General features: G+C 43.6%; 8 protein-coding genes and 2 long non-coding RNA genes across 16 annotated transcripts in view; 3 read left to right on the forward strand and 7 right to left on the reverse strand.

Moving 5' to 3' along the window:
* Nucleotides 12602-16697, reverse strand: LOC8063192. Its single transcript, XM_002467594.2, has 4 exons — nt 16681-16697; nt 14307-14980; nt 14097-14229; nt 12602-12926 (listed from the first exon to the last, which is right to left on the reverse strand). Exons 1-3 carry the CDS (start codon nt 16695-16697, stop codon nt 14156-14158), a joined length of 765 nt encoding a protein of 254 aa, XP_002467639.2. The 3' UTR covers nt 12602-12926; nt 14097-14155.
* Nucleotides 17039-20521, reverse strand: LOC110431810 (zinc finger CCCH domain-containing protein 54-like). 4 transcript variants are annotated; one of them, XM_021451439.1, is made up of 7 exons: nt 19058-20521; nt 18750-18926; nt 18449-18628; nt 18270-18352; nt 17999-18187; nt 17780-17880; nt 17039-17656 (listed from the first exon to the last, which is right to left on the reverse strand). In XM_021451439.1, the coding sequence occupies exons 1-6, from the start codon at nt 20092-20094 to the stop codon at nt 17789-17791; spliced, it is 1758 nt and encodes a 585-aa protein (XP_021307114.1). In that variant the 5' UTR covers nt 20095-20521; the 3' UTR covers nt 17039-17656; nt 17780-17788. The 4 variants fall into 4 exon arrangements, with proteins under 4 accessions (XP_021307114.1, XP_021307113.1, XP_021307112.1 ...); XM_021451438.1 differs by having other exon boundaries at nt 18270-18361; XM_021451437.1 differs by having other exon boundaries at nt 17780-17903; nt 19058-20518.
* On the reverse strand, nt 29620-30749 carry LOC8063193 (pectinesterase inhibitor 10). The gene has a single exon (XM_002467595.2). The coding sequence runs from the start codon at nt 30449-30451 to the stop codon at nt 29771-29773; it is 681 nt and encodes a 226-aa protein (XP_002467640.1). The 5' UTR covers nt 30452-30749; the 3' UTR covers nt 29620-29770.
* On the reverse strand, nt 35262-37157 carry LOC8063194 (F-box protein At5g07610). 2 transcript variants are annotated; one of them, XM_002467596.2, is made up of 2 exons: nt 36959-37157; nt 35262-36542 (listed from the first exon to the last, which is right to left on the reverse strand). In XM_002467596.2, the coding sequence occupies exons 1-2, from the start codon at nt 37147-37149 to the stop codon at nt 35420-35422; spliced, it is 1314 nt and encodes a 437-aa protein (XP_002467641.2). In that variant the 5' UTR covers nt 37150-37157; the 3' UTR covers nt 35262-35419. The 2 variants fall into 2 exon arrangements, with proteins under 2 accessions (XP_002467641.2, XP_021317801.1); XM_021462126.1 differs by having other exon boundaries at nt 35262-36564; nt 36959-37081.
* Nucleotides 38931-40380, reverse strand: LOC8063195 (F-box protein At5g07610). Its single transcript, XM_002467597.2, has 2 exons — nt 40376-40380; nt 38931-40247 (listed from the first exon to the last, which is right to left on the reverse strand). Exons 1-2 carry the CDS (start codon nt 40378-40380, stop codon nt 39122-39124), a joined length of 1131 nt encoding a protein of 376 aa, XP_002467642.2. The 3' UTR covers nt 38931-39121.
* LOC110432023 lies at nt 40549-41419 on the reverse strand. Of its 2 annotated transcripts, XR_002449477.1 has the most exons (4): nt 41304-41419; nt 41144-41176; nt 40834-41022; nt 40549-40748 (listed from the first exon to the last, which is right to left on the reverse strand). It is a non-coding gene; the product is annotated as an uncharacterized LOC110432023 (long non-coding RNA). The 2 variants fall into 2 exon arrangements; XR_002449476.1 differs by having other exon boundaries at nt 41144-41419.
* Nucleotides 48719-50422, reverse strand: LOC8063196 (S-norcoclaurine synthase 1). Its single transcript, XM_002467598.2, has 3 exons — nt 50031-50422; nt 49625-49872; nt 48719-49480 (listed from the first exon to the last, which is right to left on the reverse strand). The coding sequence occupies exons 1-3, from the start codon at nt 50286-50288 to the stop codon at nt 48907-48909; spliced, it is 1080 nt and encodes a 359-aa protein (XP_002467643.2). The 5' UTR covers nt 50289-50422; the 3' UTR covers nt 48719-48906.
* On the forward strand, nt 51909-53552 carry LOC110431914. The gene is made up of 2 exons (XR_002449388.1): nt 51909-52412; nt 53129-53552. It is a non-coding gene; the product is annotated as an uncharacterized LOC110431914 (long non-coding RNA).
* On the forward strand, nt 61431-62970 carry LOC8063197 (putative UPF0481 protein At3g02645). Its single transcript, XM_021452024.1, has one exon. It carries the CDS (start codon nt 61653-61655, stop codon nt 62904-62906), a length of 1254 nt encoding a protein of 417 aa, XP_021307699.1. The 5' UTR covers nt 61431-61652; the 3' UTR covers nt 62907-62970.
* The window catches only part of LOC8066225 (thymidine kinase), a 4655-nt gene continuing 1069 nt past the window's right edge, over nt 65979-69564 (forward strand). Inside the window, exons 1-2 of one of the 2 annotated variants that reach the window (XM_021451823.1) lie at nt 65979-66646; nt 67507-67651. In XM_021451823.1, coding sequence (XP_021307498.1) covers nt 66321-66646; nt 67507-67651 — 471 coding nt within the window. In that variant the 5' untranslated portion in view covers nt 65979-66320. The remainder of the gene's footprint in view (nt 66647-67506; nt 67652-69564) is intronic. The other variant, XM_002465012.2, reaches the window with a different exon arrangement.

Here is a 69564-nt window from a genome sequence, read left to right on the forward strand (position 1 = left end):
GGAAGTATATGTGCATGCGTGAGCTAAGCTGTTGAGTGAGGTGGATTGTGTGTCAGGTGTGAGCAATAAGTTAGGCTGATGATTGAGGTGGATTGTGCGTCAGATGTCAGCATCAATTCTCCACACGCACGAAAAGTTGAAGAACAATTCAAGCGGGCCCAGCTCAATAATTCAGAGTGGACGGCAGCATGCGGCTCGACGGGAAACAGTCTCCAAACTCAGCGGGAAAATTGCCGGTCGGTCGAACGGCCGGACCGCAAGAGCCCCCGAGCACGCACGCGTTGTACACCGCGTTCACGCTCTCTGGCTGCCCGGGCACGCCGTCGTGATCCTGGGAGGCGCCCTGGAGAGGTAGTCGAAGCACTCAGCTGTTGTTCTCGAAAACAAATGATGAGACCAAACACGGCCCTGCCCCGACACTGCCCTTGTAGAACCAGTCATTGCCGCTGGACGCTGCCAGGAGCACGGCCAGGAGCTGGTCCAGGCAGTTACGTCCCGAAATAAGTAGAGATCTAATATCTAGTGCAAGACAAGGAAATAATAATAAATATCAATGTATTACTTGTATTATAGTATAGCAGTAACCATCACTAGGGAAGTATAGCGGGATAGACCAAGAATAATAACTAAATAGAAATATAAAATAGAGGTTGGGTGCATCTTTGATCTTGTCTAGATTGTGACGAACAATATAATGGTGAGGGCAAAGCCGATAAATTAGAAGTTCGTCCAGACGGCGAAGATCGGCCAACACTTGATTCACCATCCCTTAGCAGTCCAACTAGAGCCAGTGGCGCACCCATGGCGACAAGAGAAGATCGGCCAACACTTGATGCACCAAACATCCCAGCTGCCTAAGCTGCTCTAGTCCTTGATGCTAAGTTACCCAATGAAATGGCCTCCATGTACACGACGTATTCGACCATTCCATCCGTTAGGAGGAGACACCAAACTTCTCTCATCAACGCTAAGGCCCTAAGATAATTTCCACCAGGCGCCGTTTCGTGCCACTAGAGCAATACGGAAACAGGTCCAAGATAACATGTGTGCCACCATGCCTCGCGAACTCCACATGGCTAGTGGCATGGAAGGATAGGATGCAGCTAAGGCACCTCAGCAGGATCCTCTGGAACACCTCCTCGGACTCCCGGAGCAGCCGCTACGCCACAGGGAAGAGGCCCGCATCATTCAACAACTTCAACGGCGAACCTGCCACTATCAACCCGAGTGACTTAGCACAGGGCCTATGTGGCGGCAGCATGCAAATGAGGCAGCGGCTACCATGCAAGGAGGCCGACAAGAGCCCAGACCGCGAGCCACACGACAAGATTCGGAGCATGGCTGACCAGCCGCTTGACCTCAAGCGTGGCTCTCACTGCAGTCACTCCATGGCCACCATCCCCAACCTTTGCAGCTTTCGATCGTCAGGGCAAACGAGGCTCCTACATGGTGGACGAGAGCGAATCTTGGATGGATTGGTCATTGATGGAAATTGCTTGAATTTTTGCTTAACTTTTGAAGAAGAGATTGATAGGTGGAAATGGAAGTGGAGTCACTCATGATGTATTAATATCTGAGTTCAGTATGCTAGCTCTGTTCTAGATTAAGGGCATGTTTCATTCATGACTATAAGTTGTCACCACAAGTTAGTCATGATAATTCACGTCACCTAATAGGATTGGTGCCTGTGGGGGGACTGACGAAGGGTAACTATAGTGAAATCAATCGAGGTTTGAAAAGGTCCTTGATGATCTATATCATCTTATTAATGAAGTGGTGATCTAAGGATCCACCTCAACGGAGATGTAGATCGCTGATAAGCAACTGAACCTTAGGAAAAATCATTATGTCACTTGCCCTTGGTAGTTTGCTTCTCTCTATCACTTGTGTTGGTTATATGGGCCTGTGGTAATAATAGCCTAGAGGAGGGGCTGAAGTTGGCGAAAATGAGGTCTAGTCAAGCCGACATACATCATCATACATGGTGGACAAGAAACCTATCATATGGGGCCTAGACGTCTACTTCTACAAGATATGGTAGTTATTTTGCTATAGATTTCTTTATAACCGACTAGGAAACATATTTGTAAACTGATCGAGACTCCATAGCTCTACCCTCTAGAATATATAAAGCGGGAGAGGGAGCCCATGATCTCAATCTCCACATATTCTAGGCAACATTGCATAGGCAATTAGTCAATAGCAGCCCCTTATAACTCAAGTGTACAAGATAAAAGATCTACTCGCAACTTAGGGTACCACATACTAAACTAGTATAAATCTGTCGCATGTGCAACCCTTCTAATTCTTTGTGTGTGATATGCTGATCTCGATTGCCAAAGCCAAAACCTCTAACAGTTAGTGTGCCACGTAAGGGTCTTTTGTGCACAATTTCCTCGAGTTTTAGATGGGGATCATTTTCAACTTTGACGATGTCAATAAGATGCAACCAGACGTCAAAATCATCTTTGCCAACTACTTTGTTTGACTAGATTGGGAACCTACATCTATAGGAACCCGAGCCAGCCATGCAGAGGAGGAGGAGGAGGAGCCGCCTTCCATTTACATGTTCCTTGTTGGGCTCGAGGATGTCATGGAAGTCAGGGCATTGGCGTTGGCACACCACATGCCCATGAGGTCTTCGTTGTGTTTAGCTGGGTGTTCATCCTCAAGAAAGTCTACAAGCTCCTAGCAGATCCATGCTAGGTTCCCAACATAGATCCGGCACCACTACCCTACTACACCCAGACCGATTTTCTGATCGGCCTTAGGAATGCAGAGGCTAGCTACCTCTATGTGCTCTACTAGGCTATGATGGTTGTCATTGATCTCAATGCCATCATACTCGAGGATTAGGATTAGGGACATTGGTATGATACTGACATGTTGTATGATTTGACCTAATCTCCATTGATAGTATGCACTGCATTCACCGTCGATCGTATCTAGTAGCAAAAGGGAATGTGGTGTTGTCCAACAAGCCCTCCCACGTGGGTGTGGGGGTGAAGGGTCGAGATGGTGGACTAGAGGGGGGTGAATAGTCCTTTCTAAAAACTTAATGCACCGGCTAACCGAAACAAATGTAGAATTAAAACTATCGGTCTAGCCAAGACTACACCCCTCTATCTAAGTTCTTTAGCACCTTGTAAAATATCCTTAAACAAGCAAACAAGGTGCTCCTTAACAAGAGCTCACCTAACCAATTCTAGGAGCAAGGTCACACAAACCTATGCCACTAGTACTTTGCAAACCGGGAGGGGTCCTACACAACTAGTAAGCAAAAGCACAAAGCTCCTAAGCTCACTAGCAATGCTCAATAACAAGGCAACCAATGCCAAATTAGAGAGCACAAATTACTTAGCTACACAAATTAAGCAATGTGACTAACAAGGTTACACAAACCAAATTAGTCACGCAAGGGGACGTACTTCTAGCTACACAAGCAAAAAGGTAACTAGAAAGCTACACAAGCTAACTAATTACAAGAGCAACTACACAAGCACAAGTATATGAATGTAAATACAAGCTTGTGTTACGGACTTGCAAACCAACGGGAAGAACAAAGTTGACACGATGATTTTCTCCCGAGGTTCACTTGGTTGCCACCAAGCTACGTCCCTGTTGTGTCGACCAACACTTGGTGGTTCAACGGCTAAGAGGTGTACCACAAACCTCGTCCTCACTAGGACACAACAAGAACCTACCCACAAGTGAGGTAGCTCAATGGCATGCACGATCCAATAGAGTTGCTCTTTGTGATCCCCACGAGGTGAGCATCGTACCCGTCACAATCGCTTCTCTAGAGCACCGCACAATCTCTTTGCGTGCTTCAATGGAGTCACAAGCCATCAAGCCGTCTAGGAGGTGGCAACCTTCAAGACTAACAAGCACCACCGGCTTTCAACACGAACACCTAGTGCCACTCGATGCAATCTCTCAATGCAATGCACTAGAATCGCTCACTCACACAATCGGATGATCACTATCAAGCATATGTGAGTTAGAGGCTTCACTAGCACTCCCCAAGTATGGACACTAAGTCCCAAGGGTGCCAACCGCAAGCCAAGGCCGGCCACCACTTCTATTTATAGCCCCAAGGGCTAAACTAGCCGTTGCACCATTACTGGGCAAAACACATGGGCACCGCACGCGCTACAGGGAGCCACCGGACGCTCAAACCCAGCGTCCAGTGCTCAGACGACAGCTACGTGTCACTAGCCGTTTGAACTCGACCATTGCCGCCAACGGCTAACTCGCACGCGCACCTGAGGCAGTAGCACCGGACGCTCTGCTGCGGACGCGTCAGGTGCACACCGTACGCAGAGAGGGTGTTTTTCACCCAGGGTCACTAGACGTGGGTCACCGGACGCTCTCCTGCGTCTGATGCCACAGGCTCTTCTTCTATAGACCACCGGACGCTCAGCACTGGACTCACTCGCGTTACTCCTCGTGCATCTGGTGTGTTCACCTCAGCAGGTTCAGCAACCGATAGTACACCGGACGCTCTGACCCAGCATCCGATGCCTCTGAGACCTGCGTCCGGTGAGTGTTTCTCACTCCCATGACTTCTCTAAAATTTCTTACTGACGCAATAGAAAATATGCACTTAATTTTCTCAAAAGTGCCGAGAGGAACCCAAATCCCTCTCTACCCTAGGAACTCTACCTCCTTTGCGAATGTGCTAACATCACTAAGTGTACACCACCATCTGCAAATGTGTTAGCATTTTCACAAACATTTTTCCCAAAGGAGTTAGCCTCTCAACTTGCCACGCCACTCGATCCTAACACATATGCAAACTTAGATCACTCAAGTGGCACTAGATGGTCGATATGCAAACAAGTTTGTCCCTCTTGATAGTACGGTCATCTATCCTAAATTCGGTCATAATCTTCTCTACACACCTATGACCGGTGAAATGGAAATACCCTATGTTATACCTTTGCCTTGTGCTTTCCATTCCATCTCCTCCAACGTTGATGCAACTCATGCACGAACCAATCACCAAATGATATGATCCACTTCATATCATCATGTGACCGTATTGGTTCATCAATCTTGACCTCACTTGCTCTTCACCGTTGCCTCGATCCATCGGTGCCAAGTCTTGCTCAAGCTTCACCATCACATGCGGTCCCTAGCTTCAAAGCCTCCGACTTGCCCTTCACTCTAGCAACTGGTCCATTGAGCCAAGCCTCATCTTGATCTTCTCCACCTTGGTCACATGACTCCATGTCATGTCTCGTATGCAATGAGCTCCTCCATCATCACATAATAACCTATGGACTAATCTCCTGTGTATCTCACATAAACACTATTAGTCCACCTAAGTTGTCACTCAATTACCAAAACCAAACAAGGACCTTTCAGGGGGGTCTGACCCCCCGGTTCCCATGGCGGACTACATGGGTTGCGCCACTGGAGGCGGCCCAAACCCACAAGATGATGGCTTGCGGTGCACGACAAAGCTCCCCATGCATCGTAAGGCTATGAGAAAATATGATTTATTAGATATTATAATAGTACCAAATATGATATTTTTCATGTAACTCTACCCCTCTCAAGTATATAGGAGAGGTAGGGGTCCCCAAGTCGTCATCCAAAAATATTTTAATGCGATACATCAGAATCAGAACATAGGATGTAGCTATTACGTCATAGTGAAGGCCGAACCTACCCAAAACTTGTGTCTTGGTGATTGTATTACCATCTAGCTCCTGATCTTACTCACCTCTATGACAAACCTACCACCTCAGGTTACCCCATGGTGGACTGCTAAGCAAGTTTAGTCAATAATGGGATTAGAAATTTTTGGAGAAAATTTACATTCTCGTCGCTCCTCCTTTTTTATTATTCGGCGAGCCTACTCCCCTCCCATCTCTCCACACCATAGCTTCTTCTCACCACTATGCCCAACTAATAGTTATTCCTCCTCAACAGCGTGCAAGTCACTACTCAATGACACCTCATGCTCTTGGCTGCTCCTCCTCATTGGCGTTCCTACCCTGACTCATCGGTGTGCAAGTTGTTGCTCACTAGTGGGCTTACTCGTGCTCTCGGCTACTACTCCTCTCTAGCATGCTCGTCCTTGACTCCACGGTGTACAAGATGTTGCTTATCACCATACCCAACATGCTCCCCACCGCTCTTCCTCAATGATGTGCCCGCTCAATATGCCCACCACTCCTCTTCACTGGCATGCTCGCTCGTGATCACCTCCAGACCTACTCCCCACTGTAGTTCTAGACTAGCGTGGATCCTAGTGGTCACTAATGAACCAGCTTCCCAACACAACAACTCATGCGTTAAGGTAGAGCTCATTCCAAATGCACTTGTGGGTCAGATTCTGTCGAATTATTTGCTCCAGTAATATCCACCAACGTGATCGCATAGACAAAATTAGATGGTAGCACATGAGACAAAGAGATTTATATTGGTTAGGGGCATGGTGTATGTTGAACCCTACTCTAGTGGTGTGGCTACTCTTCTTGTATTTTGTATACTCAATTAATTATAGGGGTTGTTGCTCCTAGCTACATAGCAGATTGGAATAGATAAAGTTGGTTCCTAAACCCAGAGTCTCTACCCTCCTTTATATAGGCAGGGGCTACGGTTATAGAGAGGGCAATCAAGCCAATAGATTTGAGCTCTTAGTTTGTTACATGATATGTGCAATAGATTGATCCTAGCTATCGCCTAGATACGACTGTCTTGGCTAGAGATAACTTGGCTAAAAGAAAAAAGGTGGAAGATGATACTTGCTTATTCTGCTCAGAGAAAGAAACTATCCATCATGTTTTCTTTGATTGTGTAGTGGCTAGACAATGCTGGAAAGTTGTTTCTGATAGTTTAGGGGTTCAAATAGGTGCAGTTTTAACCAGTATTGGAACTTTCTGGTTGAGCAATAAAAAGCATTGTGTATCAATATAGTTTCTTTTGCTGTTATTTGGGCTGTTTGGAAACTTAGAAATGATCTTTGTTTTTAGAGGATTGGCTGGAAAGGCATGGAAATGCTTCTTTGCAGGATTGCTGGTCTTTTACTGAACTGGATGGTCCTCTGTCCAGCAGACAAGGACTCTTTGAAAGAATGTATAGACAAGATCAGTTTAGCAGCAAACAAGACTCTGTGGCTCCCATATACCACCATTCAAGGCATGATGTGAAGATTTAGAGAAGCAATGAAAGAGAAGTGATTGGACTTTACAAGCTGGGGGAGATGCAGAGAAGAAGATCGATTTGCCTTGGTGGAAGGCACTGAACACATCTCTCTCTGGCTGAGTTGGGTGGTTGGTCACAGCTCTTAGGCTGTAGGTTCTTTAACTGATCGTCTTGGGTTGGGTGGTTGGTCACAGCTCTTAGGCTGTAGGTTCTTTAACTCATCGTCTTGGGTTAGTTGTATCTAGTTTTTATGCTTCGGTTGTCTTCAGCTCTAATGTTGAGCTTTGAACTTTTTGGTCCTGGTGGACTTTTGGCTTCTTAAACTATGCTGTAAAAGACTTTGGTTTTTCGATGTTAATTGAAAAGCCGAGGCAATAGCCCTCGAATTAAAAACCGACTGTCTTGGCTTGCGTTGATCTCTACATTGATCGATAGTGTCGGTCCTTGCGGGACTCCTCTTAATGGTTGCTGGGCTGATAACTTGGTGATGGTCACATATATGGGTGGTGCAGGTACCTTTGTCCCATATATCTAACAGATTTCTTCATTCAAATAGGGGCCTTCAAGTTTGTGTATTTAGTAAAACGCTTTGTTTGGTGACTTACACAATCATACTAATGATACTGCTAAATCCTAAGAGCTATGTGAACTAATTATATTCACTCTGTGCTATCGCTTCTAGAGGCACATACCATGGAGCTATATGATGAAGGACATCTACCTTGTTTCATTATGTAAGTTTATGTATAGAGGTCAGTGCATTATTATGTAATCAAGGGGCATCTTGGGTTGTACATTAGCTCATAACGAGTCTTTCCTCATATTCTATGTTGGTATTGACTGCTATTGTAAACCTTAAAATTATTTCTAGACATGATGTATAAATTTGAAAATTATATATGTATGGTTTGTTCAGTAGGCTATTAAGCTACACCTCAATTAATAAATATTTTGAAAACATGATATCATACAGAGATGCAATAACATTCTGTTGATAAAGTCATCAATGTTCACCCAAACTAACGACAGTGGTCTAGTAGTGATCACCAACATGTTAATGCATGAATTGATGTTGATCATTTGCTCATCACTATCAGATTGGACCACTAATCGATGATGATCAAATGTTCATCACTATTAGACTGCACCATGGACCAGTGGTGACCGAATCCTCGACACTATCGATGTGCAAAGCTAACCAGTGGTACCAAAAGCTCATCATAGTTGGATCATTTTGTAAACCATAGCGATTATAGGATCATCAATGATGGATCACAACTAGAGTAAACTCCATACTAGTGGTGATAGAATATTACCACCACCGGTTCACAATAGGTAGTGATAACTATGGCCATAACTATTGACCTTTCATCGTCGAGGTCCAAAATCGATGGTGATGGGGGAGTTCCAAACATGTGGTAATGACCTTTATGTAGTATTATCAATGCAATTTACTCAAACGTCAAATGTACCATCTGATGGATTATGAGGATGCTACACTAGCCAAAACAAAAATTTTTGACCTCATAAACCAGGATAAACTGCTAGTTATAGATCACAGGATTACCACTAGACGCGCAGGTGCAGCGGAAGCGACTCGGCGTAGTCATGCGCGTAGCAGCAGTGTCATGCAGTTGCATGGTCATCCACCATGTCAATCCCTCTCGCACGGTTCGTCCTTGTGCTCCAGATGCAGCACCTCCGAGGTATCCCACGCGTACAGGGAAGAAGTGTCACGCCTCTGGACTGTTAGGTCTACGAGGAGCAATAGGCGCGAACGTGGGTGAGTGACAGCAGCTGCCTAATGGTGTGAGTTAACCCTAGTCGCACCCCCTCCCTCTCTTATATAGGCGTCCCCTAATTAGCCCCAAGCTGGAGACCTAATTAGAAAACCCTAAGCCTTGTCTAATTCGGGTCCAACCTGAATTAGGCTTCTAGCCCCTTAAGCGTGCAACCCTATGGGTTCACGTACATATAGACATGGGCCGAGTACTCCTTACTCACCCAATAGTTGACAACGGCCTCTAGCAAGGCGTGACAACTCCTATATGCACGCAAAGATTATATCAGACGAACCACTGCAAACACATACATGTTATTCCCTTGCCACATGATATTTGGTTCCACTCGTGGGTTAACACTTAACCCAAGCACAGCCATGCATTTGTTGATCCAATCACTTGAGTGATCCAGTGATATCTCTTCCATACAGAGAGGGGTAAGTTCCATTTTAATTATCTATGTCTCACAGCATGTTTCCCGACAAACCCGAAGACCACCTTTATAACTAACCTATTATGGAGTAGCGTTTAATAGTCCTAAGTAGGTCGTTTCACATCTTGAGAACATATAACAATCTCACGTCTAAGCACATAACGTACATGATGCATAAAGAGATAATAAGAACATCTCACGTTGGGTCAGTCTAGCCCCATGTCATACATGTGCCCATATTATTAGTTTGACATCTCTATGTCTATGACTTGTGAAACATAGTCAACAACTAATGCATGTGCTAATCTAATATTCATGTGTGTCCTCACATGAACTCTAATCAGGGACAACTTTAGAATAACCATACAAATAAAAGAGTTTCACAAATAGTTCATATAATTGTCAATCGATACAAGTTTGTCTATAATGGATATTCATCGAACTCATAATATATGTCATGGATACAATCATAATACCATCATCTCTATGATTACCTCTAGGGCATATTCCCAACACCATCATGAACAAGCATTTACTTGGTTAGGAGCGAGCAAGCCATTATGCTTTCGATGACTGCATCTCAGATCCATTTAGCCCCCATCCATTGCACACAATTGCAAATCTAACAATATATGTGGGTTGTGTAATGTATCTTTTAGTCCAAAGTCTGAACTTATTAACCAACTTGTTCAGTTTAAGCAATGAGTGATCCATCACTCTGTTAGTTAACACTAACTGCAAGTTGTAGAATTCAACAGAACTAATTGCAAACACAAGGTTGATATGTGCCCTTGTGTGTTGAATTTGTGATGAGTGATTGTTAGAGATGATTGGCTTTGGTTGAGTTTGGAGACTAACCATTGTGTGAGTATTTGTGTGCAACAAATATGGAGAAGGTCAAGTAGAGGCGTGCCATGTCGATGGACTGGGAGTAGTGAAGGACGGATGTGAAGCTTGGACCAATGGACCAAGATGGCTAGAAGACTAACTTTGATGGCTGACACTTGGGACATCAACGAGCAAGAGCACATGAGAAGTGAACCGTGTTGACCAAGTTAAGATGACAATTCACCAAGTCAAGCAAAGGTGCAAGAGAACTTGGTGATTGGGCAATCAAGGATGATGGTGACACGTATCGAGATCATGGAAGAAGCATAGCGGATACGCTTCTCCATACGGTTTGGTGATTTAGGCCTCAAAACCACCAATGGATGGTTTTTGGGTTTGTAACATAAAACTCGGTTGGAGTTCTAGTGGGAACAGGAGGTGGCACAAGGCGTCATTTGCGTCGAGGCGAAGCAAAATTGTGAAGAGTCTGTGGTCATTGGATACTTGGATCTCAAGCTAGACCATTATGCCCTTGGGTTAATGGTTCAGCTAAAATATCTAGGGACATGTTAGGGGTTGTCTAATAGCTCTATAAATAAAAAGATAGTCTGCTCCTAACCAGCCATCTCTTCAGTATTTTTATTTCTAGAGTCCTTAGGTTGTAGTTGCTTCACTATGGGTTTAAAGAAATTTATTATTGGGGAATACATGACTAGTGATGAAGGTGCGTGAGTGGGGTGGCAAGGTAGCAAACCATGAGTCATAGAGAACCACCGGTGTGCAGTTGGGTAGGATACAATATAAAATATATGAGCCAGTTTAGCACTAGAGATATGAAAAGTGTGGATGGCGGTGTGTCAGAGGCAATAGAGAATAAAAAGGCTTCTTGACGATAGACAAAGGAGAATGAAAAAATAAAGCAGAATGAAAAGCTTCTCAACGTTATGCTACTCATGAAGTCCTGATCGACTACTGAAAAAATAAAGCAGAATGAAAAACTTTCTTCACGTTAGACAAAAAAGTCTCAAGCGCAAGCACCACACAATCATTCATCATCCACAACAAGAGTCCCCTAGACAATCGCACTCCAATCCTGATAATATATATACGTGCTTCAGCTTAACATATTGTCATATTCTACATCCACGTGGGAAGTGGGATCCAGGTGATCTTAAACGGATCTGAGTTGAAAAGGCAACCTAGTTTGAATATAACTTAATACAATAGTAGGTAATTTCAAGGAGAGCCAAAGTTGATAAGTTTAGGAGTAAATATAAATTAAATATTTTTACACCTTAATATAACATTAGTTGTATGCATAATATATCTTTCTGTTCTCAAAATATAGTATTTTTATAATTTTAAAACTAAAATAATATGTATATATCACATATACCATGATTACATACATATAAGATTAGTTGATTTTTGGAACAACTAGTTAGGAATATAATAGTAGTACTTTAGGTCTGTTTAGATCCATAACATCTATTAGCAACTTCAAATATGGTAATGAAACTAATAGTTAGCACCTCTCCAGCTAATACTCCCTCATACATGCTTCGTATTAACTACGTCGTAATTTGGTGTGTTGTGATTAGCAACTAGACCATCCATCGGCCACGAATCATCACAAAGAACATGCGAATTATACATCTGGAAAGAACAATAAAATAATTAGTTTAGAGTACTAGTGCATGCAGCAACACGGACTGTCCTAATAATGCAGCCTGCCTCCTAAAATGGCCAAATTGAAGGCATATAAATCGAGGGAGTAATTAGCATGTCAAATGGCCAAATTGAAGGCATATAAATCGAGGGAGTAATTAGCATGTCAGTTTTAGCTACTAATTTTTAGTGCTAATGAATCCAAATCATCTCTTTATATGTTGCATGAAGAACGTGAAAGAAACATATTATTTGAGTAACTAAAACTATGGTAATATTTATGTGGTCTTAGAGGGTGTTTGGTTGGAGTTGTTAAAGTTCAATAGGTACTCACTACTGGATTTGCCTTCTTTGCCGAGAGTCGGAAACCCTCGGCAAAGGCCCAAAAGCCCTCGGCAAAGACTTTGCCGAGGGCCAGAAACGCCCTCGGCAAAGCCCACGGCGCCGTCGAAGAACGTCAATGTTAACGTCGTCTTTGCCGAGAGCCAGCCAGCCAGGCTCTCGGCAAAGACTTTTTTATTTTTTTTAGAACCAGTCTTTGCCGAAAGCCTAGATGGCAGGCTCTCGGCAAAGGGGGTCTTTGCCGAGAGCCTGGCTGGCTGGCTCTCGGCAAAGACTTTTTATTATTTTTTTAAAAAAATCTTTGCCGAGAGCCAACTTTCCAGGCTCTCGGCAAAGCTGGAAATTTTATATATATATATATATATATATATATATATATCACAAATCCACATGTCTATATCACAATCCACATATATATCACACATGAAACATATCGAAGTCCACAGATATCACAAATCCACATAGATATGACAAATCTAACATAAAGTTCAACATAAACCAAAAGTTCATAACATAAACCACAAGTCCACATGAATATCACTGCTCGAAGTCGCTAGCGCCTCATCCCTAGTGCTGTGACTCCGACCCGTCGTCGCCGTGGCCTCCGTCGTGTCCCGAGCCCCCATCTGGCCAAGCCGACCAGGGTGAGTGCCCCCAGGGTGTGGAGAGCTCGCACCTGCCCAAGGTGCTCCGAGTCCCCTCCGATAGGTCCTGCTCTGCAAAACAAGAAAAACAACACTATAAGTACAAAATTTCGGCAGAACCTCCCCTGCACGGGGAGGTTTCCAAAACCTGAAAAAAGCCGGCTCGATGGCCGACAACACATATATGGCACGAAGGCCACAGATCCACATTTCACATATGGGCGTCAAATGAAATGAAATCAAATCGAATCAATGGGCTAATTGTTGGTGAAACGTCAACTTCTGCAGAATGCCATACACTACGAAAGTGTATGGAGCTACTATCTACGCTACTCTACTTGTTGCTGAGCCGATGCAACTTTGAAAATAAAATTGGCTGTTCGAAAAGGAAAACAAACCAAACTCTGAAAAGCAGACCAAATCGAATACCATTATTATTAGCTGATCTGACAGGTTCAGTATAGTCCTTGTTCGTGTGGAAAATATTAAAGCTGTTCACACATCACAGAAGCTCAGAAGAAACCAGCATAGCTATGTGCGTGTAGCTGCTCTCCAGATCCAGCAGCAAGGATTATTATTCAGGAGTGTCTATGGACTAAATCATGCTAGGTGCATTGTACTACTAACCAGTATCGTACTAAATGATCCGGACAGAAAGAATAGTTGCTAATTGATTGATCAAGACTTGATCACTTGACCGAACTGGAGGCAAAAACATACAAATTATTATTAGCTGATCTGACAGGTTCAGAACTTAAAACATGATGAGATTGCTGACCCGTGAAATGACCATCAGAAGCAGTGTAGAGCATGCTCATATATACTAGAAGCAGATCAGACTAACAAATTCCCAACTCAAAGAACATCACCCCCAATCCCATGTTGTGCACACTACTGCAGTACATATATGCTAAATAATAGTATAAACCAACAGCTAGCAAGCAGAGATGAACATGTATCCACTCCACCACGGTACTCCTGATATGCAAGTACTATTCAATAACTTAGTAGTTCTTTTACCAACAAAAAAGCATTTTGCAGGGCTTGCGCCCCATAATCAGAACATATAGATAGATGCATTTGCAATCAAGCATTAGCCATGAAAAATAATTCTTTGTCAGTTTGCTACACACATTTTGAATGGTTTGGGTTCAGACTGCTTTTTTTTAGAGTTTTATTCAGTACACCGAGACAGCACATTACTGTCATTCTTCTAGTATCTAGTATTTGGTACAAACTTACCGGCTAGAGGCTTGGCGCGAGATGATTCCACGGCGACGCCAGGGACTAGTGTGCTGTCATCAAGCTCGAACCCTAGCAGATCCAAGTCCAGCCGCGTACCTCCTCCCCAGTGACTCCACCTCCTCTCTCACAGCTGCACACCAGAAGGCCTCATCAATGGCTTAATAATCAAGGCTAATCGCTGAGAAAAAGGCAAATCGAACTACTGACCGGAGAAGGGGAGCTGCACGAACGCCCACTTGTCGCCGAAGAGGTTCTCGGGGAGCGTGGTGGGGAACGGGTTGTCGAGCGCGAGCAGCGGGCGGGTGCCGGCCTGGAACTCCGGGTGGCGGCTGTACACCACCTCGTACCGCTCCTCCAGCCACAGCAGCAGCGACACGCACCGCCCGCTCAGCAGCAGCTCGATCCGGTCGGGGCTCAGCAGCAGCTCGTAGGTTGCGTAGGCAAAGCGGCGGCCGTGCGGGTGCGGGGACGCGGCGGCCGTGCGGGGTGAGGCGGCGGCGGAGTGCGGGGCATGGGGAGGGGCGGGCCAGGGGCAGGGGCTGTGTGGGCCAGTGGCGCCGGATCTGGTCAGCGGCGGCGGCGGATGGGGTGCGGCGGCGGCGGTGGCGGATGGGGTGCGGCGGCGGCGGCGCGCAGGCGTGTGTGTGCGTATGTGCGATAGGGTTCGGCGAGTGGGTTGGGCCGGGTGCAGATAAGGAAGTTTTTTTTTTTTAAAATATCCTTTGCCGAGCGCCGCGTAGGAAGGCTCTCGGCAAAGAAAGGAGCCTGATTTTTCTGAACACAGCCTTTGCCGAGAGCAACACAGGCTGGCTCTCGGCAAAGAACTATTTCCGAGAGCCAGACGGACGTGCTCTCGGCAAAGAACTGTTAAGTTTTTATTTCTTTATAATTTTAGAGCTGAGTTTTTTTTTATGTCTTTGTGATGTAATTTATAAATATATTTTAAAATTTAGCATTAATTTGACTTTTTTCTATATTTAACTAATTAATTTTATTTCTTTAAATTTTTTCACAAAATTCAAATATGAATTGCAGGTACATAGAATATTGGAACTCAGTGATTCGAAAAATGATAGTCAAGATATTTGGTGTATGTTGAGACCGTATCCACAACCACACATGAAATCTCAACCCTATAGCTGACGCAACATGTCGAGGAATGTGAGGAAAAAGCGATTAATAATTATATAAATTCTAAATGAAGTCCAAAAATCACCAAACTTGACGACGTGTCATGTTATCGCATGTGGAGACTGTGGTAAAAAATTCATAAGGTTTCGAGTAAGTTGCGACACTGGATGTCTAAAACCTAAACATGTGTGCATGTGATCACATTTGATCACATGCGGAGATGTTTAGGTTTTAGACATCTAGTGTCGCAACTTGCTCGAAACCTTATGAATTTTTTACCACAGCCTCCACATGCGATAACATGACACGTCGTCAAGTTTCGTGATTTTTGGACTTCATTTGCAATTTATATATTTAAAAATCACTTCTACGACACATGGATGGTCATGTTTTGTATACAAGAAATTTAAACTTTTGGATGAGTTTATGGATACAACATCAAAATGCACTCTTGAACATGAACATCATTTTTTGAATGATTATATTTTATTATTTCATGCTCCTACAGTTCAAATTTACTTTTTCGAGAAAAATACAAAGAAAATAATTTAATTGATAAAATATAGCAAAATGTTACAAAAAGCTCCCAAATTTGAACATGTGCTTATATACAATATGCAAGGGTTACAGAAAAAGTTTGGGTCCAAAACTCAAAAAAAATCTTTCTTCTTTGCCGAGGGCCATTTCTGGCTGTCGGCAAAGGGACTCTTTGCCGAGAGCCTAACGGCGTGGCTCTCGGCAAAGGTGACGATAACGGATGTCTTTTCCTGGCGCGGCTCCTTTGCCGAGAGCCTATCTTTGCCGAGCGCTAGACTCTCGGCAAAGCTGGCCTTTGCCGAGGGCCTGGCTTTGCCGAGAGCTAAGCCGTTGGTAAAGGCTCTTTGCCGAGGGTTCTATTTGGCTGTCGGCAAAGGCAGTCTTTGCCGAGAGCTAGCTCTCGGCAAAGCTGGGCCCTCGGCAAAGCTCCCGTTTCCTGTAGTGACTGTAGCATTTTCGTTTTATTTGACAATTGTTGTCCAATCATAGATTAATTATGCTCAAAAGACTAGTCTCGCAAATTAATCTCTAGCCATGTTTTTAGTTTTATCAATAGTCTAGATTTAGTACTTCATGTCCAAATATTTGATGTGACGTGCGGTAAATTTTATCGCCCGTAATTAAACAAGCCCTTACATAACTGTGTATTTATTCCAAAAATACTACCGGTACACTTGGTTGGTTGTTTGAGTTGGTCACATCAATCTTATCCTACTTGCAAACCACCAGCATGGATAAGAGCCACAAAAGCTAGAGCCTGCTGACCCCACTAGATCCATAACACTATCCACACAAGATTTCCCTCCACCAGAGCCAGGGGCACATCAATTCTGAGGTTGGGTCATGGTTTCGTGATGCCCATTGGACAACAAAGGGGGATTGCGACTATTTGTTATCATCACGAATTCATTACTTTGTCACATCAGGCATCAACGGATATTTCGTGCCCCTCCAAAGGTTTATTTTCAGCATGCATGTTTAGGTGTTTTTGTGATTGGCAAAGATAAAGTTGGCTACAAGGCTCATATCAAGATCAGGTGAGTCCCATGACTGCAGCTGCACTGTCATACAAGGCACTAATTGTAATAGGTTGCCTTAGCTTTTCCAAGTGGTTCTTGCTACTGATGCACATGGTGTCATTGCGAGAGCAAAGGCTAACCAAAGTGCCGTACCGGACACATTCTTATTGCTTCCAAAATAAAGTTTAGTTCTTTCAGAATGATTATTGCAATCGAAAATAGAGAATGTTTATTGCAATTTACAAACAGTAATAGAGCATGAAACTAAAATTGTGCCTTTAATTCATTACTGGCAGAAAGTCGTACAAACAGGCAATCTGAGATGGTACTACTTCAACTGTAACTTTTTAAATAATAACTAATCTTGGTTCATAACTTTTGGAAACAAATGGTACAGCACTAGTATGCATGTATCATTTATATGTTATTAGAACACAACTAATTAACATGTCACATTATTTCCTATCCCTTATAGTCAGACTACACACTTGTATAAAACTTACCAGTGTGACTTTTCTTTCTGTCCTCATCCATGCTGCTAGTGTTGTTTTCCATCCCTCTGCTAATTAAAGTATAAAATGAACACGAACTCTCTTTGTCCTGTGACTCCTAATTAAGACCAGAGAGACTTCTCCTCCCTTCTTTCTATCTACAACAAAAAACTGTTGTTTCTTTTTTTTTTTCATTGTCCTGTGTAAAAACTCTGCCATCCCATTGGACCTTAAGAAGATATCGAACCAATCAATGACTATTGAGGGTCCAAGGATGCTTTATCTCCCTTTTCCTTCCAATTACATGATTGTGGATATGCTGTTTCCACCAGGCACAGCTGATGCAAATGGACTTTCTGGGAGGAGTTCGATCTGATTGCTGCAATTAGGAATGTGTTATTATCCACTAAAATATTACACAGATGATATACGATAGGACCAACGCTAGCGTGCAATGCAATGTTTGTTTGATTGTGTTTACTAGTAAATAATAATGGGGTACCTCTCTTTATCATCGTAGTTGTTGCTTGCCTGCGTTTGGGGAGGTTGGCTCGTGGAGACCATTTCCAAGGAATCGGACGTCATGAGGGGATGGTCCATCAGCTGGTCGACATCGTCTTTAGAATCTGATTAGCGATCAAAAAATTGGAAAAAGGAAAAGGAGACTTAACCTTACGGTTAAAGATGGAATTCTAAGGTGAAAAATGATGGCATTGCGGACCTGATGCCGGGAGGCAATTGAGGGGATTCACGCCATCGTCCCCAATGCTGCAATCGAAGTAGGCATACTGCTGTGGCAAAGAGTCAAGCCTGACTGCCCCTGCGAAGCGCTTTCTCTCGATCTCGATCATCCTCTCCCTCTTCTCTGCCAATTGCTTTCTCACCATCCTGCTTGAAGGCTCGTATTCATCTAGAGCGAGCAAAATAAGTAGTCGGTGTCAGTGGTTGCGGATCATCGTAAAATGTAGAGAGTAAGGGTATTTAGCCATTACCTGAATAAAAGTCCGGATGATCATCAATCTCAACGAAACGGGTAGGGTAGTACTGCATCGGCTTCATCTTGTCCACGCACGTCCTGGGATAGCTGGAACTTCTATTAGGTTTGCACACACAAAAGCATGGTATATCGAAAAATAAAAAAGCTAGAAAAATCAGATACATTGTTGATTACCGTTCGATGCACTTGGATTTCTCTCTATAGGGTTTAACAAGGACCCTTGATCCACAGATGAAATGTGGGTTGCGCCTCATGAGTATGGTGCTAACCGTCTCCGGATTCTGGAAGCTCACAAAGCCAAACATACGCCTCTCCTGGCACGGGATCCTCACGTCGCGCACCGGACCATACTGCCTGCAGATCATCGAGTGCAGAAATGCACACACATTATTGACAAAATTCGAATAATGTGTAATTAAGAACTTGATGAACATCAGAGTTGGAAGCTTGGAATCGAACAGTACAGTATGTGTACCCGAAGTAAGTGGCGACGTCTTCCTCGATGAAGGTGCTCTCGGCGGGGAATGTGAGGTATATCTGGTGCGAGCTGGCTGGGACGGAGCCCATGTCACCTCCTCCTCCTCTCTCGCCCCTGAACTCCGTGTACCTGGCGGCGTCCTCGGCCAGAACCACCGAGTGCTGCCCATGCGGCCTGGAGGACGTGTACATTGTATTTATATTTGCTTGTGTCCAATGATTATTACAGTAGTGTACAATACATTGCTCTAATAAATAAACTGATGAATGTTAATTCGTTGCATGTATGTGTATATATATTATTACCTTTCGATGATACTGATCTTGCTGAGTCGGGAGAGCAGCCTGGTGAGGCTGAAGCCGGCCTTTCCATGGCGCTGGCTCTCGGTGAGGTAGCCCTCGGCCTGGAGGCCTTTGCCGTACCTCTCGCCGTAGAGCGTGGGCAGCGACGCGATGGACAGCGGCTGGCCGTGCCGCGAGTTGAGCAGCTCGATGATCTCCAGCTCCAGCTTCTCTAGCGCGCCGGGCGTGGTGCCACCGCCGCCGCCGCCGCCGCCGCTGTGGTGGCCGTCGTCGCCGAACCCATCGGCGGCGGAGTACACCTGATGGTGGTGGTGCGAGTAGTGGCAGTTCTGGCCGTTCTTGCACATGCCCTTGATGAAGTAGTGGCAGGGGCGCCGCGTCGACAGGCCGTTGGCGCGCCTGGCAGCGGCTCTCGGCGGCAGGCCCCCGCCGGCGCCAGCGCCGCCGCCATTGTGGAACGCGTCCTCGGCGGCGGCATAGTAGTACCCACCAGCGGCGGCGGCGGCGGCGTAGTTGTGCTGGTGGTCGTCGACGAGGCCGTTGTGGTTCTGCTGCTGCTGCTGCGGCAGCAACGCGTAGTGGCTCTCGGCAGCGGCGTCCACGAGCGAGAAGTCCTCCGCCGCCGCCGCCTGCGCCTTGGGCACGGGCGCCGCGTGCTCTGGCCAGTAGTGGAAGGCGCCGAAGGCTGCGGCTGTGGCCGCCGGGGCGAAGTGGTGGCGCGCGCCGGTAGCGGCAGCGGCAGCGGCCGGGTGGTACCCGGCGGCGGCGGCGGCCCTGTGCGCGGCGGCGGCGCCCATCTGTTGGTGGTGGTGGTGGTGGTGGTGGTGGTGCGCGGAGCAGCGCGCGTAGATGGCGGCGAGCGTGGCCTTGGCGTCGCTGATCTTGGCGTGCACCACGGCGTCGCTGCCGTAGGCGAGCTGCACCATCTCGTCGTCGTCGGGCTCCCGGAGGAGGATGCAGCCGAGGATCTTGCCGGCGTTCTGCGGCTCCATCTGCTTCACCCGCAGGAACGCCAGCTTGTGCAGCTCCGAAATGTCCATCGCCGGCCGCCAATCTCTTTAGCAGTAGCTTCGCATCGATCGATGGAATAATGGATCGATCGACCACTCCCAACAACAACAACGATACAATCTGTTCTCGCAAGGAAGGAAACAGGAGGAAAACGAGGGAGGCCTCCGCTCCTTATAAACAAGCACGAGGAGCTGGGAGAGGAGAGGAGCGGCGCACGAGGAGGCCGGAGACGAGCGGTTCGCAGGCGACGGACGCCTTTTGCTGAGTCCTCTCGCTCCCTGCCGATCGAGCAGTGTGTAACTAGCAGGAGATCGGATCACTACCAGCGGCGGCGGCAGCGACGCGGAGCGCGTCGTTTGGATCTTCGATGACTGCTGGCCACTTCCACGACTCCCTTCCGCACCACGCATGCACCGAGAGATTAGCGGAGGCGGTTGCTCTCCTTTCTTTTCTTTTCTTCTTTTCCCTACCATATATATATATATAGTAATTGTTATGTTAATTAATCCAGCTGAGCGGTTGTTCAAAGGGAATGGAAATATCCCGGATTATCTGTGTGTATGTACATATGCCGGCAGCCCGGGATGCATGGGCGATACAGCCGAACCGAACGTAGTGTTCAAAATTTATTCTTAAATATAATGTATTCTGAGGATAAAATCTAATTAAATTTGTGTTGAATATTTTTCATTTATCAACCAATTATTATTAATTACATTGATAATAAAATCTGATTAAAAAATAAAATGAGAGTATATGTGTCTTTCTGATTCTCTTTTAGTTTGTCTTAAAATTTTTAAAATATATTATATTATATGACAAATAAAATATATTATATGATATGATAAAAGGAGTACAGTTCTACTTTTGGCCAAGCCCAACCAGGAGGTGGCGGCACGTGATCTTTGAGTTTTTTTTTTAACTTGCCGCATGATGATGATTCAACTTCTTTCTGCCAAGGGGCACGCATCACGCATGCTTTGAATTTTTCTTTTATTTTACATTGTCAGTGGTTAATTATATTATCTTGCGTCTCCAGAAAATGAAAAACAAGGAAAAACTGATGCTCTGAAATGAAAACAATATAATTTAATTTTACAATTCGGGAGAAAAAAGGAAGTTGTTCATCCAGCTTGTGCAAATACCTCATGTGTCACCTTCCAAAAAAATAACCTCAATTCGAATTGTATGAGCAGGGAGAAGGATAGGTTTACAGTGGGCATGGAGTGAAATGAGTCAAAAAATTTTGGGTCCAAACAAAGCAATTGGTGCTGGGTAAAAAAAAATGTTTTTCTAAAAATATAAGTGGAACTAAGGGCCTATTTGATATCATAAGCAAAACCCTATGGATATTATAGCCCTTAAAATGAAGAGGCTAAAGTTTAGCCTCTTGGGCTATTTGGATATAGAGAGGTTAAAAGGTGATCTTTGTATCTCCACAACACCCCTCTTTAGCCTACCTTAAAGGGCGGCCCTCCTCTTTGATCCCCAAGAGCTAAAAGGAGAAGGCTAATCTTTAGCCTCTTGATCCAAACAGGTCTTAAATAAATAAATAAATGAATGAATAATACTCTTTTTGTTCTAAATTATAAGTCATTTTAACTTTTTTTATTCGTCCTTTTTGCTATGTATTTGGACATATTCTTATATCTAAATGCATAGTAAAATAGATACTAAAAAAGTCAAAGTCTTATAATTTAGAATAGATGAAATAGAAACTATTGCTTCTAAAATTTCTTTGTTTGCACTTAGTGCTGGTTAGTTGTTCGGAATCTTAATAAATAAATTAGTAAAAATAGGAAAACTACATAAACACAATTTTCTCTTCTAAAACAATTTTGTTTTGAAAAACCAGCATACTAATTCGCCATGGTTTGGTTCTCCTTCATTCTTGTCATGTTTACTCAAGGAGATGGTCTCCGCTAATAGCACATGGTTGGATGACTACTCATTAATTTTAAATAAATAATGAACATTGGATAATTACATGGTAATTAGTCACAAATATAGTCTCAACATGTGGATGAAAGATGAGTAAATAAAAAAAGTAAAGATGAAAATAGACATTTGTTATACCATAAGAATAAATCCGTGAGCGATCAATGAATTAGAGTTAGTGGTGGCCAGTGTTAGAGTAATTGGGCCAAAGCCCATTACTTACTAACAAACCTCAAAGGCCCACTGTTAGTGTTAGGTGCAAAAGTGATTAGTACCAAATGGATTAATCACTAAGAGGGCAATCAACTTAAATAGTGAGCTTTGGGATGCTCCAATAGACAAGTTGAGGAGGAGAACCTGGGAGCCACACACGCGCGCCGCCGCCGAGCTGCCAACTCCCAACCACCCTGTCCAGGTTCATTCCCTCGGACAGGGTAATGGGTGGATCCGACAGGGGCGCGCCTATATAAAGGCCCCGGTCGGATTACTAGGGTTTCATCCCACTCCCGTCCATTTCCCTCTCCAGCCGCCACCACCTTCCTGAGCTCGAGCTACTCAGCCGCCACCACCTTCCTGAGCTCGAGCTACTCTGAAGCAACTCCGACCGGATCCTCTGCGCGCACAGAGGTCTCCGGTAGCAGGCTTAGTGGTTCACTGTCCGCGGGTACCGGAAGTGCCACGCTGGGGTATAAGCCGAAGCCACTTACTGTTATTGTTTTGCTTTATGTGGTTGTTGTGGTTGCTGTTGTAATGATAGGCATGTTTAGCTATGCTATAAATATCAGTAGCACATATGAAGCGGTCGCTTGCATTATACTTGTGTTAGTATTTTGCTTATCGTATTTGCGGATTAATGCATGGTGTAAAATGACTAAATATCCAACAATCCAAAAACTTGATAGGTCATTTCCATCTGGTAGCTTTGCTGCATCCATCAGGCCACCACCTCTAAAGGATGGTGGATCCAACTATAAGATATGGCGATCCCGCTGCATGTTGTGGCTTACCGCTATGCGCTGTGAGCATGCTGTCAAAGGAAAGCGCACTGAACCGCCTCTTTCTCCTAAGGAAGAGAGCAAGTTCAGTGAGGCAGATAACTTGCTCAAGCTGTCTCTTATCAGTGTCATAGAAGAGGGTATGGTGCCACTGTACATGGACTTGCCTACGGGCAAGGATATGTGGGATGCACTGCAGGCCAAGTTCGGGGTTCCTGACGCTGGCAGTGAGCTGTACATCATGGAGCAGTTCTATGACTACAAGATGGTCGATGACCGATCTGTGGTGGAACAAGCTCATGAGATACAGATGCTGGCTAAGGAGCTTGAGAACAACAAGTGTGTGCTCCCCGACAAGTTTGTGGCCGGCGGTATTATCGCTAAGCTGCCACCTGCTTGGAGGGACTTTGCCACTTCTCTAAAGCACAGGAGGCAAGAGTTCAGTGTGACTGATCTTGTGGCCTCTCTAAGTGTTGAGGAGAATGCGAGGGCAAAGGACACACGTGGCAAGAAAGTGCAGGTCGAGGGAGGCTCTGGCGCCAATTTGGTGCAAAAGAGGGACCCTCAGGCTTTCCGCAAGAGGAAGCAGAAGAAAAACAAGAATCCCAATGTGAGGCCACAGCCTCAGGCTTTCAAGAAGAAGGCAAACAAAGAGAAGAGCAATGGTTGTTGCTATGTGTGCGGTGGTTCTGACCACTGGGCAAAGGATTGCCCGGACCACAAGGACAAGCAGCAAAAGAAGACAGCCAACATTGTTGTCAGCCAGGCTGAAGGATCTGGGTATGGTAATTATATACCAACAATTCTTTCAGTTTGTCACTCTCCTGATTGGTGGGTAGACACGGGGGCTAATATTCATGTATGTGCTGACCGCTCTCTGTTTTCTTTGTACCAGGAAGGACGAGGTGCCTCCCTGCTGATGGGGAACGGGACGCATGCGGCTGTTCATGGTGTTGGTACGGTCAATCTGAAGTTTACTTCGGGAAAGACCGTGCAGCTGAGGAACGTGCAGCATGTCCCTTCAATAAAGAAGAATCTCGTCAGCGGGTCCCTATTGTGTAGGGATGGTTTCAAACTTGCTTTTGAGTCCAATAAGTGTGTCGTATCGAGATATGGAACATTTGTTGGTAAGGGCTATGAGAGCGGAGGCTTGTTCCGCTTTTCTTTAATGGATTCTTGTAATAATAATGTCGTGAACCATGTGAGACATGATGATGAATGCAATGTTTGGCATTCCCGACTTTGCCATATTAATGTTGGATGTATAATGCGCTTAGCTAAAATGAGTTTAATCCCTAAATTCGATTTGGTCCAAGGTTCTAAGTGCCATGCTTGTGTGCAAGCAAAACAACCTCGCAAGCCTCACAAGGCTGTGAAAGAGGCAAGGAACACGACACCACTAGACCTCATTCATTCTGATTTGTGCGAGATGAATGGCGTGTTGACCAAAGGCGGCAAGAAATATTTCATGACACTCATCGATGATAGTACTAGATTTTGCTATGTGTACTTACTTAAGACAAAAGATGAAGCATTGCACTACTTTAAAGTCTATAAAGCCGAAGTTGAAAATCAACTTGAGAAGAAAATCAAACGGTTGCGGTCCGATCGCGGGGGTGAATACTTTTCAAGAGAATTCGATTTATTCTGTGAGGAACATGGGATTATTCATGAGAGGACGCCTCCTTTCTCCCCCCCAATCCAATGGGATTGCCAAAAGAAAGAACCGCACACTTACTGACTTGGTTAACGCCATGTTAGACACTGCGGGACTTTCCAAGGAATGGTGGGGTGAGGCTATATTGACTGCGAGTCATGTCCTGAATAGAGTTCCCACAAAGAATAAAGAGAAAACACCATTCGAGGAATGGGAAAAGAAAAGGTTAACTCTCTCATACCTGCGCACTTGGGGTTGCTTGGCCAAAGTGAATGTGCCAATCAACAAGAAGCGCAAGCTTGGACCAAAGACTGTAGATTGTGTCTTCCTCGGATACGCAATAAATAGCGTAGGCTACAGATTTTTAGTTGTGGAATCTGGAGTCCCCGACATGAGGGTCGGTGGAATATTTGAGTCCAGAGATGCAACATTTTTTGAGAATGAATTCCCTATGAGAGGGAATGTACCCAGCACATCTAGTGAGGGACCTTCTGATGCTCCCAACAATTTTGTGCCAATGGAGTATAACGAACAGTCCATTGATGAAAGTCCTGAGGAAGAAAATGATGGAGTCACTCGAAAGAGTAAGAGACCTAGGATTGCAAAATCCTTTGGTGATGACTTTGCCATATACCTCGTGGACGACACTCCAACGACCATTAAAGAGGCATTTTCCTCTCCTGACGCTGACTATTGGAAGGAAGCGATACAGAGTGAGATGGATTCAATTATGTCTAATGGAACTTGGGAAGTGGTTGATCGTCCATACAGGTGCAAACCTGTAGGATGTAAATGGGTGTTCAGGAAAAAGCTTAGGCCTGACGGTACGATAGAAAAGTACAAGGCTAGGCTTGTGGCCAAGGGTTACACCCAAAAGGAAGGCGAGGACTTCTTTGATACATACTCACTTGTGGCCCGACTGACTACGATTCGAGTATTACTTGCCTTGGCTGCTTCCCATGGTCTTCTCGTTCATCAGATGGACGTAAAGACAGCTTTCCTAAATGGAGAGCTAGATGAGGAGATCTACATGGATCAGCCTGATGGCTTTGTAATAGAAGGTCAAAGAGGCAAAGTGTGCAAACTATTGAAGTCTTTGTATGGCCTAAAACAAGCTCCCAAACAATGGCATGAAAAGTTTGATAAGACCATGACGTCAGCAGGCTTTGTTGTCAATGAGGCTGACAGATGTGTCTACTACCGCTTTGGTGGGGGAGAAAGAGTGATCATGTGCCTATATGTGGATGATATCCTAATATTTGGCACGAACCTCAATGTGATTGAGGAAGTCAAGTACTTTCTGTCCAAGAACTTTGACATGAAAGATTTGGGAGCGGCTGATGTGATTTTAAACATTAAGCTACTAAAGGGAGAAAATGGTGGGGTTACTCTCTTGCAGTCCCACTATGTTGAGAAGATACTAAGTCGCTTTGGCTACAGTGACTGTAAACCTGTGTCAACTCCCTATAGGCCAAGCCTAATTCTGAGAAAGAACAAAAGGATCATGAGAGACCAATTGAGGTTCTCCCAAATCATTGGCTCACTGATGTACCTAGCCAGTGCAACAAGACCTGACATCTCATATGCTGTGAGCAAGTTGAGCCGGTTTGTATCAAACCCAGGAGATGATCATTGGCGTGCTCTTGAGAGAGTAATGCGGTACCTAAAGGCAACCGCGAGCTATGGCATTCACTACACCGGGTACCCAAAGGTACTGGAGGGTTTCAGTGATGCAAATTGGATATCTGATGCTGACGAGTTAAAAGCCACCAGTGGGTATGCGTTTACCCTTGGGGGTGGTGCTGTTTCCTAGAAGTCTTGCAAGCAGACCATCATTACGAGGTCAACAATGGAAGCAGAACTTGCAGCACTAGACACCGCCACTATTGAGGCCGAATGGCTTCGGGAACTCCTGATGGATTTGCCGGTGGTTGAAAAACTTGTACCGACCATCTCCATGAACTGTGATAATCAAACTGTGATAACAAAAGTGAACAGTTCTAAGGATAACCTGAAGACCACAAGGCATGTAAAGCGGCGCCTAAAGTCTGTCAGAAAATTGAGAAACTCCGGAGTGATAGCGCTGGACTATGTCCACACGTCTAAAAATCTGGCAGATCAGTTCACCAAGGGGCTGTCACGTAACGTGATAGACAGTGCATCGGTCGAGATGGGACTGAGACCCACTTACAGTTTGCTATAGTGGTAACCTGCTCTATGTGATCGGAGATCCCGTGAATTAGAATGGTGAAACAAGCTATGAGTAAACTGAGGGAAAAGACCCTTGACTAAGGTCCCAATCTTTCAAATATGCACTTCTTTTCCAAGCTGTAAGGCAGGATGGCATACGCCTTAATGTGATCCGTGTGGCTTATTTAAGCAGGGATGTTGGCCTACAGGACATCCTAAAAGGAACACACCTATGTGAGTTAGACTGCTGGTCCCAGTCTATGAGATTTGGGTGATCTCTAGATACTCACGAGAAGGCCCGGAGTTTGACTTATATGCTCCACCCGAGGGGGTGCTCGAGGCAGCCTTGTACCAGTAAAGAATTTGGGTAAACTTCATTTCACACAAAACTGTCAATTCAAGGCATAGTCCATTGATCAGTTGTGAATGAGTGTAAGCTCCTTTTCTAGATGGAAGTTCAACTTAACAGTCTCCATCGAAACACTGGTATATCAAACAAGTTCAGGACTGAAGACACCAACTGTGTGGCTTTGATGTTTGGTGGGGATTGTTAGAGTAATTGGGCCAAAGCCCATTACTTACTAATAAACCTCAAAGGCCCACTGTTAGTGTTAGGTGCAAAAGTGATTAGTACCAAATGGATTAATCACTAAGAGGGCAATCAACTTAAATAGTGAGCTTTGGGATGCCCCAATAGACAAGTTGAGGAGGAGAACCTAGGAGCCACACGCGCGCGCCGCTGCCGCCGCCGAGCCGAGCCGCCAACTCCCAACCACCCTGTCCAGGTTCATTCCCCCGGACAGGGTAACGGGTGGATCCGACAGGGGCGCGCCTATATAAAGGCCCCGGTCGGATTACTAGGGTTTCATCCCACTCCCGTCCATTTCCCTCTCCAGCCGCCACCACCTTCCTGAGCTCGAGCTGCTCTGAAGCAACTCCGACCGGATCCTCTGCGCGCACAGAGGTCTCCGGTAGCAGGCCTCCGAAGCTTCTCCCGTCAGCGTACCTGCTCGGGTAGGCGGGAAATCAAGTTTTTGGGGAGTGCCATCCAGGCGCGACTGCTGCTGCTCCACGTACGCGGGCTATGCCTGTGCAGACCCGGCGTACTCCTCCCGCTGCTGCTGTTGACACCGTTGCAGGCAGCGACACTGACATGGCGGATGCTAGTGGTTCACTGTCCGTGGGTACCGGAAGTGCCACGCTGGGGTATAAGCCGAAACCACTTACTGTTATTGTTTTGCTTTATGTGGTTGCTGCTGTAATGATAAGCATGTTTAGCTATGCTATAAATATCAGTAGCACATATGAAGCGGTCGCTTGCATTATACTTGTGTTAGTATTTTGCTTATCGTATTTGCGGATTAATGTATGGTGTAAAATGACTAAATATCCAACAGCCAGGACCAGGGGAGGGAATATATCTCCTTCTCAGCTACAGGGTCGACATTGGGTCTATCGTTAGTTAGCGGCCAGGTTGGGCTACTCAACGGACATGCCTGGCGAGCAGGCCAGGCACAACACTACCTGTTAAGTTGGGATGGCTCGAGCACGCCCGCTACCAAGTTGTGTCGTGCTCATGCTAGCCCAAAAAGGTGGGTTTCGGTCCTAGCTACCGGGTCATTAGCTTTTTGGGCATCTATAGAGTCGAGATGGCCGATAGTTTCTATTTTCATTTTCTAATTAATATAATCATTTAATGTTTTTATCTATTTTGAAGAATCGATGGCTACGATTTCTCTTATCTTCTAGTGAATAATTGGAGTACCAGAGTCCCGACATACACTATATATATTGTCTCTATAATGTGCTATGTTTGCTAAGAAATCGCCGTAAGTGATAATCCCTAGGTCCCATTGAAAATGTCATTTTTAACTTTTGGATATCTTGTTTGACCATTCGTCTTAATAAATAAATTATTATTAGAATAGTTGTAACAAAATAATTAATATTTATATAAAAATTTTTTAATAAAATGAATGTCAAATAAGATAGTACAGAATCCAAAACGTCACTTTCAATAGGTCATAGGGAGCATGTGTTAAGAGTATTGTATGGCCTTAACCGCTGCCTGATCAAGATATGTTCAGTCTTGTGTTCCTTCTCCCGGGGTAATAGATGTGACACATGTACAGAGGCATTTTGGTTTGCACCCTGCCCTTGAGGTTTGTACTGAAACATATGTTTGTCCAAAATTGGCAATATAGGGGAAATAGTTTTAAAGACATACTCCCTTCATCTCACTAAAAATCTCATTTTTGACTTTCAAACTTTTTATTTAACCATTCCCTTATTTGAAAATTTTATATAATATTATTTATTTTGTTATGACTTATTTTTTCAACAAAAATACTTTAAAAATGATTTATTTATTTTACTATTTGTATAAAAAAATTAGACAGGTCAAACAAGAAATCTGAACAATCAAAAACGATATTTTTAATGGGGCAGAGAGAGTATGACTATGGCCTTGTTTAGTTCACCCAAAAATCCAAAACTTTTCAAGATTCTCCGTCACCTCGAATCTTGCGGCACATGTCTGGAGCATTAAATATAGATGAAAATAAAAACTAATTACACAGTTTGTTTGTAAATCGTGAGACGAATCTTTTAAGCGTAGTTACTCTATGATTGGACAATGTTTGTTAAATAAAAACGAAAATACTACAGTGTCGTTTTTCTAAAAAAAATTTGGAACTAAACAAGGCCACATGTCTACCGTGTTTAGAGAGTGACAAAGACGTTCCGCATTAGCTGAGACCAACATAGTTACATAGTTTCGTAAAAAAAGTGTTATATATTATGGTTATTACGTACATGTAGAAGATGTAAATTGTACTAATATAACACACAGAGCCAAGACTGTCAATTTACACTGTAGTATGCGAATACGAAGTTATCAAAATAAAAAAAGTGACCATGGTTTGCCTAACTTCTCGGGTTACTGACAAGGATGTTGACGAGCGCGAGAGAGATGCTGGTAAACTGCTTGGCGCGGCGCACCCTTGCGCGGAGCTCGGCCCTCACCGGAGCCGGCGCGGACTTGCGGGGGCCGAGGCTGTCGGCGCACGAGTCCTCGTAGGTCATGGCGGCGCTGAGCCACGTGAGCGCGTCGTCCACGCGCCAGAGCAGCTCGGGCCGCCCGCCGACGGCCTGCTCGACGCCGCCCAGCCGCTCGGCCGCGCGCGCCGCCTGGTCCTCCGCCGACGCCACGGCGTCCGCGCAGTCGCTGAGCGCGCCGGAGCCGGAGCCGGAGCCGGGAGAGGGAGACGGTATGCGCGCGGCCAGCGCGTCGAGGGCGGCCAGCGTGAGGTTGGCGGAGGCGAGCGCGAGGCGCGCGTGGCTGGAGCGGACGGAGGCCGCGTACGGGGCCAGCCCCGCGTAGCAGAGCCGCGGGTACAGCGTGCGCCCGCAGCTGGCGCGCACGAACTCCGCCGCCTCCGCCTCCGCCTGCGCCGCTCTGCGGCTTCCGTGGCCGCTGGCGTCCGGCACCGGCGCTGGCGCTGGTGCTGGTAGAGCAAGACTACTCGCCGGCGCCGACGACGATGCGGAGGCTGCCGGCTGGCATGCTGCAGCCACGACGAGGAGGAACGCGAGAACGATGGGCATTATTCGGCCCGTCGTCAGCCGTCTCTTTTTGGGCTGTTGCTTCTTTGGCTTGTGAACGTTTCTGCTGCTAGGACGAGCAGCGAGGGATTGATTATAGGACTGTAGGAGTACGATTCAGATGCTGAGATGCTGCAAATACTGGTACGAGTACAAATACAGACGAACAAGATTGGACACGGAGATAGAGGCTTTGTGGCTGCCAGTACACTCTACACCGACCAGACGAGAGGGCCAATGACCAATACAATCGGATTGGTAACATCCTGGCAGATTAGCGGCCCCCGCGCATGCCCCACATAATCAGATTTGTTTTTCGCTAGGGATTAGAGAAGATACACAAACAACCAGATTTGTTTTTCGCTAGAGACAAAATGTTACCTCGTGCTTGTCCGTGCCACCCGTTCAAATCAGGAGCATCTCTAACAGTTTGCTAAAATTTATTTACCATATTTTAAGTTTTGGTAATTTGGTAAAAGATTTGACAAGTGAAAAAAATGACTATCTCCAATAGTTTGCCATTTAGACTTGCTAAATTAAAAAAAAAGGCCCACGCCCCAACTACCAACGCCCATCTATCTGTGGCCCGTGCGTGGCGCCTGGACGTCGTCTTCGTGCGTGACGTGCGTGACTCCGCCGCGTTCTTCCGACGTCTCGACGCCGCCGCGGCTCCGTGCGTGACGCCTGGCCGCCGCTCGCAGGAAGTCCAGCGATCTCGTCAGCAGCAGCTCCGTGCGTGACGCCTGGCCATCTTCACAAAGGTTAGCAGCCGATCCGCCCCTACTCACAACTGATCTCGCCATGACAGTAGCGATCAAGGAAGAAGCCCGCCTACAATGTCTACGACCTAGGCTTCCAGCAGAGAACTTGGAGTCGCGGCCAAGGATACCCTAGAATTCTACCAAGATCGAAAATACCTCCGAGTCGTGGCTTCTGCTCCGAGTTGGCCCGCGCCGGGATCTATTCCATGAACCGACGGCGCCGTCGATAGGCGGGATCGAGGGCACGGGGAGGTCGGCCTGCTTCGTGGCCTCGGCGGCGAGGTGCTTGATCTGGTCGCGATTTCCAACACAGGAAGTTTCACGGAACTCGCTGCAACGAAAGAGACGGCGCGGGGGAGGAGATGCGCGCTGAGTCCGCGCGTGTAGAAGTCTGCGCGTGGATCAGTACGATGGCAACTCTAGATTTTTGGGAAACATGTTAGCAAACTGTTGGAGAGAGTTTTTATCATTGATTTGCCAAAATTTGTGGGATAGCAAGTGTTTTAGCAAACTGTTGGAGATGTTCTTAAAAAATTTTGCCAAAAAATTTAGATTTCACATCACATCGAATCTTGCGCACATGCATGAAGTATTAAATATAGATGAAAACAAAAATTAATTACACAATTACCTGTAATTTTTGTGATATAAGTCTTTTAAGTCTAGTTAGTCCATAATTAGAATTTGTCAAATACAAACGAAAGTGCTACAACCCGTAATTCCAAAATTTTGCCAACTAAACAAGGCCTCAATCATCATCTCTCATAGAGCGGGGGCAATTGGATGCTACTAGTGATCCGGGCAAATTTTCTCAACTTTGACTATAGATTTATAAAAAATATGTATAATATTTATATCTTTAGATAAATTTATTATAAAAATATATTTAATAATCTACCTAATGGTACTAATTATGTACTGTAAATATTAATATTTTGTTAAATATGTTTGGTCAAAGTTAAAAGTTGTTGACTTTTTAAGAAGCGAGAATGACTTTTTTTTAGGGACATAAGGAGTATAACCAAAGCATTTTCTTAGTGATACACTGATACTGTTAGGGGTATATAGTTGTAAATGTTGCCCAAATACAAAACAATATGCAAGCAAAGAGTAACAATATACTTTCTTAGTAAAAGTCAAAAAGAAATCCGCATGTCAATTCCATATCCTTGGTGGCTTCATCTCAAGACAGGGAAAAGGTGCTTGCCGTGTATACTCCCCCGCCTCAAAATAATAACTTTTAAAATTGTTCTAAGCTAAACTAATCGTATTTATGAAAAAACACTAGTATTTATAACAGTAAATTTATATTACTAGATGTATCGTAAAAATATATTTTCCTATATATATATAGCTGTTTAATGTCATATATGATACTGTTTTTTTTATAAAGCTGATTAGATTTAAAAATAGTTTAATTTAGGACAACTTAGGAGCAGACTGAGTAAGTAGAACGCTTTGCTCCATCCAGTCTAGTGGATGTAGGCTAAGGAGTAAGGAAGTTGGCATCATTACATGAAACTTCTTACGGTAGTCATTTAGATGGATATCGTTATCTTTCCACTAAAATCACTATTGCATGCAAATATAATCTGATAAGCATGTTTTCAGATACTAAAGACAGGAAGGACAATGCATGAAATCAAAACTTGTGATATTATCTATCTATACCTTATAATAAAGAGATAAAATTTCAGTCCATTTTTCGTCTAACATTTTGGTCCATCTCCCTCTAACTATCGGATAGTAGATAGTTTCTTCCGTCTGGATTTATATATAAATCCATGCTCAAAACAATTAGAACAACTCGCATCCAATGATGATCGATATGTTGAATCATAAAAAAATAATAATGGATTTACATATTCTTTCTAATTATTAGAAATAGAGATTTTGATGAAAAATATGCTTCAATAACTTCTTTATCTGGTTATCCAAATATAGTCATCTTTTATTCTAGAATTTTCTCTAGCTAAAAAGAAAAAAATAATAATGGCTCATTAGAGTGCACGCGATATAGAAAATTGTTGGAGCGAGAAGATATAAAAAATGATTTTTATGTAAATAAAAAAAGCCTTGAAACGTAAATTGTTGGGATGACCGTCGACAAAATGTACAATCCGTTGCAACGCACGAGCATATTTGCTAGCAAATACAAAAAAAAAAGCAATATATAGTGGATCACCACTGTCAAACTTCCAAACAATTGTTGTCAAAAAAAAAACTTCCAAACAATTTTACTCAGAAACCAAAGCATACATGCCACCTGCTTAACTCCTTGACCTCATCGTGTATGTTCCAGACTTCCAGTGGTCCTCGGTATCCTTAGTCTCCAGCTTCCTGATGTCCTTCAGGCCATGACTGCTACTGCTTGTGCAATGGGGAGATCAGCGTGTCTAGCGCCCTTTTGACGGCCATGGCTGCAGCATTTGATGTTGCAGCCATGTTTCTCAAACACACACGCACGCTCCGTGTTCACTCTTGAGAGCTGGCGCACGCTGATCTCCATTTCTAACGGGGATCTCATGGAGGCAGCTGGGGTCGAAACAGAGACCAAACGGGAGGAAAGGGTGGCCATATCTGCTCACTAGTAAGCGATGGCAGATCTGATTGGAGACCAAGAGGTTGACAAGGGGGATACAAGAAGCTGATCGTTCAAACGGACAGACAGAATGCTGTGCTGGCGTCGCAGGAACCGGAGCCAGCAAGGGATGGGATGGCGTTGCTATGCTAGCTCATTCTTGACCTCCACTCTCTAGAGATCAGACAGATGCCATTCTGTGCTCCATCGGGACTTACTTGAAAGAAACGAGAAACGTGAATTTTATGCCCCACATGTACCAATTTCAGCCATCTCTTAGTTTGAGAGGGTGAACTCCGTTCTATCTTATAAGCCGAAATTTTTTCTGCCAGTTAGCAATGTTTTTCTCAAGATAAATCAGCGAATAGTATGTTCAGTCATGACTTTAACAGGCATACGACATACAGGCTTTCACAATCACGCCCAAACATGCAAATCATATGCCTACTTACCAATCCATTCGACCTTAAAGTATTGTCTTGAGCCTGAAATAAACAAGTCGAAATACATTCTGCGTGAATCGCATTCGCGTACTCACATGACATAGTCAAAGAGCCCTCAAGTGCTCAGCTCACACGGTCACACTATGTGCCAGTGACCATGGGCCTCATGATCCTCAAGGACCTGGCTGGGATGTTGGCCCTTTCAAGAACTGAAGTTTAAGGGAAACTGCCTGATGCCACAATTCAAAACACCATCCAATCCAGAGAGCATGGAAGATAAGACAAATGGGAATTAAGTCCTTGAAAAGAGACAGAGACAAGAAAATAAATCAAATCAGATTGTGCAACCACCACCTAATAACATGTACAAAATGGGTGAGAATCCTAAAAACAACAGTAAGCATTTAGGTGTTCTTTTGTTTATAGGCAATTTCACAGAATCAAAACTACAAAAGAATTGTATCGATGTCTCTCCTTCCATGAGAACACCAATGTTGATGTAAGCGTGGCATGGAAATGTATTAGCAGGAAGCTTTAGCAAGGCAGGTATTAGACTTGTCTCAAATGTCAAACATATTTGGCTACAACTTGAAAGATAGAGAAATTTGGCAGTTTAATTCAATTTAAAAAAAATCAATGGAGCAGTTAAAAATATAAATACCACATGGCTGCTTTAATGGTTTCAAAGTTTCAACATACTTGATAGGTGACAAGAGTTCATGCTAGAAACGCAGTATTGACAGTAGCATGAAGTTGGCTAGCCATTCAATGGAAAAATTGCAACAAACTAATGCCTACAGTTCCCCCACAAAAAAATAACTGGGGAAGTGAACATGATGGTATTCAGAGTACCTGCAAATAAAAAAACAATGAAACAAGAGTTAAAGAATCACCTGTTGATTATGTTATCTTTGAGTGATATAAGAGCAACCAGTGTTGTCCCCACCTTGCCACTCCCAACAAAGGCACACAATGAACTTAACAAGCATTGTCAAACAAAAGAAGGATAACACACTAGTTCAGCATCCTTCCTAGAGACCATTAACATGGCCTCAAACAATTAAACAACATTAGTACATTGGTCCAAGCCAACACCAACAGATACAACATCATATTTCAAGCAGTCTGCTCAACCAACTGTTGTGAGAACTAGACATAGCCATAACAAACACAGATACAATGATTACTACTCTGCTAATTGCTCCAAGAACAAGGGAACATACGGAAGATAGGGACCTGAGCAGTCACGTCCAAGTTTGCGGATGACACGAACTTTGCGGTCCACTTCATATGCCATCAGTGTTTGATCCCACCCATAAACAAAGAAAATCAAATTGCATTCTGGGTGAACTGCAATTACGTTGTAGCCCCCAGGACCATCAAACTGAATATTTTTCTGTCGAAACAGTCGCATAGTGCTGACAGTATGTTTCAATGTCCATTTATTACTACCATGGTCTTCAAGTATCCAGATTGAAAGATTGGAGGGATTGTGAATATCAACATTAAGCAAGCACAAGCGACCCTGAGTTTGATGGATGGAGCCACCACTTAAATCAGCACCTCGCATAGGAATTTTTCTCCATATCTTTCCCTCCATATCCACAACGATTATCCCAGAAGCGTATGTAAGCATGTGCATGAAACCGTTAAGAAAGACACTTCTTGATGTATCATCTAGCATAACACCATCGCCCCATTTACTTTGACTTTCCTTAAAGTTCCATGTTGCAGTTTTGGATGAGTATATCTTCACACCTATGACGCAGTCATCACTCGGGTCCACCACGCATTCGATCACATGAAAGTGCGAAGAAACTGTTGGATCAAATCCCAGGCGAGCAGTGCGAACACAGTCAGCATCCCAATTGCCACCCGGAAACATCAGCCACTTCTTGGTCGCCGGATTGCAGACGACGTAATGGAAATTGTTGCCGTCATTAGGACTAGGCTCATAGCAAGTACAGAGGAGGAGGCCGTTGCAGGAATCTCTGAGGACGACATCCTTACTGGGTACGGGCAAGAAGGAGAAGGAGGGGTAGATGAAAGGTACGCCTTTTCCGGTGACATTGGTGAAGTGGTGCGCCCGCCTAGGAAATCGCTCGCCGTTGAAGCTGTGGTAGAAGAAGCCCGCGAGAGTCTGGGGCATGCGGTGGTGGGGATTGGAGATGAGCCTGTACCAGGAACGAGAGACGCACTTGAAGCGGCACAAGGAGCGGACGGGAAGGCGGCGGAGGATCTCGACAAGGAGATTCACTGTGAGGCTGTCCGCCGGGTTGCTCTTCTTAGGGGCTGCCTCCATCTGGATTCTGGAGAAGCAAGGCTTAGGCCCTGTTTAGTTTCCCACCCAAAAATTTTTCATTTATCTCATCAAATCTTTAATACATGCATAGAACATTAAATGTAGATAAAAAAATAAACTAATTACACAGTTTAGTTGAGAATCGCGAGACGAATCTTTTAAGCCTAGTTACTCCATGATTAGCCTTAAGTGCTACAGTAACCCACATATGCTAATGATAGATTAATTATGCTTAATAAATTTGTCTTGCAGTTTCCTGACGAGCTATGTAATTTATTTTTTTATTAGTTTCTAAAAACCTCTTCCGATATCTTTCCGACATATCCGATGTGACATCCAAAATCCCCAATCTAAACAGGCCCTTAGTAAACTAGATGAGATGTGAGAAGAACAAGATTGTTTGTGTGTTGGCGTGGTGATTACCTTTGGATCTGGCGATTGGCGAAGCACGGCCGGCGGCGATGGAAGCGGAGGCGCTGCCGTGGCGGCGGCGATGGCACGGGAGTGGAACTGGGAGGAATGGAGGATTGGGCGCAGCTGCAGTTGTGGATTGGTGCCCTAGCTCCTACGCCCCCAAGACCAGTGGATAATAACTGGACGGGGTTGCAGAACATTCGAGTGGAACTGTGAAAGAGCAATGGGCCGGTAGCCCATCTCTGCTTCTTTCCTCTCTTTTTTTTTTTACAGACAAAGATCATTATGTACTCACGTTACAGTTGTGAACACAAAAAAAAAAGACACCCAAGAAAAAAAAACATATTGCAGAGTAAGAGCATCTCTAAGAGTTTTGTAAAACAACTCCAGATTTTATTTTTTAGCAAAAAGGAAAAAATCTCTCTAAATGTTTGATAAAAGAGTTTTTTAAGGGGTTGTTTATTTCCTAAATTTTTTATAAACTTTTTCAAGATTTCACGTCACATCGAATCTTGGCATATGCAGGGAGCATTAAAAATAACTAATTGTATAGTTTGCCTGTAGTTTGAGAGACGAATCTTTTGAGTCTAATTAGTCTATAATTAGACAATAATTGTCAAATACAAACGAAAGTGCTACAATAGTACTTGCAAAAAAAAATCACCAACTAAACAGCCTTAAATAAATTTACCAAATAAAGAAAATAAAGTAAGGAAGTTGACATCATGACATGAAACTTCTTACGGTAGTCTTCTAGATGAATGCGGTTATCATTCCAGTAAAATCACTACTAGCATGCAAATAGAATCCGGTAAGTATGTTTTTCGATACTAAAGACAGGCAGGACAGTGCTTGAAATCAAAACTATGATATTAGAAATACAAAAATGCAGTATATAGTAGGTCACCACTGTCAAACTTTCATGCAATTTTATTCAGATACTTCATACTGCCTCCACCAAAAAAAAACACTTTTTTCAAGGACTATTAGCACAAGTAGGCATCACCGTTTTCACATATTGACATGAGATGAATGATCAACAAATAATATTATCACTATTATGCACATGTCTAGGCTTTCTGTCTAATTAGGCCTTGTTTAGTTCCCAAAATATTTTGCAAATTTTTTCAAATTCCTCATCACATCGAATTTTACGGCACATGCATGGAGCACTAAACATAGATAAAAGAAATAACTAATTACACAGTTTACCTATAATTTGCGAGACGAATCTTTTGAGCCTAGTTAGTCCATGATCCGACAATATTTGTCAAATACAAACAAAAGTGCTACTATTCCTATTTTGCAAAAAATTTTTGGAACTAAACAAGGCCTTAATACAAGAGGCAGTTCTCCTGTCTTTTGTTTAACAAAATAGTATACTGTTCTTACATAAAAGAATGAAGTCAGACGTCTTAATAAAAAAAAAGAATGTGCAAATCATTGAAGTCATTGTCTCGCGGACTAAGAACCATATCACTAGCATATATCTGGGGACTTGAATCTTACAATGCATGGTGACTTTTGAACCTGGGCAGGGTGTTTTGTGCTGACTGATAAATACTCGAGGGAAGGTAGCTGACCGAGGGCTGGAGTATATAGTAACTACAATTTTCAATTCATGTAGGATACTCAAAAACACTTATGAATATCAGTACCAACATAAATTACAGTCGCATGCTATGCGAGTTTCATCTGGCATTCACAAGGGAAAGCTTCAATATCAAAGTGTCAAGAATGCTAAACATTCAGAAATCAAATCAATGGTAAACCTCAAAGTTGAAACTGACTAAGGATGAAGGCATCAAGCAAGAATCAGAAAAATTACCTGCAAAAGTGACACATACAGGCTAATAAAGTGATTCAGCTATATTTCGAGTTATCAGAACAGTCTGTGTTCAACATCTGCACACTGAGCTTAACAAGCATCCGGGGATAAAAACAATAGAAAACACGGAATATAACTGGTTTAAACTGAAATAATAAGGTTAACCATTCATGGAGGCAGTTTATCTACCCCAATAATTAAACAGCATTGGTCTAATAAAAACAACACAAAGGGGCATGTGTCCAACGAGACAGGTTACAAGTACAAAGAAACTTCAGACTTTAAACATAAGGTCTACTCAACTAACTGAATGATTGCTAGAGACGATACTGCTTGATGCAGTTCTAGTGCTCTTCAGCTAATGAATCTGAGAAGAAAGGGACATATGGAAGATAGGGACCATTGGAGTCATGTCCAAGATTACGGATGACACGCACTTCCCTGCGGTCCATTTCATAAGCCATCAATGTATTGTCCCACCCGTAAACAAAGAAAACCAAATTACATTCTGGATGAACTGCAATCACTTGATAGTCAAAATCAAATCGCAGCTTCTTCCCTCCAAACAGACCAAGGGTGCTAATTTTATACTTCACTGTCCATTTGTCTGTACTGTAATCTTCAAGAATCCAGACTGACAGTTTGTTAGCTTCATTCTGATCCATATCAAAGTAAAGCAGATGACCATGAGCTTGACGGATGAAGCCAAATTCGTCACTGGGTGGTCTAGGAATTGTCCTCCATCTCTTTCCCTCCATATCCACTGCCACAATTTCATTCCTTAACACGAGTGAGTGCATAATGCCATTGAGAAAGACACTTCTTGAACCATCACAAAGCATAGCATTATCACTCCATTCACTTTCACTGGAACTCCATGATCCAGTTTTGGATGAGTAAATATCCACCCCTGTGATATACTCATACTCGTCTTCCACATACTCCACCACATGAAAATGCGAGGAGGCAGCCGGATCAAAGCCCAGACGGGCAGTGCGAACCTCGCCACTAGCCCAGCTGCCATCAGGCAACATCACCCACCTCTCGCTGGCAGGATTGCACACGGCATAATGGAACGGCCTATTACCGTCGCTGTCATGAGGACCGGGCTGAAAACATCGGCAGAGGAGGAGGCCATTGCAGCAGTCCAAGGGGATGACGTCACTGCTGCAGACGGGCAAGAAGGAGAAGGAGGGGTAGATGAAGGGCATGCCTTTCCCGGTGACATTGGTGAAGTGGTGAGCCAAGCATGGGGAACGCTCGCCGTTGAGGCTCTTGTAGAAGAATCCGACCAGGGTGTGGGGTAGCTTCTTGCGGTGGCCGCGGTCGGAGATGAGGTCGCGCCATGACCGGGATACGCACTTGAAGCGGCAGAGAGAGCGTATAGGGAGGCGGCGGAGGATCTCTACCAGAAGCTCGTCGGTGAGGTTGGCCAACGGGTACCTCTTCTCGGGCGGCTCCTCCAAGCACCTTGTTTTTTACAATTTGGCCCTTTTTTTGAAAAAAATTCACAATTGGATCTCTGGAAAACTCAAGTGCAGAAATGGACCCAGGGGGTCGGCGCCATGCATCATGGCGCCGAGGTATCACGTCTCGACGCCATGGATCACGGCGCCGAGGTCCTGGATGCGGCAAACATAGATTCTGACGTGGCATTGGAAAAAAAAAAACTCGGCGCCACAGATCACGGCGCCGAGCTCGGCGCCACAGATCTCGGCCGCAGCAACACGTCAGAATCTATGTTTGCCGCAGCAACACGTCTTCTTTTCTCCTCTCCTCCCGAGCCGCAGCAACACGTCTTCTTTCCTCCTCTTCCTTGTGCTCCCTCTTTTGAGCCTCCTCTCTACGTCTCTTCTCTAATATCTCTGCACGCTCTGCATCCCACTCCTTTAGGCCTTGTAGAAGCCGCTTGTCGGACTCCTTAACCTCAGTGTCGATCCACTGCTCAAAATCACACAATGGTGGAGGGGTCTGCAACAAATATATTTGTTCAAAAATTTAAATCATGCTTCGTAGGACACAAATTAATAAGTGCACAATAGAAAAAATAACTTACAATAAAGTTACTGCGGCGTTGTTTTGGCGTAGGCTCCCAGGCAAAATTCGAACACATCCAATACCTCTGCCGGTTTCCTCGTCTTCCGAAATTTCTACCTTGCAAGGATCACTACAAAAGCACATAGGTACTGGAACACCGCTAGGAAGCGGCTTGTGGATGTACGGACTACCGGTCGTCCGGCCATAGCTACAGTTCAAATAATTCAATTCTAAGAAGTCATAGCAAATAACGATTGAACCGAAAACTACAATTTACCAAATGATAAATAATAACGAATGAAATTTATCGAAACATGTCGAAAGGTTACCTTGGTTTGCTACTTTTTCCACGACGTGGCATTCTACGATTGCATAAGAAAAATATTAATCATCCATTCAAAAAACTATAAATGGTTTATCTAAGTCTACAACATACGTGTAATATAGGTCAAATCAATGAGTCAAAAACTAATATGTGAAAGAGTATACCTGGCTCTTCAAGATCTATGGAACAAATCAAACTTTTGATGGTCCAAATATTGAATCCAAATTCGTGCTCGGTTTTTGGAGAGAAAGAGCCGAGAGGGGAGATGAAAATATGAACTGCGTCCACGGGTAGCGAAGGGCGTCGGCCGATTTGTAGCAGGGAGCTCGGCGCCGTGATCTGTGGCGCCGAGCTCGGCGCCGTGATCTGTGGCGCCGAGCTCCCTGCCACGTCGGATTCACGTCAGAAGGCAGCCAGGGGCCTCGGCGCCGTGATTCATGGCGCCGAGACGTGGAACCTCGGCGCCATGATGCATGGCGCCGACCCCCTAGGTCCATTTCTGCATTTAAGTTTTCCAGGGGTCCAATTGTGAACTTTTTTCAAAAAAAAGGCCAAATTGTAAAAAATTGGACCAGGAGCACCTGCAGGGATGCAGTTGGCGAACATGATAATCGGATCAATAAGGAGGGGAATAATTCAATTGCGATCGACTAGCGAAGTGCGAGGGAATTATCCTTGCCTTTGGATCCGGCAGAACGCCGCCGGCAATGGCCGCGGCTATGGCTAGCACCGAAGCGGCGGCGCGGTCGGAACAGGCAGAGTGTGTGGTTGCCTGGTTGGTGAGGTTTCTCTCACCTAGGCTAGAGAAGAAGATAACTGGACTTGGGCCTTCTTGGGTTACACGGGCTTGGGCTTATGGTTCCCGTATGGCCCAGTTCTGTGCTAATTGAACAATTTTTTTTAGGGAAAAGCCCATTTGACCTTACCAACTTTCGCTGAATTGGAAACCAAATCACTACTAAAATCGGTTTTCAAAATTTGGATCAGAAAACCGAAACCGATTTTTTTACCTCATCCAACTTTTAAAACCATCTGAATTGCTCTCCAACGATCAGCATGTCAGCAGTTCTACATGGCGCTACAATAATATATAGCTTGGAGATATATTTATTTAATAATAAAAAAATTAGACAAACCTTATCTTACTCTAATATTACCTCTTAATATACCTTATTATATTATATTAAAACATGAGAAGTTTGTTGCTAGCTTTATTTTTTATTTAAGAATTCCTATAAAATATGATATATCAGTTAAATATATGTAGATTATGAACACATAGGCTTATGAAGTGTTCATATGACATAACAACACATCGTGCAAAGGTAGTGTAAGCATCCTTTTTTATTTTTACATACTTAAATTGATTGTAAACTATTTAGCAAGCATAAATCTAGGTAAATTAGTAAATCATTGAGATATGCAGGAATGGTGCTAAAACTTTTACCACAAATCAAGCATCACATTAAATAGGCTACCATAAAATTTTTATAATAATTGGAGCAAGATAACTACAATTTCAATTTTACACTAAAAAGCATAAGCAAGCATCTCCAGCAAAAAAATATACTAAAATTTGTGATATTTTTTGTTTACTGCATGAATCTACATATGTGGAGCTGAACAAAATTTGTTTTGTAATTTTTAGATTTTTCTATAAATTACTACGCATTTATCAATTTTCAACCGATTTAAAGAATAAAAGAAAAAAAACTAATAGGACAAATAATTTGCACTTAATCTCCTATACTTTTCTTATTCTCAACGTGCTCTAATGTGTATAGGAGATTTTGCATTGGAAACCTAAAAAAGCTTCTATTCTCTTTTTCTTCTTCTATCGTTGAAGCAGCGGACGAACGGACCGATTTCGGAGAAGATTCCGGAGAAGATTGGCCGACAAAATATGGGCAGACTGAAATTTTCACAATTATATATTAGGAAAAGAAAAGAAATAGTATAGATATACAATATAGATAAGGAATAATAAAAAAATTGCTTGGGTTGCAGCGGCCCACTATCCTTCCGCTAAGCCGTAGGAGGCCACGAAGGTATGCGTACATGGAAATTAGGAATCTATGAATGGAAGTGCTAGCGCCCGGACGTCCGACTTGGGTGCTAGCGTCTGAACGTCGAGCAAGCGTCGAATCGCGGTATCCCCACCTACCCCGCACGGAAGAAAAAGAAAGTAGAGATTGAAAATTGTCCTTGCCTTCCCGGATTGAATAACGACCTCGCTTGCCCCGAGCAGAGAAGAAAGTAGAGATTATATAACACTCCAAAATTTTAATTTTTTATTGTTATTAGAAAAACACTAAATTAAATATGGATTTAAAATTTTTCTAAAATATTATAAGATTTTATTAATTGTTGTTATTATAAAATGAAAAAAAATATGAAATTTTAAAACTTTTATAAAATTAAGTGAAGAGTGTTTTGCTTTGTTGTTGTGTGCTTTGTGCCCTAGCTTTGTTTGGTTTGTGTGAGAAAAATAAATTATAAAATTTCCAGCGAGCCACGATTAAGTCCTTTCGGTTTTCGGAAAAATAAAATTCCAAAAGTCCTATTTGGAAACTAATTTATAATCGAGTTGAAAAATAATTTAAAAATATGTTATTAAGAAAATATGCTTTGTTTCTAAAAGTAGTAAAGAAAATAATTCTTAAAATAACCTCAAGTTAATAAATCAAATTTTGGTTTATAAATGTGGTGAAGAATTTGGTTCAAAGCCTTTTTGAATAAAAAGAAAAAAATGTTTTCTTCCTTTCTGGGCCGGCTCCCCTCTCTCGGCCCAGCCATACAGCAGCCCAGCAGCAGCTGCGCCAGCCTGCCTTGCGCCCGTGCCACTGCCACGTGGGCCCCGCCTGCCAGCCCGCACCGAGTCGCTGACATCCGGGCCCCACCCGTCAGGGGTCACCCCTAACCTCCCGCCCGCATCGCGCGGGATGCGCCCGCCGCCGTCGATCCGGTCCCAGCGCGCGTCCCGAGGTTCCCCGCGGTCAGCGGTCTATAAAGGCTTTTCCCGGCGCGCCGCACCCCTGTCTAACCCTAGGAGGACCAGCCGCGGTCTCTCGTGCCCTAGCCGCCGCCGCCATAGCTGCCATCGTCGAGCTTGGAGCCGCCGCCGTCGATCTCCGTGCTCGCTGCGTCTCGGCCGAGAAGGAGGCCGCCATGAGGTTCGCTGCAAGGTAAGGAATTCACCGGACCTTCTCCCGCCCTCTCTCTCTGTTCCTATCGCGAAGACGAGCTCGCCGTAGTTCCATCGCCGGCGTCGAGCCGCCCCTCCGCGCAGCCCGTCCTTCCCAGCCTCTCCCTCGCGCGGCAAGCACGCGCATCACGCTCGCCTTGGCGTGCGCAGCACGTTGGTGCCCTCAGCACACCTCGCCTCGCCCTGCAGCACCGCTCCAGCGAGCTCCGCATCCGCGGCCATGGCCGCCGCCGCGGCCAGGCGCCCCCCACCTTACCGCGCTCTCGCCCGATCCCAGCCGCGACCAGTGGGCTCCTCCACGCTGCAGCTGCGTGCCGCGCCGTGCACGAGGCGGCCAAGGTTCTGCCGAGCCTTTCCTTCCCACGCGAAGCACCAACAGAGCCCCGGTTTCGTCCGTACGGAAGCTCAAGGTAGAAGAAGACATATTTACAAGTTTGCCACTCGTCATTAATCCTTCACCATTTAATCGTTCTAACTCTGTTTCATTCCGTTTCAATTGCGTTAGTTTCGTAACGTCGCGCTCTACGCAGTAGTACTAACTTTTATTATGTCATATTTTTTTTTCATATTTAATTGAATATTAGATTAATAAATATATGCACCTAATTTTATAATTAAAAGCAATATAGAGTTATAATCATGTTTTCTATTGTTTTATGACCATGGCAACGTAAATGACTTATTAGCGATACTGTTTTCCATGTCCCATATTTATAAATATAATTAGTTTAATTAATTTTTTTTTTGAGTGTCATTTTTTAATTAAAAAAACAATTTAGGTTTACACTTCGGTATTTTTATAATCTAATATTAACTTGATTGAAGTTAACTTAAATATTTATTAATTATAATTCTTTTAGTTAGACATAAAGTATATAATTAATTTGTTTAATATTTATTTAATGTCTTTTTGATTAAAAGTAACCTATGTTTATAATTTAGATCTTTTATAAATAAATAAATGTTAACATTATTAATATCAACTTAAATGGTTCTTTATTAGTTATAACTTGTTTAATATACATGCGACGCATGTTAGGATTTGATTAGCTGCTCTTACTTGCTTTATGTTTTCTAAAATTACAAAGGCGTAAATGGCTTAAATGATATATAACCATCTACAATTAAAATATGACTAAAGTTTAACTCCACCTTTTATAATTCTTTATAATTTGGTCAATTCAACTTTGAGATATTTCTCTAAAAGTCTATCACCTTCTTTTATTAAATAAAATACGACCAGCGTATAGTCGTCTTCTCCGTTACACTCCGAACCTCGAAAGTCGTGTCCGTTTAACGATAGCTCCGTTCTCAATCGTTCTTGCGTTGTCACGATCGTAGCAATAAGTCGTGTCGTTTAGTGCGCTCTTTCTAAGCTTTTCTTTTGATTGATGCTTGTTCTTAGTCATGATTGTTTGTTTGTCTGTTTGTGTTGCTTGGTTGCTACGAGTAGAAGAAGCGTGGTTCGTCAGCATTGAAGATCAGGCGCTGAGGACCGATAATCGAAGCAGAAGTTGGAGATCAGAAGAAAGAAGCCAAAGAATTCTGAGCAGATAAACACTGGGAATTAAGGCAAGTGCAGACACCCTTTGATCATATTGTACCTATAAACTTTAAATACATTTACTTTCCATTGCATGTGTCTTAATACTGCAAACCCTAAGGACATGACTAGTCTTCTACTATATTTTTTGTATACCTGGGTTTATATATGGGTAGTATAGTGAACAGTAGATATGCTTAGTTGCTCTACTCATCTAATCTATATAATAATAATAATAATGATCTTGCTTAATGAATTCTTCAATGATGATAAATGATTAAATGGTGAACAATGGTCACTTCGGTGATGGAGATGTTGCGGTGCTTGCGAGCATCGTGGTTTGGTTGAGGATAGGGGGAGCGGGTACTGTTGGTGGTCCGGTTTGCCGGGCGTACCCGTCTCTGCTCTCCGTAAGGACTTAGTCAGGGAGCGGCCCCCTGGGACTTACAGTGCAGCTCCAAGCTATATGGCTTTGGCTTGACTAATTATCAGGACCTCCGCTGGTAGGGTGTTACTTTCCGGGTAGGCGTAAGGAATGTAGCTTGGGTATTCATATTAAGAGGTCGGTCAGTTCGGGGTCCCATTGCTATGGGCACGGCTGCCGCGCGCCCCGGCAAAAACTTACGAGTGGCATCCTATTAGTTGGACCCTGTGAAAGGTCTCGTAGTGAAACCCTGCCTGCTCACCTTGGTAGTGTTTTGGGGAGTCGCGACCCCGGGCGAATGGGAATCACGACTTGGAGTGAACGTGCACACCTCTGCAGAGTGTAAAACTGATATATCAGCCGTGCTCACGGTCACGAGCGGCCCAGACCCTCACTTGATGAGCAAATTGGAATCACATGGAACTTGGAGGCGGAACTTGGTTGAGGTTGCTACCTCGTGCTTTGGCGGAATGGCTATTCCGTGTTGGCAGGATGGCTATCCTGTGTTCTTAATTGGGATTGCTATCTCTTGACCTTAAAGGGGTTGCTACCCCGAGTTACTATCCGAGGTTGCTACCTCGGTGATCTTAATAATAATAGTAATTATAATGATGACTAATAATATTGCTAATTAACCTTCATCTAAATAAGGGTTGGGATGCTCTACTCACAAATAGTAATAGGTTGTTTAATAATAAAGTTGTAATAAAAGTTTACCAACTAAAAAGCTCACCTGCAGTCAAACAGTGTCAACTTTTCCTTTGATTAAGCCTTGCATGTCATTATACTTTCCGCCTGTACTTGTTGAGTTCGACATGAACTCACCCTTGCTATTTCCTCCACACCCCAGTGTGTAGTAAAGTGTTGCTCAGAAGAAGGACATAGATGCTATGGAGTTTTCTAGAAGCTTATCAGAAGTGCTTGGCGTACGGAGCCCCCAGTCAACCGTCCCTGAGAAGATTGGAGCCTAAGAAGTTTAGCTACTGTTTCCGCGTACTCTGATGATTGTAAGTGTTAATATAAATATGTTTTCCGCTATATATAACATTGTTTTTGATATTTCTATTCTTTGTTGTATGTGTGGACTTCCTGGGCACACATATGACGACTCTGGTCTTATTTTAAAAGCCAGGGTGTGACAGATTACCACTTGCCCGCTCGAAGAATAAAGTAGAGATTGGAACGGCCCTTCCTCCGCTCCCCGTGCACGAAACCCACCGGCGACCACCCACGTGCACGGGATCCGCCCGCCCCTAACCTCGTTGGCCCCCAACACCTCCTCCCACCGCTAGCTCGCCCCCACAACCTGTCCCCCAGCTCGCCCTCCCCCATTGCCGCTGCAACAGAGTATGAAGCAGGTGAAACACCATGAATATGTTATTGCAACAACACCAAAAAAACTGCTACAACAATAGGTTGAAGTAGTTGAAACACCATGATCATTTGTATTGCAACAAAACAAAAAGGAACAACAGCTGCAACATTGGGATAAAGATGTTGAAACACCTTGAACATCATGCTGAAACACCATGAACATATTGTTACAACAACACCGAACAACTGCTACAACAATTACTGCAAACATCCAGATTGAATCAACTGAAAACATGTTGCAATCTAAAAAGCAGTACTACTACAACATTAAGTGAAACACTACTGCAACATTCAGAGGAAACCACTGCAACACGGCGAAATTTGAACTCCAAGAGCTCGTCGGAATCCTAGTCACCGCCAATATCCCTTAGATCCAGATGGGAGTGGAGGACGAGTAGGACGAAGTAGAAGGGCCAAATCTAGAGGAGAATGAGGAGGGAGAGCTCAGATCTAGATTCAAAGGAGGAAGAGGAAGCCTTAGATTCAGATCCCTTCGCAACCTACCTCATTGGAGCAGCTACTGTCGTTCTCATCTCCCGTGGTGTGCATGGAGCCAGATCGCAGGGACAGTGGGGTGCGTGGAGGGCACGGTGACGCGAGGGAAGAAGGAGGAGGGAGCATCGGTGGTGCAGGGGTGTGCTGCGAGTCCGTGGACGTGTGGCCACGATGCCCCTCAGTCTCGACGACGGCGCGGCCAACGAGTAGGAGGGCGACACAAGAAGAAAATGAATGCAGCAAGGGATGCAAGCAGAGCGAGTGAAGGGAGCGCTCGGCGGATGGAGTGATGCAGATGGCAACGAGCGGAGAAAGCAAAGCGTTGCGTGCACGTGTGTGCTCGGTCGAGTCTCTGGTCCGTCCGACACGGACGGGCGCCCTAGTACTATCATTACCGATGGCTGGCACAGGAACAACACGACCGCCAACATCGGAGTTGTGCGTGTCTCGCTCGCCTGGCCCATAAGCCACTTCGACTACAACACGGAGTGACTTTTCATTAGGGAAAGATCCGAACAAAAAACCACGAGATAAAAAATTAGGCTGAAATTTTACCTCTTTAGTATTAAGAAAAAATAATATTAGAGATAGATATAGAAGATACAGATATGTTTTAAGATTGGTTGGCTCGTTGAAATATGAGTTGAGCAATTATTTTCGAACTGAAGGAGCAACTAGTACATCTGTTTTGACGCGTGCGAGAATCCACAGACGATGACGACTCTACTATATCCTGAGGCTCTCGATGAACCGTGTCCCGTGCTCCAGCGCGTTGAAGTTTCCCTTGATGTACTCCTCAATCTCGATGGATCTGTACCGCGCGTGGGCGCCGCCCTCCTCGAGGAGGAGCCCCGGCAGCGGCGCCACCAGGCCGCCGACGGACGCCTCCTGGAATATCACGACGGTGGTCCGGCCCCTCTCGGCGTCCGGGAGCACCCTGTGCTCGACGCTGGCGTAGGCGCCGTTGGTGAGCACGTCCAGGATGTCGGCGACGTTGACGACGAAGGCGCCCGGCAGCGGGCGCACGGGGAACCACCTGCCGTCCTTGCGGATCTGCAGGCCCGGCGTGTCGTCGACGTGCAGCAGCAGCGTCAGTCCCAGCCCGTCCGTGTGCGGCGTGATGCCCATCACCTTCTCCCGGTGGCGGCACGGCGGGTAGGAGTGGATCGCCATGCTCTGCCGCTTCCCCGTGAAGGCGTCCAGGAGCGCCTCCTGCTCCACCCCGAGGTCGGCCGCCATGAAACCCAGGAGCTTCATTGCCAGGTCGATCATCTCCACAGAGTAAACCTCAAGCGCGTCCCTGATAACAGATCGATTCCATGTATGGGAGACAAGTCAGATGACTGAATTGTAGATGAAACTGTGTGTTCGACACTGTTTCGATCGGCCCAGCAGGCATGGGAAGATCATGATCATCATCGGCAGATGAACGTGAAAGACAGACCTGAACGTGGGTGGATTTGTAGGCCACATTTCCATGTTCCTGTCGTGGACTGGCTGCGTGACGAGGATCATGCTCTCCGCCCAGTCCAGCTTACCACTGGACGCTCTGCTGTAGTGGTGCCCGAATCCTTCGAAGCCGTTTCCTCGGACGGCCACTTTGGCCTTGCTTTCCAGCGGCAAGCTGAAGAACTGCACGGTACTGTCTTTCATTCGCTGTACCACTTCTTCGTCAACTCCATGGTTTGTCAGCTACTCCACCATACACACACACAAAAAAAAAAGCATCTGAAAATTAAGGAACTCCTACGGAGTACGTTACGTATGATATGAGAAGATATGATGCGGTGGTTAGAGTTAATTAGACATGCATGCAGACGGAAGAAATGTGAAGAAATAATGGCCCGGACCTGAAAGAAACCCCAGTTTCTGCAGGCATCGCCAAGCTTGGCGATCTCCGACGCCGACAGCTCCGGGTCGAGGAGCCTGGCCATGTCGACGACCGGCAGCTCGTAGCGCTCGTCCTCACCGACGACGACGCCGTCGAGGACCTCCTCGGTTCGGACGTACTTCTCCGGGATCTGCTCGGGGTTGGCGAACGCCGAAGCCGCAGCGTCCGTGATCTCATTCCTGTTGACAATACTGTCGTAGTTACGAGCCTCCGCCATTGCTGTGCCGCTCTGCGTCTGCTCTGCTGCACCTACTCCGACTCCGATCGCATTCGGGTACGCAGGCGATGATTGATGTGCTGATTTATAAACTGTTTCTTGTGCATTCGCTGTTGCGGTTGTTGCAGGGTTCAGTCGGCCTACCTAACACACCACTCACGCCATGAACGTACTCCAGCTGGGGCCCGGCCTAAGCATTTTGGAGAATAAAGCTCGATATGATCCAAGCTAGGCGTAGTTGACTGGCCGCATCATAACTGTTAACCCAGCGACAGAGCTCTCCTATCCAGGGAGAAAGTTAAGGCCTGGTTTAGTTGGTAAATTTTTTAGTTTTAGATACTGTAGTATTTTTTATTTGTATTTGATAATTGTTGGTTAACTATGGACTAGCTAGCCTTAAAAGATTTTGTTTCGTAAATTATAAATAAACTGTATAATTAATTATTATTTTTATTTATATTTAATACTTCAAACATGTGTCGCAAATTAATGTGACGAAGAATCCTGAAAATTTTTAGAAGCTAAACAAGGCCTAATAAGTTGTGCGCGCCCCTCACCTCCAAATTCGTAGCAGGCAGCGAGTGTTGCTGAGCTCACAATCGCCGGCCTACCTAACCTAAGACACGGTGACACACCATGGAAGGCGATTGGACTTTTGGTTGGTGGAACAGCTGCCGGAGCGCCATGAGTCCATGACGGACGGACACCGCAACGCGCGTGTCCACCGAAGAAAGCTCAGCTGACTACCGGGGGACAGGACGAGTGTACTCTCTTGCAGATGTTCTTGGCGGTAAAAGTTTGATTGGTGCTGTATATACCACTCTCGGTCGGTACCATGGAATTTAGGAAATCATTAGGGCGGGGGAGCCACCTGAATGATTGATTAACAAATTAAAGTTTATCCAAATTTGTTGGTTCACTCATGAATTTGAACGGGACCAACTTGTAAGACATACACATTACAACACGTACACATCACCATCAATGTGCTTATAGTGATTTTAGCAATTTCGAAATCGACTAACGACTCAGTTTTTTTTGGAAATGCTTATAAGATTAGGGTACAAACGTGATTGGTTGTAATAGCTCGTATCTAGTAGCCAAGCTCTCTCGAGCCAGCCTATGTGTATGCAATACATATATGTTTGGTTGTCTACTCCAACTCCACAGGTATGTTTGTTTGACAGGACATTGTTGGTCGCTCATAGGAGTCAGACGACCTGGGTCCTACCAGCTGGTCAGCCCAACAGATGGGTTTACTTGTTTCATTTGTTTTGAGTCTAGATGTTGCTTATTTGCTTGGATCATGTTGGAGCCCACGTCAATAACCATAACTACCAAACACAGATTGTGTTTGATATCCTCCACATCATATGAACTGGATAGCTTCCCAGACATGAGAAAGTCCAAAGAGAGGAGAACACACTTAAGTAAGAAAACAACACCTAGAACAAGTTCTTAATAAATCAGAAGTGCTATATGACACATGTGTGTTTTAATTTATTGGTTGTTGGCACATGAATTTGTGGCTGTTGGATGAAGAATGGAACGCTTGATTTGCTCCAATACTAGGAGCATACCTCGCGCGTTGCTGCGGGAATTGCGGATTAATGAATTATGTAGTATGATGATGTGGGCTATACTTATTTGTTTTGCTGACATGGACACTACAGCTGTCATGTGTGCTATTGGATTTTAATTGTATATGTGGTAGTGCATTGCATGTTGAGATAAATAGTTATTGAGGTTTTACTTAGTGGATTTTAATTGAATATGGTAGTGCATTGCTTAGGTGGATAGCTTGCATGCTTAGAGAAATAGTTTAGTGGGGTTTAGGATTATAAGAGTCATAGATGTGTTGGTTGCATTGTGACGCTAACGTGCAGGGCCCATTCTGTCTATCTGATTCCCGGACATTGTTCATATTTCTCGATCCACGTACACAAATAGGAAAAGAGAGTGTGCTTTTTGGAGGCCATCGTTATTGCTATTGTTTGAGCCCCTTTCCGCAGTCCTCCCTGTCGAGGTCCGTCGGTGTTGCGGCGATTCAAGTGGCAACGTCGCCTTTCTGTGCTCCTCCCCATCGAGGCCCATCGGTGTCGCGGTGATTCAAGAGCTCTGGAGGTACGTGAGTTCGCCGCTTAGAGTTCTCGTCCTTCTTGCCCACAAGTAGATCTGAGGGAAGTTTAGGTCAAACCCTAGTCTACCACCGACTACAACGACGACTCGGAGTAGCAGCTCCGCTCCTCCCTCTTCATCAGCACGAGCTAAAGCAACACCGGCGTCGGGTCCATAACAGACACGACTGGGCGACTACCATCGTAGTAGTTGTAGTTTATGGTGACACGTAGACCGTGGAGCCTAAGCGCGACGGCGTCGTAGGCGCGTGCGGCCTGCTCCGGCGTGTGGAAGGTGCCCAGCCACATGTGCTGCTGCTGGTGTCCGTGTGGGGTCCCAGATCTCCGCCACGTACCGAGCCCATGGGTGCTTCCGCACCCCATGGAGCCTTGGCTGCTCGTGCTCCTGCTCCTCGCCGCCGTGAGGTCCCCACTGCTCCTCTTGGGTGCCATGGACCGAGTTGTCTACTGTGTAGTTTCGCGTGCTTGGTTGCTTGCCTACTGCTAGTTTCTGTGTTCTCGCTGGCCTCTTTGGTTAGCTTGGAATTCGAGGTGGGCGAATGGGAGTTGGGACAGGTATTTTTGGTGCTGTCTGTTGATGTCGTGTTGCATGCAGTTCATTTTCTCCAGTGCTTCTGTAATCCATGCTTCTCTTTGATTCCCTCTGGTGGCATTTGTGTCTCTCCTTGTATAATTCGTTCTTCTCTTTGATTCCTTATGCAGGCATGTTACTAATATGACTGGTCACTTCCGGAATCCCTTGTTATGCCGTGAGCCGGGGACTTTGCCGTGTGTTTCCCATCGGGCACACGGCAAAGATTACTTTTGCCGAGAGCCACAAGCCCAACTTACGGCATACTGAAAACGCTCGGCATACGCCTCTTCACCGTCTGCTACTGTGTTGTACGATCTTTGCCGTGCGCTGCATACGGCAAAGTGTTTGCCGTGTGTTTTGGGCACTTTGCCGTGTACCTGAGGCACACGGCAAAGTTCCTGAATCCGGTAGTGGGTGGTGTTCGTTGTGCACTGATGCTTCTGTAATGGTGGTCTCTCCTATTTTAAGGTAAATGAAATGTGCTTCTAAAATACTGTCAGAATGTAGTAGCTGCCTCTATCATGTTCAGTTTATGATTCTAGTTTGATGAAATCTCGCTCTTGTATAATGTGGTATGATTTCTATTTTGATGGTTGTTGACATTTTTTTGCGTCACTACTAATAATAGAGTTCTAAATCCATCCCCGACAATGGCACCAAAAATACTTGTTGATATTTCTTAGCGTAGCTACTAAGAATAGAGTTCTAAATCCATCCCTAGTAACAACGCCAGAAATGCTAGTTGGTATAAATTAAAATAGCACTTGTTAACAATAATAGTCACTAGCAAACTCTACACATCCAACTGTAAACCAAGTTGTCATCCCCAGCAATGAAGTTAAACATGTATTACTAATTTAGCAATCATCTCATATGACTAATAGGTAATATAAATAATGAATCCACAAGCGCACATATTAATTCTACCATTGTAGCATTTCACCGGGAGTATTCCAAGTATCGTTATTTATATTTTACCATAGGGAAAGCTATTGAAATAAAATAGCAAAGAAATAACAAATTATTATGGATTAATTTTGATAGAACCCAATCACATAGGACATATCTAAACAAGGGTAAGCCAATGGTTGATAAGAGGCGATAAATAATCATTATAAGCATAAATATTAATAAACCAGAGAAAAGACTTAGTTACTACATATGTTTAGTAGACCCGACAAAAGATTAATTAAGAGGTTAAATTCCTAAGTTATTACTAATTCATTAAGTCTTTCATCTACACTACCAAAAATATAATAATATATAGACTCTTCATCTATGCATAAGAAACATTACCTAGGGAGGTCTGGGATCATAACAAGACAACCCTAGACAAACGCGTTCTACTAGTCCTACATACGGAAAGTGGATTACATAGGACTCAATGGGATTATTGTCACGCTCGTGATCTACCACATGGCCCGCTATATAGGGTACATTCGTAGACATACAATACCTCAGCACCATGCTTATATATTGGCTACCACTTAACCCACTCGAGTACTGGATTAAGCGCTTTACAAATATATACATAAACTTATAATCAATCATAACCATATCATAACTACTCAAACCTAGCTAGCTAGCCTATACTAAATGGAGAGAGATACGAAGTCATAACAAATGGAGAGAGATACGAAATATATACCAAACTCCAGATGGCTACTATCCAGAATCCTCGAGTGAGAATCCAAACTCTACTTAAACCTAGCTAGCTAGCCTATACTAAATTTGAGTACCTAATCTATCCCTAGTGGAGTGGTTTCTCCTTGGCTTCAACTAAATTCCTCTTGGCTTCTCCTCTGAGGGAGGGGTGCCTCTGCTTATATAGGCCGGTGGGATGAACCGTGACCTTTGGATTAAACTGACTTAAAAGGATGCTGGAGATTAAAACCCTAGGTCCGTGGAACATTGTGAGAGAAGGCGGCTGCAAAGTCGGGCTAGGCCAGGTCAGCCGACCTGGGTGGCTTCCAAGTGGGTCCCGCCTTCAGGGGTTGTTGATGGTCCTTAATGCTCACATTTAACCGTCAACTAATCATGGAAAAGGATCTAAATGCAACCAACACCTAGACTTATGGTTTTATCTGACAGAATTCCAGGAGTTTTGGTGTTTGTCTATTTCTACAGGGGGTTATCAGGAAATATGGAGGAAAGGCCCACATGTCGGGTTTACATAGAGATATTAACGTGTGCGCTAATTTTCTATCATCTAGAAGACTCCAGAAGCCACGGGAACGAACGAGAGGCCGAACAGGCCCGGGGGCAGGGCGCCCGCCCTCCCCCCTTGGGCACCCGCCCTGCCCTAGTGACCAATCAGGACAGGTCTTGCGGATCGTACTCCACCGCCTATGAGGATCAAGGAAAACCATACGATTAAGGTCGGTTTGATCCGACAGCCCACGTTCATTTGGAAGGGCTATATAAGCAGGCCCCCTAGCCCCTGGAGAACATACCTCTTCTACAGAATCAAAGCTAGGGTTTCAATTATTCATCCAAGCAGAGAGGATCCCTCTAGTTCATCTAGTTATAGTTCTAGTTCATCTAGTTCTAGTTCTAGTTAGTTCTAGCTGTAATCTAGAAAATAGAGAGAGAGAAGAGGAGAGCGGAAGAGGAGCCGGATCTTCCTCAACGTTGTACTTTTGCAGCAACTGGTTCGTTCTTCATCGTTCTCTAAGTTCTTCAATTCATAATTCCTGAGTTCTTTAATTACTTTTATTTACATTCAAGTTATTTATTGGATTCCCGCTTGCATCAAGTGCTCTAGTCTTTGAAACGCTAGAGTAGTAATTAATAGATTAGACGTGGTGTTTAGTCTTACAATTACCTGGAATTACACCCAATCCTGCAGATTGTTGTGGTAGCCCTAGGGTAGTGACAGCCCTAACGGTCGACGTATTCCACCTCGTTCGGATCGGTGTTTGTAGGACCGTAGTCAGAGCTTCCTAGCCCCCTTCTCATCTCTTTCTGTGGTTAGTGTTCTGATGTCCCGAAATAAATAATCTTTGAAGTAATTCTTGATTTTTAGATGAACTAGAGAACTCTCAGGAAACTTCCTTTATTCCCACAAAAAATAATTATATAGTTATCGTTGGGCAATCTTGAATCTTAATTAGTACACTCACGTTCCCTGTGGAAAATCGATACTCTGGAATACTCTGGGGTGAAAGCTACATCGGTATCTGTGCGCTTGCGGATTTTTCTGTTTGCGTTTAAAATACCCAACAGGGGTCTGCCTTCTTGTGCCTTCTAGAATCTTCTCCTTCCCACACTGTTGTGAAATATGCTTTTTGCACCGCTGTTCTCTATTTATTCCATTATTTTATAGATAACACCCTGCAGAACACAGATTCACTAAAACCTATGAAACTCTGTCAGTTAAACACCTATTACTATGTTGTATTTCATTATTTATCCTTTATCACGGTTGATTGCCGGTTTGAAATGAATGGTTGACAACCGTCAACAAGCTCCCCCAAGCTTAACCTTTGCTCGTCCCTGAGCAAACAACTTAAACTAGATATTATTCTATATATAAATACTCACAAACACACATGCTTGTAAAGAAAAATTCCTCTAGATTTTGAATAACTAATCTGACTTTCAAACTTACCTGTATTACTTGTAACCATGGGGCTTTTACCTGCAATATCTTATAGGTTCCCACCTATGCGAAGTATATTAGAGATATTTTGAACAAAAAAAACCGATGATAGAAGAATGTAGTGAGGCCATCCTTAATTCATCACCGACAAAGAAGAAAAATCTACAATGCTTTGTTAGTGGTAGAGTCTCTGTAAGATAGTTCTTTGAGTGGACAACATTGTGGATTTTTCTTGCCTGGGTGTTGATTGCAAGTGAAAAAAGAGGATAATTTATAATGTCCTGCTTCTGAAGATAGCTTTGAGTAGAAAATATTATTGGTACTATGTTGATGCTGATGTTGTGGTCTTAACTGAAAGCTGAAACCAGTGTGCTAAACTATTGCAATGGTTAATTTCCATCTAACCTCATAATGTGAGGCACCGATAATATATAATGCCCTAGTTTATGTGTGTGCAAAGTGTTGTGTGTTAGTGTGATGTCCAATAGCAAGATGTGCTTGTGGCAGCTCACATATGCTTTTTCTTTCAGTTTGCTAAGTTTGTTGACAAGAAAGGAAAATCAAGATGGTCTATCATCCAAACGCATTCTGAAAAGGTAAATTCAGTATGTATACTTCTATTTTGTTTGTCACCATATTTAGTGATTTTAGTAGATTAACTAGAATTTTTTTGCATTGGTTTTTAGAGTAATAAAACTGTCAGACACAAGGGTAAAGGAAAATCAAGTGTCTCAAGTGCATCAAAGAGAGCATCCTCTAGGTTCAATAGTAAGTACTTTGGAGAGATAATTGTAATATTGGATGGGCATAAGAAGATTATTCAAGATTAGGGCTTTGACATCTTGCTGGAATATGATGGTTGTTGTGCACCTAAAGGCTTCGTGCATTGGATAGCAGATCAAGTTGATTTAAATTGTTGTAACATAGAGGGAAAGTGATCCCATCCCATTTTCTAGAGAGTCGGTCATCTTTTCTTAGGCCTTTCAATAGGTGGTGAAGATATTAGGGAAAAACTACTCTACAAAGACCAAGTTTCTTTTTAAAATTCATGAAGCTTCTCTACCCCTAATTAAGAATTTCGACGAGAAGTTTTTAGGTGGCACTTTGTCTGATGATGACGTGTTTTGGTACTTTATGGTTGTTGCCTTTGTCCACTTTTCTATGTGCAAACTCTAGTACTCTTCCTAGCTCGCGGTACATTTGTGCTTTGATAGAGACATTTTTAAGATCACTGGCAGCTAACTTGAATACGATTTGTGTAGGTGAAATCCATTGAGGACACTTGCTATGTAGAAGCACTCCTATAGGCATATGCTCGTGATTCTTTTAGGAATACTCTAGATGAACATTGCAATTTCATACGTATAGATGTAGGTGCATTGTCCATTATGTTTATGAGTATTTTTTTATTACAAAATACATGATTCATATGGTACAATTAACTTGACACTACATTACAAAGATGCTATGCATGAGCTTTTACCATCTTCTTAAAACTACTCAGAAACCTAGAGCTAAAGTCAACTCGCTCTAACACCAACTATACTACAATACTAGTACTATGACTACAACTTGGGAGATTAGTGAGTCTTTCTCCTTGTGTTGTGTGTTCCAAGTGGGAGGGGCACCTCCTATTTATAGCCTTGAGAGAGTGAGGAGGTGGGCCCTTTAGTCCATGTGAAAGCATCTCAGACACACCCTCAATTGAAACCACCATTCCACTAATAGATAAGATTCATCCATTTTGTGTTGGCTTGGATGTGAAAAAAGATGATGTGGTTCAGGAGTTGGTGGGGTAGGTGGGGTCGGGCAACACCTCCACCCCGTCCCCTTCACTTCAAGTGACCTGGCTATAAGGAGTGGTGCTTCCCTCTTCTGTGTGGTGGCCCTTGAGGGAGTGCTTAGGAGTGTGGGTATGAAGTGTGCATTTGATTACCGACGTAGGGATGGTTGACCCATGGATTCATGTGTAGCTTTATTCGGACCTTTGATCATGAAATGACATGCAACCAATAATGGATGAGCTTAAGAGTGTGTTTCTTCATCATGGGTTGAGTTGGGAGGCCAGAATGGCCAAGCCCAGGTCGGTCTACCCATATGAACTTTGGGCGACCCACTAAGGAGCCCATTTTTGTCTCCATTGTTAGTAGTTTCCAAAATATATGTATTTATCATTTTATTCCACATTAAAAGTATGGGTTATGTTTATAATTTATCTTAAAAGTACACTTTCTTGGCAGTAAAAGTGGTGTATCATGACTTTCAACACTGCTCTTCTGTGCGTGCCTCAATTCTAGTCTTTTGTGTATTGATTTTGCTCTGTTCTAAGATAGACCTCGTCATTTCTAGTGTTATTTGTCATATGTTGCCATGTGTGATCTAGGTGATTAGAAGAGAGGTGGTTTGTGCTAAAACTGGAGCATATGCTAAGTTCATTGTCGATGAGAAGAATTTTGATTGACTCTTGTTCTCACCCTTCTCCCTCTAGTTGCCATTTTGAAGGAATCCTTGGGTCTGTTTACCATTGTGGAAGCAAGTGTTATAAAAATTGAGTCTAAGTTATTGCGACAATGTGATACATTGATATGTGACCTAGTCTACTTCCTTCTTAGTAAATGTTGTCTCAGAGTTTTCTATAGAAATAAAAATATTCACAAGTTTATTCTATGGACAAAATTCCTATCTGAGCTACATGTTTCACTTTCATAAGATACTTATATATACTGCCTATTATTGTGTTAAATTATGTTGAGGTTCGAGCCATTACAAGGTATTGTCCTTCGAATGTAATCATTTTATGTTTACCTTTGATTGTTACTCATAATATGCTTGGTAAGAGCATCTCCAAAAGTTTCCAAAACCCAGTTCTAAGAGCATCTCCATTAGTTTCCAATAAGGTAATTGATAAATCAATGAGTTTTCCAAGTGGGTAAAAAATATTGGGAGCACATTTGTTGGGGTCCTCGAATAATTTCTAAAATTTCACTTATAAAATATAGAAAGCAATTTTACATCAGAATCCCGAACTATTTCCAAATCATCTTATTAGGGGGTGTTTGGTTGGAGGGATTAAAGTTTAATAGGTATTGTACCACATTTATAACTATATCAACTACTGTCCAATCATGGACTAATTAGGCTTAAAAAATCATCTCGTAAATTATTAATTGTATTTTTAGTTTCGTAAATAGTCTGTATTTAATACTTTATGCATGTGTCCAAATATTCGATGTGATAGAGACTAAAGTTTATCTCGTGGAACTAAACAGGGCCTTAACCACTTCTATACTTTCTGTACATTTGCATTAAGAACTCTAACTTACCACTTATTCTTTCCTACGTCTTTCCACCTCTAGATTGGCCAATTGACACGCGCACGAATATTTCCGCACGATTGAGATGTTTTTTCCAAGCGCGGAAATATTAGGAGTTGAGATAGGGAGTTGTTGTAGAGCAGTTCTTTTTAATCTTACCAAAAAATCAAGATTGGGGGGTTTTGGGAAATATTGTAGATGCTCAATCTTTTTTGGGAGGCAAGATTGGAAATAATGCTCTCTAATAATTTCTTATCTCAACTCCTACCTTTTTGCACTTGGAAAATCGATCCAATTATGCAGAAATATACATGTGCGTATCAATGAGTCAATCCAGAGGTGGAAGGAAGCACAGAAGATTAAGTAAGTACAGGTTGTCCATCTTAATAAGAGATTAAGTGCTTCATTTCGCTTAAAATCTACGTTCCCTCCAGAAGCACTCTTTCTTGTACATTTTTTCGGTTGACTGAAGGTACAATAGAGAAAGAAAGTATAAAAATGGTTAAGTGTTTTGAAAAGAATTCGGAACTTCTAATGCAAATTTATTTTTTATTCTTTTAGGAGTGATATTTTAGAAACGGTGTGCCCCCATGATTTTTAGCCACTTAAAAAATCATTAATTTATAAATTTGGTTTTTTTTTTGAACTAGTGTGGATGTTGTAAGTATTGTCCTTCAAAACTTCACGTTTACCTTTGATTGCTAGCCAAAATATGTTTGGTTATGCTAAATTGTACCGTCTCTAATCTAGATTATAAGACGTTTGACTTTTTTGACACTAAATTTGACCATTTGTCTTATTCAAAAACTTACGTAAATATTTTTATTTGTCGTGGCTCGGTTTATTAATAAAAGTATTTCAAAATAACTTAATATTGACTATATTTGCACAGTTTTATTAAAAAAAGATGAGTAGTCAAACTTGGAGTTAAAAAAATCAAATGTCTTATTTGGATGGAGTTAGTACATCAGATTCAAACTTAGGCATTCACCGTACGCTCCACATTCACGGATCTTCGCACTCGTCCACAAATAATTGGTCTTGGGATAAAAACTCAGCTAAATTTCTGTTGCAGAAAGACATGGGAGCTAAAAGAAGATTTAAGGCTTTTCGTAACTTCGGTTACATTTGAGTTTTAACCGTTCTAATAAATTAGATTCATGTTCCTCGTAAACTGGCGGTTTCGTCATCAATGCAATAAACAGCCTTGAGTTTTCTTTTGCCCCACTTTTGTTTTACCCATTTCAGTTCAGCATGCAAATCTGGTTCCTTCAGCTATGGCGGCATCATGTCCGATGCTCCCATTCGATGAAGCACGGTGGATCATCCGAATTCGCCGGATCTTCGATGAGGAGATCGAGGTCAGCGAGGACCAGCCCATCTGCGTGTTCGATGTCCCCAAGCCTCTGCTGAGCACGAAACCTGAAGCCTACATCCCCCAGCTGGTGGCCATTGGCCCATACCACCATTGCCGCGAACAACTCTGCGACATGGACAGGTGCAAGCTCTCGGCGGCAAAGCGAGCCCAGAGCCACCTCCCGGCCATGGACTTCCAACACCTTGTTGACGTCTTCACGAATCTAGAGCATCTAGTTCGTGCTCACTATCACAGGTGAGGTGGTGAGACACGCTACTGACAACATCTTTATCTTAATTCTCGTTCATACTTGAAGAATTTCTGATCTTTAATTTCTTGTTTGTAGGCATCTGAACCTGAGCAACGAGGCACTTGGTTGGATGATGGCCATCGACGTGTCTTTCCTCCTCGAGTTCCTGCAGACTTTCAGCAAGAACGGCGGTAACCAGCAGAGAGTAGCGCTGCAGAGGATCCCCTCCAGGATGTCACATCTGGTAGACCCCTCTCGCCGGACATCCTCCCACAGCATGCTGCTCCGCGACGTGGTCATGCTGGAGAACCAGGTCCCTCTCTTCCTGCTCCTGAAGGCGATCGAGTCCCGGCGGTGCCCGCAATCGCCGGCGCAAACCGTGCTGAGCTCCATGCTGGTTGGGTTCTTTCAGGAGGTCTCCACGTTCAGAGGGATTGGCCGTCCATGCACCGACGCCAATCGCCATGCCCACCTGCTTGACTTCCTCTACTCAAACATGGTGCCTAGATGTGCCGAAGAATCACACGGAGAAGCCGGAGACGAGTCTTGCCATGATCACAGAAAGAGCACACTGAATTCAGTCATGGACTTGCTCGTCAGTCGTGGCTCCAAGATCGTGTCAGTGGTAGTAGATTTCTTGCTGAGGATCCTCCTCAAGTTCATAGCCAGCCTTCCATGCCTGTCGGTGCTCGGAGAGCCCATCGAGCAGCTGACGCAGCACGCGGCCGAGCCAAGCGGCGGCGCCGGCGCACCAGGTGGTGTTGAGGACAAGAACAGTAGGTCGCCTCTGCTCGAAGAGATCGCGGTGCCATCCGTCGCCGAGCTAGCGTACACCGGCGTGAGGTTCTGCCCGACGGTCGGCGACCTCTCGGCGGTCGACTTCTGCGCGGCCACCGCGACGCTGCACCTCCCGGTGGTGGGCGTGGACGTCAACACCGAGGTGGTGCTGCGGAACCTGGTGGCATACGAGGCGGCGGCGGGGCTCGGCCCGCTCGCGCTCGCGCGGTACGTGGAGCTGATGAACGGGATCATCGACACGGAGGAGGACGCGCGGGTGCTGAGGGAGTGCGGCGTCGTGCTCAACTACCTCAGGAGCGACCGGGAGGTGGCCGAGCTGTGGAACGGCATGACGAGGTCGGTGAGGCTGACGAAGGTGCCCGCGCTGGACAGGGTCATCGACGACCTCAACAGGCACTACGGCGGCTGCTGGAAGGTGAGGGTCAGGGCGTTCGTCAAGGCGCGTCTGCTTGGCTCCAGGGAGCTGTTCGCCTGTGTCGCCGTCGTCTTGCTCTTCCTCTTCGTCGGCCTCCAGGCGTTCTGCGTGCTTCGTGGCTGCGTCCCTGTCTCGTACGGGATGGCCAGCAGGAAATTCGGTGCCTCATGACTCGTCAGAGCTATCCACTCAGATGACCATACCATTAACACTAATGGAGCTGCCTACCATAATCAGCGGTAGATAATGTACTTGGCTGAAAACCATGCCTACAAGCTCAAACGAAAAGATTGTAAAGATTTGATGGGTAGTCGTTTGATGTTTGCTTCCTACTCTCCCCGTCTTAGAATTAGGCTGTGTTTAGTTGGTGAAGTGAAAAATTTCATGACACTGTAACACTTTCATTTGTTTGTGGTAATTATTGTCCAACCATAGACTAACTAGGACTCAAAAGATTCGTCTCGTCAATTTCGACCAAACTGTGTAATTAGTTTTTATTTTCGTCTGTATTTAATATTCTATGCATGTGTCTAAAAATTCGATGTGACAGAAAATCTTGAAAATTTTTAGGTTTTTGGGTGGAAGTAAACAAAGCCTTATTGAAGTTCTATGACTCAACTTTTCCGAGAATGCTCGACATTATAGCTCTACTCTAGGCTAATCAGACATCAACCATCCGTCATCCTCGCCTTGTTTAGGCCTTGTTTAGTTTTCAAAAAATTTTGGTAGCACTTACGTTTGTTTGTGGCAAATATTATTCAATTATAGACTTAGTTTGTTTGTGCCACGAATCTTGAAAAGTTTTTGGTTTTTGGGTGAACCAAACGAGGCCTTAGTTTCTAGAATGAAAAGTTTCTTTTAGTATTATAACACTTTCATTTGTATTTAACGATTATTATCCAATCATAGACTAACTAGGTTCAAAAGATTTGTCTCGTAAATTACAAACAAACTGTACAATTAGTTATTTTTTCTATCTATATTTAATGTTATATACATATGTCGTAAGATTCGATGTGACAGAGAATTTTAAAAAATCTTTGGATTTTGGGTGTAAGTAAACAAGACCCTACTTTCAGTCCACTGGACACTGGTAGCCTGGATGCTTAGAAAAATGGTAAAAAACAATCCAGCGTCAGCTGGTGGAGCTGTGCAGGAGCATTTGAGCGGTGGGCCTTGCTTAGTTCACCCGAAAATCTAAATTTTTTTAAGATTCTCCGTTACATCAAATCTTGCGACATATATATGGAGCATTAAATATAGATAAAAATAAGAACTAATTACATAGTTTGTCTGTAAATCGTGAGACGAATCTTTTAAGTCAGTTACTCCATAATTAAATAATATTTGTCAAATAAAAACGAAAGTGCTATAGTGTCGTTTTTACAAATTTTTTTGAACTAAACAAGGCCCACGGAAGTAGAGCAAATGCACATGTCATTTCAAATTTCCAGCTATCACGATTACTTTATATGGATATTAGGGTCTTTTAGGCCTTGTTTAGTTCATAAAATTTTTTAAAATTCTCGGTCATATCGAATCTTGCGGCTCATGCATAGAGTATTAAATTTAGACGAAAACAAAAACTAATTACACAGTTTACCTGTAGATCGCGAGTGAATCTTTTGACCCTAATTAGTCTATGATTGGACAATATTTCCATAAACAAACGAAAGTGCTACAATACCCAAAATCCAAAATTTTTGCCAACAAAACAAGGCCTTACTTTCGTATTTAGGCCTTGTTTAGTTCCAAAATATTTTGCAAAATCGACACTGTAGCACTTTCGTTTGTATTTGACAAAAAATATCCAATCATAGACTAACTAGGCTCAAAAGATTTGTCTCATCAATTTCGACTAAACTGTGCAATTAGTTTTTATTTTCATCTATATTTAATACTCCATGCATGCGTCTAAAGATTCGATGCGACGGGGAATCAGAAAAATTTTGCAAAATTTTTTGGGAACTAAACAAGGCCTTAGTTCCAAAACCTTTTGCAAATTTTTTCAGATTTTCTATCACATCAAAACTTGCGGCGCATGCATTGAGCATTAAATATAAATAAAAACAATAACTAATTATACAGTTGCATGTAATTTGCGAGATGAATCTTTTGAGCATAGTTAGTCTATGATTGGACAATATTTGTCAAATACAAACAAAAGTGCTACAGTGCTCATTTTGTCAAAAATTTTGAAACTAAACAAGTCCTTTCTATGTTAGGTCTTGTTTAGTTCCTTTTTTTTTGGTTTTTGATATTGTAGCATTTTGTTTTTATTTGGCAATTATTGTCCAATCATACACTAACTAAGTTCAAAAGATTCATCTCACGATTTACAGGTGTAATTAGCTTTTTTTGTCTATATTTAATGCTCCATACATGTGCCTCAAGTGTCGATGTGACGGGAAATCTTGAAAAATTTTTTGGTTATGGGGTGAACTAAACAAGACCTTAATTACCGATTCCAATCGCAGAAAGAGTATCATAAGTCATAGCTTAAAAGTTGAAACCCACCTCACAACTTCAACGATTTGCCAACTTACGTTAGACTCTCTCGTCTTTTCTACTAAATTTTGAGAAAACATTTATGAATCCAACATTTATAACTATTGGAATCACTCAACGGTGGAGAATGATACTCTTAGATTTTCAACTTCGTCCGTTAGTTGTATGTTGTTTCGTTTTTCTAGATAATAGTTTTTAAAATATATCTAGACATAATGTATATTTAAATGTATAACAAAAATATACCAAAACAAGGAAAAAATGACTTACAATTTGGAATAGAGAGTTGTAATATATTTTGAGAAGACATTCGTTTGGGTGAATAAGCCATATCAGAAAGTACTGTTGACTGATTTGCTGAATAGATTCGATATAAACTCAACGCTATAACTATTGGATCGATTCACTCAAGAATAGCAATAAGAGGTGGATACTAGTTACGGAAGCTAGAAACAAAATTTGATGTTAAGCTTGGGGGTTAGTCAGAGTTATGGTTTTGAACCAACATCTCATTTACTAGTAAAACAACATGTCTAGATATGAAAAACAAGGAGAGCTAAATTGTCCGTGCTTGCACTAGAATCTGGCTGCTCAAACAAAACGCGGCTAGGGCAAAGAGAAAATTGCTGAGCAAGAAAAAAGAATTAGAATAGCTTTGTCAAAAAAAAAGAGAATTAAAATAGCTGTAATAAAAGTAATAGAAGGGGCAAGAAATGGAGTGCTCCGGAGGAACGGGAAAGCGATGAAAATAATAAAATAGGCAGCCAGACCACGGGGCCCCTTCGTCCACCTCCGGCCGAGCGGTGGCCACTTCTGTGTTCCCTTCCCTCCCAAAAGGCAAAAAAAACCCTAGCAAAAACCACCGCCCCAATCCAAATCCTCCTCGTTCCCTCCACTCCACTTCCCTCCCAAAATTTCAAACCTCGAATCGAAGCTATCATGTGCGAGCGCCCACCTACCCCACGTTGATTGGAAGAACAAGTCCGACCTCACCACCTACCCCATTTTTCCTCCCAAAAAGTTCAAAAAATTATTCGATTCCGCCGCCATCCCGTCCGCCCTACAAATCCCGCCAACATGCGTTCCATCTGCGCCATGCGCTCGCTGCTCGCCGCTGCCGCTGCTGCCGCCTCCGCCCCCAACGTACTCCGCGCCAGCGCTTTCCCGTCGCGGCCGCCGCTCCTCTCCCTACCTTTCCGCCGGGGTCGTGCTCTAGCTGCCAGGAACATGCTTGGCGCGGCGAGGTCTGTCTCTGCGGCGGTCCAGTCGCGTGCCGGCGGCGGTGCGGCTGTGGAGGCCCGGGCTGCTCAGTCCGGCGAGATCCATGTCATCGTGGGACCCATGTTCGCCGGCAAGACCACCGCGCTCCTCCGCCGGGTCCAGGCCGAGGCCGGCAACGGAAGGTACGAGACGCCGGCGATGCCTGTTCTCCCATGCGATTAGTTCTGCTGACAGAGCGGGCCCACCTTCTAGTGACCTCTCTTATGGGGTTTTTGGCTATTAAGACACCTTATTAAAAGGTTTGGCTACGAGGAAAAATAGGTCTTTTTGGTGACATATAATGTAGTTATGTCTGGTCGTCGCTGCATCTTACGAGCTTGCATTTGTCAATATCTTGCTCGGGAAACAGTGTATTTGTCTTTTGTCCTGCTCTTCACTGTCCAGTGATGACATGGTACATAATCTTAGTGTTATGCAGAAAATTCCATAGACTCAGCTAGTCAAAGTACTGCGATAACAAGTGAACATTCTTGGGTTAGCTATGTTATTTTTTAGTCTCCAAATTTCAGGTTCTTTCTCTGCAAACCTATAAAATGAAATTTAGACAGTTCGTTTGACAATTCTCTGGGCAGTTCTAGAACAGTTTGATACGGTATCATGTTGTGAGGTCACTGCTGCTGTGTTGAATTCTAGAATTCATATACATGTAATCCTATTCCTAGGTGTACATCACATACACATTGGAAAACTGAAATTTGGTTGCCTTTTTTTTTGACTGGTTCTATGTCTTGGATTAAAAAAAATCATTTCTGACCTTTTCACAGTGTCGTTATAGGAGTGTGGCACTAGACCATTCTTTGGGCAGTTTGATACGATATCATGTTGTGAGGTCACTGCTGCCGTGTTGAATTCATATACATGTAAACGTATTCCTAGGTGTACATCACATACACATGGGAAAACTGAAATTTGGTTGCCTTGACTGGTTCTATGTCTTGGATTAACAATTTTCATTTCTGACCTTTTCACGGTGCCATTATAGGAGCGTGGCACTAATAAAGTCTGACAAGGACAACCGCTATGGATTGGATTCTGTTGTGACTCATGATGGTACAAAGATGGCATGCTGGGCCTTGTCAGAACTATCAAGTTTTCATGAGAAATTAGGAATTGAGGCCTATAATGAGGTTTGTTCAAACACATGTTCTCTTAATTTGCATGCTGGTATCCTATCCATGAACTCTACTACCATGCATATATTTTGAATAGTTCAGAACTTCAGATTGCTGCATCAGGAATTATGTTTCCCAACTGCCCATCAGTATTAATTTTCTTGAACAAAGAATTATTGAGAATCATGACAGTAAACTCAGCTGGCAGTGCTCAGGAAGTTTTGCACACATTTATTTGGAGTAACTCAGATTTAAAACAAGAACAAATTATAAAGAACCATATGGTGATTATTATTATGGGTCAGTCCTGATTCCTGATAAGTTTTAGTAACCCACCAATATGAACATCTAAGCCTGCAGCTTTATAAATTTAATTATGTTTAAGAAATGAGATTATTTCCTTACTTGTTTACTGGCGTTGCACAATCAATTGCCAGTCCTTGTTCGATTGCTATTGGTCATCTAATATGATTTGATCCCAGTAGAACATAATACTAGCTGTAGTGCCTCAATAGTTTTCTTTTAAATCTGAAACCTTCTGATCATTTACCTAACCATGACCACATGACAGGCTGGTACAACACTTACAGCACAGGTAAACAGGACTCCCCAAAGATCAGCCCCCCCCCCCCCCAAAAAAAAAAAGAATAGCTGTATACTCTTACCTTAAACCACTTCTCTGGCTTTCTTCATCGCACAGGCTCATAATTTTTTCCCCTTCTCACTTTCTTGTGTTCTTTTACTCTCTGCTCAACCCTCATCTATCATCCTAAAAGGGAGAAAAAAAGAGGAAAGGAAAGCATTTCTCTCATCTCAGTTTTGTTGATCATTGTTCTGTGGCCTCCTTTTTGTTGAAACTTGAAAGCTATCCATAAGAGCTAAGCCTTTGCTTATTTTGCAAGCTTGTGCCCACACAAATTCAGACAGACATTGATCAACTTTCTCTTTAGCCATATGCATAAGATGCCATGAGATTATAAACTTTGCACCTAGTTCAGATGTAGGCTTGCAAAAGTTATGCCTTTGTAGAAAACTAATGGATTTAAATGGTTGTTGCCTAACCCCTTGTAGACTAACTAATGCCACTGTAATGCCCAACGCCTACTTGTCCTGTCCCCTAGCTTGCCTTATTGTTCATTATGTAGGTGCCGCACTCAGCATGTGTCTAAAGAGAAGATTTTCTGTAGGAAAAGCAATAAATACTTCAACAGTTGCACATTTAGTCAATTTTAGGCTGAATGACATATTTTGAAATCAAACCTGAAGTCCTATCCAGTTGGATAAAATTAGCTGTAACTGATATGTTTCTTTCCAAGTGGATGTCTTAGGTTTGTCAAGTGAGTTTGCTATCTTCTATTTTTCTGTTTTTAATTCTATTGCGAATTTCACCACTGGTGTGTATAAGATTGTCTTAGTTGAACAGATGAAAAAATACTAGTTCATTTGTTGTCAAAAGTGTATTTGGTTTGCAACATATAGGTATAAAACTAGTGCTTAGAGATGTTGTGATTGTGTGTTATCCAAAATTATATACAGTTATGATGAGGCAGTGATTCATTAGCATGTAAACTTGCACTCTTCATGTTACAGTAATTGGTATCAACAAAATAATGAAAGTGAGTCTTGATACTGCTGGGAAAGTTGTCATCAATATGTTCCTAGGAAGTTTATGACCTATAACATTAAGGTGTTTTCTTGGTTTGTTAATGTTATTAAGTTATATGTGTAATCTGGATCATCCATTAGGGAACCCCATAAGCTTTCTCAATTTAGCGGTGACGGTGTTATGTCTGTGTGTATATTGGAACCTTTTTGGTATTTGTGAAATGTTTAATATTAAAAAAGACAGATATAATAAAAAAAATGAAAAAGCTGACTGGATAAAAAAATGTAGTTGTTATGTTTAGTGTCTTGAGCAGGATCCATGT

This window comes from Sorghum bicolor, chromosome 1, assembly GCF_000003195.3.
Source record: "Sorghum bicolor cultivar BTx623 chromosome 1, Sorghum_bicolor_NCBIv3, whole genome shotgun sequence".
Classification (NCBI taxonomy): Eukaryota; Viridiplantae; Streptophyta; class Magnoliopsida; order Poales; family Poaceae; genus Sorghum; species Sorghum bicolor.

Excerpts from the sequence above, each read along its gene's own strand:
- LOC8063196 (XM_002467598.2), bottom strand. The coding sequence starts at position 50,288 with ATGGCGGAGGCTCGTAACTACGACAGTATTGTCAACAGGAATGAGATC. Across the intron at positions 49,873-50,030 it reads GAAACTGGGGTTTCTTTCAG|CTGACAAACCATGGAGTTGA; the intron begins GTCCGGGCCATT and ends ATGGTGGAGTAG. Across the intron at positions 49,481-49,624 it reads ACAAATCCACCCACGTTCAG|GGACGCGCTTGAGGTTTACT; the intron begins GTCTGTCTTTCA and ends ATCTGTTATCAG.
- LOC8063197 (XM_021452024.1), top strand. The coding sequence starts at position 61,653 with ATGATGGCCATCGACGTGTCTTTCCTCCTCGAGTTCCTGCAGACTTTC.
- LOC110431810 (XM_021451436.1), bottom strand. The coding sequence starts at position 20,094 with ATGGACATTTCGGAGCTGCACAAGCTGGCGTTCCTGCGGGTGAAGCAG. Across the intron at positions 18,629-18,749 it reads GACGTCGCCACTTACTTCGG|GCAGTATGGTCCGGTGCGCG; the intron begins GTACACATACTG and ends GATGATCTGCAG. Across the intron at positions 18,362-18,448 it reads AAATCCAAGTGCATCGAACG|CTATCCCAGGACGTGCGTGG; the intron begins GTAATCAACAAT and ends TAGAAGTTCCAG.
- LOC8063192 (XM_002467594.2), bottom strand. Across the intron at positions 14,230-14,306 it reads CGTGCAGCTCCCCTTCTCCG|CTGTGAGAGAGGAGGTGGAG; the intron begins GTCAGTAGTTCG and ends TCTGGTGTGCAG.
- LOC8063194 (XM_002467596.2), bottom strand. The coding sequence starts at position 37,149 with ATGTTCTGCAACCCCGTCCAGTTATTATCCACTGGTCTTGGGGGCGTA. Across the intron at positions 36,543-36,958 it reads GCCAATCGCCAGATCCAAAG|AATCCAGATGGAGGCAGCCC; the intron begins GTAATCACCACG and ends TTGCTTCTCCAG.
- LOC8063193 (XM_002467595.2), bottom strand. The coding sequence starts at position 30,451 with ATGCCCATCGTTCTCGCGTTCCTCCTCGTCGTGGCTGCAGCATGCCAG.